The 72,089-nt window shown below is 36.9% G+C and overlaps 3 long non-coding RNA genes across 3 annotated transcripts in view; 1 reads left to right on the forward strand and 2 right to left on the reverse strand.

The window, feature by feature from the left end:
- Positions 1-7,611: 7,611 nt before the first annotated feature.
- On the forward strand, positions 7,612-18,610 carry LOC125781021 (uncharacterized). Its single transcript, XR_007424061.1, has 5 exons — positions 7,612-7,679; positions 8,950-9,039; positions 10,584-10,720; positions 16,116-16,219; positions 18,473-18,610. It is a non-coding gene; the product is annotated as an uncharacterized LOC125781021 (long non-coding RNA).
- Positions 18,611-18,741: 131 nt separating this feature from the next.
- On the reverse strand, positions 18,742-26,014 carry LOC111193271 (uncharacterized). Its single transcript, XR_002650404.2, has 4 exons — positions 25,804-26,014; positions 22,669-22,773; positions 19,302-19,372; positions 18,742-18,840 (listed from the first exon to the last, which is right to left on the reverse strand). It is a non-coding gene; the product is annotated as an uncharacterized LOC111193271 (long non-coding RNA).
- A 45,558-nt stretch (positions 26,015-71,572) lies between these two features.
- The window catches only part of LOC125781022 (uncharacterized), an 895-nt gene continuing 378 nt past the window's right edge, over positions 71,573-72,089 (reverse strand). Inside the window, exon 2 of the long non-coding RNA XR_007424062.1 lies at positions 71,573-71,692. This is a non-coding gene — a long non-coding RNA (uncharacterized LOC125781022). The remainder of the gene's footprint in view (positions 71,693-72,089) is intronic.

Raw genomic sequence — 72,089 nt, forward strand, 5'->3', positions numbered from 1 at the left:
ATACCATAGGAATTACTTGGCAAAACCATAGTTACCACTCGGAATACTATTCCAACCACCTAGCAACTCCATGTCCACCATTTATGATACCATAGCAACCACCTGGAATACTATTCCGACCACCTAGCAACACCATACCAACTACCATGGACATTATAGCAACCACTTACCAAAACCACCTGGACAGTATGGTGCCTAATTGCTCAGAGGACCTTTAGTATATTGAACAGGTGGTCTTAATGCTTTGGCTCTGTATCTAAGTAACCACATAGCCACACCAAAGCAACCCCCTAGCAATACCACAGCAACCATTTGGGGTACCATAGCAACTAATAGGCAAAGCCATAGCAACCTGAATCAGCACAGTCTGAATCAACACAGTCTGAATCAGCACAGTCTGAATCCAAACTCTAAACAGACAGTACTGAAAGTTCTGATTATACTGATAACCGGTTCGGTTCTGTTCTGTTCTGTTCTGTTCGTCCATCACTCTTCTCCTATAGATCTGTGTTGTGTGCTGAGAGGAGATCTGACTGTGCCGGAAATGTCTTTGGGTTCAGCAGATTAACTTTTAGCAGTAAAGCTAAGGGCAGGATTTCGGACCGTACCGTATCCAATCTGACCCCGACCCAGCAGCTCAGAGAGGTTCTAGAGGAATCCCGTCTAATCTGCTCAGAGTTTCACCCTCAACTCCTCTATAAACTGCTGCACTGCCAGAAAAGAGACTCAGAACCACAAAAAGAACCAAATCAGCATTTTTATGATCCGTTTTCCTGAGTTTTCTTTTCAGTCGACACTTTTATGTTCCTCTGTTGTCACTGTGAGTGTGCAGCTTTATAAAATAACTGTTATTAAAGAGATCGGTGTTGATATAATACTTTTAATTCACACTTTATAATTAAAACTTTATAAAATTATATTTAGAATCTGTTTTAACAATTATAAGAGTATAAGAGTTATTTTCTTGTGATGGTGATGGTGGCTGTCCATCATTATAAATCCATACAATAAATAAAATGCTGATGGATAAACGGAATGGATGGATAGATCTAAGTAACTAAGTAACATCTAGGCATAGCAACCAGCTGGTACACCATAGCAGCCATTTGGCCAAACCATAACAACCACCTGGAATACTAGTACGACCATCTAGCAACACCCTAGCAACCACCGAGCAACATCACTGATCACTGATCACTGATCCAAAGTACTAAGATGACCATCAGCATATTAAGTAGGTGGTTTCAACGTCTTGGTTCTGTATCTAAGTAACCACCTTGCAACACCAGCTAGCTCCCACTTTGCAAAAACATAGCACCCACCTGGAATACTACCACCTAGGACACCACGGCAACCACTTAGCAACACCACCAGGACAGGACAGTGCCTCATTGCTCAGATGATCTTCAGCATATTGAGCAGGTGGTCTTAATGTTTTGGATCTGTATCTAAGTAACCGCATAGCCACACCAGAGCAACCAGCTAGTGACCATCTAGCAATTCCACAGCAACGCAACCATTTGGGATACCATAGCAACTACTAGGCAAAGCTATAGCAACCACCTGGAATACTATTCCGACCACCTAACAACACCATACCAATCACCGTGGACATTATAGCAGCCATGTAGCAACCACCTGAGACACCATAGCAACCACTTACCAAAACCACCTAGAGAGTCTGGTGCCTAATTGCTCAGAAGACCTTCTGCATATTGAGCAGGTGGTCTTAATGCTTTGGCTCTGTATCTAAGTAACCACCTAGCAACATCATAGCAACCACACTACTCCAAACTACTCAGATGACCATCAGCATATTAGGCAGGTGGTTTTGACATCTTGGTTCTATAGCTAAGTAACTACTTAGCAATACCAGAGCAACCAGCTATCGATCACTTTGCAAAACCATAGCTAACCACCTAGAATACTACAGAAATACCTAGCAACCAGCTAGCAAGAGCATAGCAACCACCTAAGACACCAAAGCAATCACTTAGCAACACCACCTGGACAGGACGGTACTTCCTTGCTCAGAAGACCTTCAGCATATTGGGCAGGTGGTAGCCACACCAGAACAACCACCTAGCAACCACCTCGCAATACTACAGCGATCAATTGGGATACTATAGAAACCACTAGGCAGAACCACAGCAACCACCTGGAATACTATTCCAATCACCTAGCAACACCATAGCAACCATATTAGATATTTAGATACCACTCTGTGTCTAAAAAAAATGCATAGCCACACCACAGCAACCAACTTGTACATGATAGCAGCAACACAATTCCAAGCGGCTATTGAGCATCAGTGCATTGAATCAGTATTGAATTTTAACAGCCACCTGGGACACCATAGCAACCAGCTAGTGACAACTTAGTAACATCATAGGAACCACCTGCGACATTATAGCAACCAGCTAGTGGCCACTTAGCAGCATCATATGAAACACCTGGGACACCATAGCAACCAGCTAGTGACCACTGAGCAGCATCATAGGAAACACCTGGGACACCATAGCAACCAGCTAGTGACCACTGAGCAGCATCATAGGAAACACCTGGGACACCATAGCAACCAGCTAGTGACCACTGAGCAGCATCATAGGAAACACCTGGGACACCATAGCAACCAGCTAGTGACCACTTAGCAGCATCATAGGAAACACCTGGGACACCATAGCAACCAGCTAGTGACCACTTAGCAGCATCATAGGAAACACCTGGGACACCATAGCAACCAGCTAGTGACCACTGAGCAGCATCATAGGAAACACCTGGGACACCATAGCAACCAGCTAGTGACCAATTAGCAGCATCATAGGAAACACCTAGGACACCATAGCAACCAGCTAGTGACATCAGGCAGTTGGTGCGAGTGTTCTGGCTGTGTGTGAGCAGTGGCTGCTGGTGTGGCAGGTTTGGGTGTGTGCCGGGTTGCTGTGTGTGTTTGGGTTTGTGTTGGTTGTTATGGAGGGCTGGAGGTGCGATATCTAAAATTAAATCACTCATTCCTGCCACTGAGATCAAACCCGCTCTCGTCTCTCATTAAACAGCAGATCAGGCGTGATGAACGTTCTCGCGCCATGAAGCTCTCGCGTCGCCGAGCTAATATTTACAGAGTTTATATCCCGTCACCCCGACCAAAATCCGGCTCACAGTTCAGTCCTCTGAAAGGAGAAATTAGCAGAGTGTCGGGTCGGTTCTGCTGCTCCTGTCGGAGATGGGGAACCTAACTCAAAAAACTAACTTAACTCACTCTAACTCTATTTAACCAACTCAATTTAAAGACTAGAGAAACTATACTATACTAACTCAACTTAAAGTGCTGAAACGACACAATAGGAAAATTGCAAGTACTATATCCCCATCTAACTCAATCAAAAGAGAATACAAAATACTGTAGTGAAGGTATTACTCAATTTAAAGAAAGTAATTGAGTTAGATTAGGAAAGAGTACCTATTATTTCACAACAGTACATCCCAGTATACTGTGACTCAATTAAAAGAGAAAACAATGTACTGTATTAATGGTATAGTTACTCAAATCCCAATCTAACTCAATTAAAATAAAATAAAATGTACTGTAGTGAAGGTATGGATACTCTATCTAGTCTTTAACTCAACTTAAAGACTAGAGAAACTCTACTATACTAACTCAACTTAAAGTGCTGAAACGACAATAGGAAAATTGCAAGTACTATATCCCCATCTAACTCAATCAAAAGAGAATACAAAATACTGTAGTGAAGGTATTACTCAATTAAAAGAAAATAATTGAGTTAGATTAGGAAAGAGTACCTATTATTAAAAATGTACTGTAGAGAAAGTATGAATACTGTATCCCACTCTAACCCAATTAAAAAATAATAAAATGTGCTGTAGTGAAGGTATAGGTACTGTATTCCAATCAAACTCAATCAAATAAGAATAAAATGTACTGTAGAGAAAGTATGAATACTGTATCCCACTCTAACCCAATTAAAATAGAATAAAATGTGCTGTAGTGAAAGAATAGGTACTTTATCCTATTCTAACTCAATTAAAATAGAATAAAATGTACTGTAGAGAAAGTATGAATACTGTATCCCAATCTAACTCAATTAAAAGAGAATAAAATGTACTGTAGTGAAAGAATAGGTACTTTATCCTATTCTAACTCAATTAAAATAGAATAAAATGTGCTGTAGTGAAAGAATTGGTACTTTATCCTATTCTAACTCAATTAAAAGAGAATAAAATGTACTGTAGAGAAAGTATGAATACTGTATTCCACTCTAACCCAATTAAAAGATAATAAAATGTAGTAAAGGTATACAAACTGTATCCCAATTTAACTTAACTTAACAGAACGATCAGTGCTCAATAAATTCATTTTCGTTTCAGTTAGCAAGCACTTGGAATACACCTGGAAACAATCAGTAGAAACCTAGTACACCATGCTAACACCTTAGCAACCAACCCTGTCCCACTCACCAATCAATACATCAACACCTTAGCATCCAACAGTTTTACCATACACAGTGAATTAAATTACCACTCTGAGTATTGAATTTTAACAGCCACCTGGGACACCATAGCAACCAGCTAGTGACCACTTAGTAACATCATAGGAACCACCTGAGACACCATAGCAACCAGCTAGTGACCACTTAGTAACATCATAGGAACCACCTGGGACACCATAGCAACCAGCTAGTGACCACTGAGCAGCATCATAGGAAACACCTGGGACACCATAGCAACCAGCTAGTACCCCTTAGTAACATCATAGGAACCACCTGGGACATCATAGCAACCAGCTAGTGACCACTTAGCAGCATCATATGAAACACCTGGGACACCATAGTGGCTACCTTTCAATACCATAGCAACCAGCTAGTGACCACCTAGCAACATCTAGCATCCATCTAGGATTCTATACCAGCCACCTGTCGACAACATAGGAATCAGTTAGCAACACCATATCAACCACCTTGTATAATAGCAGCTAGCTAGCAGCACCTTAGCAACAAGTTGGGACGTCATGGCAACGAATTAGCAACACCATAGCAACCAGTTAGGAAACAGAGTCCTAACAGACACACAAGGTCACATAAAGTTCAAATGTTTTTAACTTTTGAGCACCACACTTTGACCAATCACAGATCAGATAACACCCTGTCTACAAATATCCAAAACACACACACTCGCTCCCTCTAGAGCATATTCTATTCTTCTAAACAAACCAAAGAAAGTCTGAAACTGACAGTTTTGCATCACGAAACCAAGTGGAAAAGATTAAATCTGATTCTGCTGATAAATCTCCCAAAATGTGACAAAAACTCCCAATCCCACAACTCGCCATATAACACACACACACACACACACTAAACACACACACTAAACACACACTAACACTATACACAGCTAAACACACCTACGCTACACCCTTCAGTCACGCTAACGCTAAACTCACACGGGACCAGAAACAATTCACAGCGTCTCAGAGCAAATCATTTCCAGTCTTCCCTCTCTCTCTCTCTCTCTCTCTCTCTCTCTCCCTCTCTCTCCCTCTCTCTCTCTGTCTCTCTGTTTCTCTCTCCCTCTCTCTCTCTCTCTCTCTCTCTGTTTTAAATAGTGTGTGTTTCTGCGTTTGCTCATTCCGCTCAGTCTGGGATGTGAATGGAGCTGATCCTGTAAAGCGCAGATGTTAATTACTGTGCTAATCACTCTGTCTACATGAAAGTCATCACACAGGTACACGACGTCCCGCTCGGCTCGGAGATAAACACAGGCCTACAGGTGCGGCGTAACTCAACTCAACATATCTCAGCTACAACAAATAACTCAGTATTAAACTCACTGTAAACACGCTTTATCAACACTGGACCCGGACCTGCTCTCCCACAGGACACATCACATTCTAACTCAATTAAAAGAGAAGAAACTGTATTATAATGAGAGTATGGGTACTGTCTCACAATCTAACTCAATTAAAAGAGCAAAAACTCCACTATAGTAAAGGTATGGGTGCTATGTCACAATCTAACTTAATTAAAAGAGCAGAAACTCTGCTATAGTAAAGGTATGGGTGCTATGTCACAATCTAACTTAATTGAAAGAGCAGAAACTCTGCTATAATTAAAGTTTGAGTATTGTATCATAATCTAACGCTATTAAAAGAGCAAAAACTGTTCTATAGGGATGGTATGAGTACTATATCAGAATCTAACTCAATTAAAAGAGCAGAAACTCCACTATAGTAAAGGTATGGGTGCTATGTCACAATCTAACTCAATTAAAAGAGCAGGAATTGTACTATAGTAAAGTTATGGGTACTGTATCAAGATCTAACTTGATTTTAAGATCAGAAAGTGTACTATAGTGAACTATCACTGTTATCTCTTTTTTTTCCCCTCTTATTAAGAGTAAAAGTGTGTGAAGCTACCCCCACCATGTTTAGAAGCTGTACTTTATCCTGACTAGCTCTCACTGTAGGTTGTAGATGATGAAACTACATAATTTCTCGCAAATTCCTAATAAAATATTGTCATTTAGAGCATTTATTAGCAGAAAATGAGAAATGGCTGAAATAACAAAAAAGATGCAGAACTTTCAGACCTCAAATAATGCAAAGAAAACAAGTTCATATTCATAAAGTTTTAAGAGTTCAGAAATAATCAATATTTGGTGGAATAAGCCTGGTTTGTTTTTAATCACAGTTTTTTTTTCATTCATCTTGTCATCATGTTCTCCTCCACCAGTCTTACACACTGCTTTTGGATAACTTTATGCTGCTTTACTCCTGGTGCAAAAATTCAAGCAGTTCAGTTTGGTGGTTTGATGGTTTGTGATCATCCATCTTCCTCTTGATTATATTCCAGAGGTTTTAATTTGATAAAATCAAAGAAACTCATCATTTTTAAGGCTCTTGTTTTTTTCAACCAAGCCAACACACTGCACCGACACTTTCAAGGACAATTATTAGTTTAAAACAACACTTCCATATTGCTGATTTCCATTCATGATCATCTATGCTGCTATAGCAAAACTTTCACTCTGGACTTCATGTTGCTGCTACTTCCCTACTCTCTTTTATATTCTGTGTATTTATCTATCTATTTTATTATTTTTTTGTTTTAATTCTATTTTATTTTATCTTTATATTTATCTATTTTAACAATTGCTCTTTGGGTCCTTTAATACTTAATTACTATTCTTATTATTATATAATATAACATGTACTATTTTAATTTTTATTTTCCGATATGAAAAGAGTATCCTGTCCAAGTGGTTAGTTACTATTTTTTTATTTATTTTAATAATATTATTCCCATTATTTTTTGTAAATTTTGATATCTATGTTATTATAATTTTACTTTTATTCTATTTTATTTTATATTTATATTGATCTATTTTAGCCATTGCTCTTTGGGTCCTTGAATTATTATTATAAAATAAAATGTGGAATATTATTTTTTTATTTTCTGAAATTAAAAGAGTATCCTGTAAACATGATTAGTTACTATTTTTAATTTATTTGAATAATATTATTTCTATTCTATTCTAATAAGTGGGCAGTCTCTGTATAATAAACAGCTGTGGCTATTCTAAGCTGCAGGTAGTTGGGTAATTGGGGAAGTACCCGGATGAAGACGCCGACTCCGGTGGCGGTGAGCGCGCGGTCGGATCTGCTGGTAGGAAATTTCAATAAACTACAGTTTTTATACTTTTATAACCGGATTAAACTCGATATTTAGCGCTGCGGGTTTATAATATTAATGTTCTGCTCGAGTTAAAACAGTTTAAAGCGCTGTTTCTGAGCGTAGAGATGGATAAATACAGCTCTGTACATTTAGCTACATAGCTAAACTATTTAAGTAGCTAACTAATGCATATCTACAGCTCTGTACATTTAGCTACATAGCTAAGCTATTTAATTAGCTAACTAATGTATATCTACAGCTCTGTACATTTAGCTTCCTAGCTAAACTGTTTAATTAGCTAACTCATGCTTATACACCTCTGTACATTTAGCTACATAGCTAAACTATTTAAGTAGCTAACTAATGCATATCTACAGCTCTGTACATTTAGCTACATAGCTAAGCTATTTAATTAGCTAACTAATGCATATCTACAGCTCTGTACATTTAGCTTCCTAGCTAAACTGTTTAATTAGCTAGCACAGTCATACAGATTTGAATATTTTTGTGTTATTTGTATATATTTGTATATATGCAGCTAAACAGCTCTGCACATTTGGCTACATAGCTAAGCTATTTACAGCTTTGTATATTTGTGTATTTGTATATATTTGTATATATGCAGCTATACATCTCTGTACATTTAGCTACGCAATCTGTGTGTATATATATATATATATTATTTATTTATTTATTTTTTATGTATGTTTATAATTTTGGTTGCTATTAAATATACTTTTTAGAATCAAGCTAAACTGCTGGTAAGGCACAGTTTAATCTAATATATTGGCCAATAAATATACTGGTTTATTTAGGTTTATACCTGTGTGAAACCAAACAGGACCTTTTTAGAAAAACTAATGAACTAAAATATGCAATTTTATTTACAAAAAATAAAAAAAAGTATTGTTTGAAAAAAAAGTGGGTGATTCTACACTACTCAAATATGTCATAAAGAGAAACTGCACTAGTACATTTTTGCATTAAAAGCTGAAATGTGTTGCTCTGTAATAATAAATATACCAGCCCTGTTTAAAACGCTTAAAATCAGATGCAGATAATATATGCAAGTGGTTTTTTTTGTCTTGTTTAAACAGCCAAAAATGGCGAAATTTATTGATGAAATGTTAATTTATCGTACAATAAGTCGATAATGTGATTATCACATTTTATCAGATTATCAAGTTTTATCAGTTTCTCAGTTTTGACTTTTTTTGTTTTTGTTTTTGTTGTTCTTTATTCCATTTCTTTTCTCTACCAGAATGCCGGTGAAATGGGTGCTCATCAGGACAGTGGAGAAGCAGAGGGTGCTCTATTTCTGGCAGTTTTGTGATTTATGGCTAAAGAGAAGGTGAGTACTTTAGAAGAGGTGTGCCGTATTGTATCGTACACAATAGTGTTGCCAAGATTTTTAAAAATCGTCATTGTAAAAAATACTCTGAAATATATGGTGATATTATTGTTGGGCATCAGGTTACAACTTTTTTGCTGTTTGTTAATAAGTAAAATTCACACGTCTTATTCCATATTAAATAACATTTACTGAAACTACACATGAAACTGAGATAATATAGTGGTAGTGGTATAGTTTTTGGTTGCTTGTGCCGCAATTTTGCCAGTGATTTTTCATAGTCCCCTATGATGGCAGTTTTGGACCTCTCTTAAAAAAATAAAAGCAGTTTACTTGAATTTTTAAAATAAAATATAAACAAAAATAAAACACAAAAAATAAACACAATATATTAAGAAAACAGCTGTACACTATGGCGTTTTAAGAATAAAATAATATATTCTTAAAATATGGTTTAATCTCACAAGATTACTTTAATATTACTCCTAGAAATATGGCAACTTCACAAATCATGGAGACTTTAATCTAGAAATATTGCAATTTTGTTCTCCTAGTAATACGCTGTTATTCTTGAAGCATTATAATCTTTATTCTGAGTATATTTAGACTTAAGTCTCAGTATATTACATTTAAACTTTAAACAGCTTTATTTGCAAAATATTTTCTTGAAATAATACTTCACTCTCAAAATTAAGTTTGAGAATTTATTTTTTGAAATATTAAGAATTTAATCTGAAATTATGATTTTATTCTCAAAATATGGTAATATTGCAACTTTAAATTAAAATATTGCAACTTTATTCTCACAATTTTGTGGCTTTAATTTTAAAATATTTTATCTGACTTTAATCTGGAAAATTGCAACTTTATTCTCCAAAAAGTCTCATATTGCAACTTTTTCTTTAAGTAAACTTTATTCTCCAAAAATTGCAACTTTAATCTCAAAACATGGCTGCTTTAATTTTGAAATATGACTTTGTTTGAATAAAATATATATATTTTTTTATATTACCGTATTCTTATAATACGGTAATATAAAAGCAAAATATTCCTGCAATAACATTACAACAAATATCTACATTCAATATAATGAAGCACACAAGTGGGTCATAAATAAAAATATGCGTATGTGCAAGAATATGTAAAGAAATGTTTTTGGCTGTATATATTTCTTTGATATTCTTACATTCTGGTTGTAAACTTACCAAATCAACTTCATCAACAAATCACTTCTGTTGAGCCCTTAATGATAAAACAGTGTTTATTAAAATATTCAGCTTTTTATCAAAATTTAAAATTGGTCTGAAAAAAGTTCCCATGAAGTCTCCCAAAATTAGGTTTAGGTAAATAAACACATGAAATAGATCACTTTGTGTTTAATGAATCTATATAATAAGAGTTACACTTTCTGAATTGATTTACTGAATTTATACCATTTTTAATGATATTCTAATTTTATTGATGTGCACCAGGATTTACTTTTTCCTTGTTCCTGCAAAATGAGCTTCTTACTGTCACTACAAATGTGCTTTTCTGTTACACAGGTGTTGTTCACAGGTGTGATGGTTCTACCTTTAAAAGGTGCAGAGTTCATTCCTGAATTTCCTGTTTCTTCCCTGGAAATGAATCCGTTTTTGTCGGCGATGAGAACCACAGATCATTCAGCTCATTCAGCTGAAAGGTACAGATTGTGTTTTTAATGTGTATTTTTAATATGTTCATTTTAAAGTAGTCTTAAGTGTATGATCATAATGTGTAAGGATGTGATGAAATGCAGTCTGTGCTTTATTAATTAATTTTTTTGTATTTTAATTATTTACATTGACATCTGTGACTATACTCTTAAAGGTTACGACTTTGTTTTACAACTTTATTCTCAAAATATTGACTTTAATCTCAAAATGTTACAACTTTAAACTTGAAATATTACAACTTTATTCTCGCAATAATACTTTACTCTTCAAAAAAATAAATAAATAAATATATATATATATATATACACACACACACAGGTGCTGGTCAACGAATTAGAATAATTTGAAATAGTGCAATCATGAAATTCTTTGAATGCATTTTTTGTGCAGAAAGCAAATCAGGTGTTTACCGCACCTGTCCTACTCGTTAGACTAATCACAGAACTCGTTACCTGGAAAAAAATTTGCTCAGCTGAGCTTTCCAAAAGGCCCATTTAGGCCATTTAACTGTGACACTGTTGTTTTATTGAATTAGAATAATGGAGAAACCGTTTCATTGAATTAGAATAAATTTTATTATAATTACAATCATCACTTTCTCAGTATTTTGTGGCTGCCCCCTTGGCTTGTATGACTGCCTGAAGTCTCCGCGGCATCGATTTGACCAGCTTGTCGCAAGTTTCCGCACTCACAGCTTCCCAGGCAGTGGCGATGTTCTGCTTCAGTTGGTCCAGCGTAGTAGGCTTTCTGTCGCGAATTTTCCGCTTGACGATGGCCCAAAGGTTTTCAATGACATTGAGGTCAGGCGAGTTGGTCGGCCATGCCAAAACTTCAAGCTGTTTTTTAGTGAACCAATCTTTGGTCGACTTTGCCGCATGAGCCGGTGCAAGATCCTGTTGAAATATGAAGTCTTCTTCGCCGAACTGTTCCTCAACAGTCGGAATCAGGAACGTTTCCAGAACATCTTGATATACGGCAGCATTGACAGTCTTCTTGAGGAAGCAGAGTTTCCCTACACCTCGAGCGGACATGCATCCCCAGACCATAACGCTCTGGGGAAACTTGACGGATCTTTTCACGCACTCGTGGTTGTAGGTTTCGCCACCACGACGCCAGACACGAGGACCTTGGTCACCGAAGGAGATGCAGAAGACCACTTTCTGCCAGTCTTCAGCAGTCCACTCGCCGTGTTCTTTGGCCCACTTCAGCCGTTTCTCCATTTGTTTCTTGTTCAGCATCGGTTTTACTGCTGGAACGCGAGATTTGAAGCCGAGTTCGCGCAGACGACGGTAAGTGGTTGATCTGGAGACGTCAGCGCCGGTCTGCTTGTTCCACAAGTCGGTGAGCTCGGAAGTGGACTTGAACCGGTTGCTGACTGCGATCTTTCTCAGCTGCTTGTTGTCGCGAGCAGAAGTTTTTCGGAAGCTGGAACAGTTGGTGCGCTTGCTGCAGTTTTTCTTGAGAGCTTTGCAGACGGAAGACTGGCTGATGCCGAGCTGCTCAGCAATTTTAGTTTGGGTCAAGCCTTGTTGGCGAAGGGCTTGAATTTGAGCCACTATTCCGGTTGAGAGGTCGCGCTGCTTACCCATGATTGATTTTACAACTTAGAAATTCTACTCAACCCTGACTTTATACTGCACAGTGAACACTCTTCACAGAAAACAAAAATTCCAGCATTTATTCTAATTCAATGAAACGGTTTCTCCATTATTCTAATTCAATAAAACAACAGTGTCACAGTTAAAGGGATAGTTCGGGATTTTTGACATGAATCTGTATGGCATCAACATGACCAGTTTCGTGCATTCTCACTGACTTACCCCCGACCATGTCCGGTGAGCGGAGTTCTTGTCCAGTATTGTCCGAGCCGAAAGTAGTCCGGCATGTTTGCTGGGGTCACGAAACGAAAGCGTTTTTCTTCCCAAAACAGTACGAGTGCAAAAGAGTGATTTATTTGCATAACAAAAAACGGTGTCTGCAAAAGTCACGCCTCATTATCACTGGGGCACTACTTTCATTTTGGATCAGTGCGCGCGATTGCGCAACCTGGCAGCTAGCCTACGGTTTCGATTTCACTGTTTACTGTTCGGGAACATGTCGGACTACGAGAGCGACGAGGAATATATTGATTTCCGCTCAGAGCCAAGGGGGTATCTTTATGAGCCTGAGTATACTGAGGAGGAACTTGCCCAAATCGAATTGGATCGTGCAGAAAGCGAGAGGGTGGACAGAGAAATGATTGAGACCGAAACTGGAGCCGCTGCTGCTGCTGCTGCGATACCAAGGGTGGCCGACAAATCCTGGTGCACTTGTTTGAAGTGCGAACTAATGCCGACAGAGGTGGAATGTTACTGCTGCCACGAGTGGGATTTAGTTATGCCCGAGATACAGAACCTGTCAATTGATGAGGACGTCGGCGGGCCAGCTGCTGCCTGCATCACAAACAACAGCGGGCATGGAGAAACATAGTCATCCTCGCTGAAGTGCGCACCGCAAACACGAAGCTTCTTCATTTTCACCACTTTGGTGTCCACATGGAAGCCCATTGCAAGTATCCAAAGTTGCCTGAGAGCAATGTCAGTCACGGGGATACGATGGAAACTGTGCGGAGAATCAGCCACATCTTTGTTGCTACAGCCTGGATAATCACAAGTCCGCACCATTTTAACACACACACATACAAATGTATAAATCTGTGTTCAAGAAGCTTATAAAAGCCGATAAACTTCTCTCTAAAGCTTTCTCTTTGCGTTGCTGGTTGAAGCTGAGCGCAGCCAATGATCTGAAAGACTAGTGCGATGCTCGCAGTTAGAATGACATGCGCACTGATCCAAAATGAAAGTAGTACCCCAGTGATAATGAGGCGTGACTTTTGCAGACACCGTTTTTTGTTATGCAAATAAATCACTCTTTTGCACTCGTACTGTTTTGGGAAGAAAAACGCTTTCGTTTCGTGACCCCAGCAAACATGCCGGACTACTTTCGGCTCGGACAATACTGGACAAGAACTCCGCTCACCGGACATGGTCGGGGGTAAGTCAGTGAGAATGCACGACACTGGTCATGTTGATGCCATACAGATTCATGTCAAAAATCCCGAACTATCCCTTTAAATGGCCTAAATGGGCCTTTTGGAAAGCTCAGCTGAGCAGATTTTTTTCCAGGTAACGAGTTCTGTGATTAGTCTAACGAGTAGGACAGGTGCGGTGAACACCTGATTTGCTTTCTGCACAAAAAATGCATTCAAAGTATTTCATGATTGCACTATTTCAAATTATTCTAATTCGTTGACCAGCACCTGTGTGTGTGTGTGTGTATGTGTGTATGTGTGTGTATATATATATATATATATATATATATATATATATATATATATATATATATATATATATATATATATATATATATATATATATATAACGTATGTGTATATACATATATATTAGGATTTCAATTTCAAAATGTTACAACTTTATTCTTGCAATATTACGACTTTATTCCCACAGTATCAGAACTTTATTGTTTAAAATTACAACTTTAATCTCAAAATATCTAAATTTTATTTTCAAAATATTATGACTCAATGTTACAACTTTAATTTCTGTTTTATTTTTGAAATGTTACAACTTTATTCTGACTTTTTTGTCTTTATTATTAAAATATTATTACTTTGTCCTCGAAATGTTACAAAAAAAATATGAATATGTGGAAGAAAATTTTAAGAAATGTATTTGACTGTTAATATTCCCACTACATTCTTACATTCTTGTTGTTTCCTTTGAAGATAAAAAAACACTATCATAAAACATTGTCGTTTTAAATAATCAGTTTTTAATAAACATACTACGACTTTCTTTGTTACAACTTTTTATTTTCAGAATATTACGACTTTGTTCTTGAAATATTATGATTTTAAGATTTAAATATTACAACTTAATTTTTAAATATGACTATTTTTTATAATGATTAATTTTCTGAATATTACTAACTTTGTTCTTGAAATATTACGACTTTATTCTTGTGAACTCTATTTTTGAAATATTGCGACTAATTTCAAACCGTTACTTTAATCTTGAAATATTACGACTTTCTCAAATTTTAAGGCCTCAAAGAATGGCAACTTTCCTCTATTACTCTATTCTTGCAATAATTTTATAAATAACATTTTACATTAAATATCTACAGGCAATATAATGAAGTGGGTCATGAATAACAATATATGTGCAAGAATATATAAAGAAATGTATTGATTCCTACAATCTTCTCATATTCTTGTTGTAAACTTACTAAAACAAGGTTTTTATATATTTTTTTATTTGTCGCCTATGGGCATCATTATGTAGATCCCTTTTTTGTTGAGGCCATAATGATAAAACATTGTTTATTCAAATAATCAGTTTTTTATCAAAATTATACATTTGTTTTTTTTTCTCCCCAAAAACATAATAAATGCCACAGAGGGTTACAGCTTTTTTTATATATATATATATATATATATATTTATTTTAAAGTAATCTAATTCTATGCTCATTCTATTATATATGATCATAATGTGCTTTATTATTTTATATAATTTATTTGTATTTTAATTATTTTCATGGACACCTGTGACTATATTCTAAATATTGAAAATATTACAACTTTATTTTATGACTTTAATCTCAATGTTCCAACTTTAATCTTGAAATATTACGACTTTTTGTCTTTCAATAATACTTTATTCTCAAAATATTATGACTTTATTCTCACAATATTGTGACTTTATTTCTTTAAATATTACATAATATTTTAAGACTTTGTCCTCCAATATTGCAAATTTAATCTCAAAATATGATTATTTTAATTTTTAAATATTATTACTTCATTCTTGAAACGTTACCACTTTATCAAAAATAAAAAAGACTTTGTTCTCCAAAAATAGCTACATTTGTTACTTTATTGTTGCAATATTTTATGTTTAATATAACACAACAAAAAATTACATCCAGTATAATGAAGCATACAAGTGGGTCTTAAATAAAAAAATATATGTATATGTGCAAAAATATGTAAAGAAATGTATTTTGCTGTTAATATTTTTATGTGATGATATTCCTACATTCTTGTTGTAATCTTACTACAAGTTTTTATTTATTTATTAAAAAATGGTCAGAAAAATTCCCATAGAAAAATCTCCCATCTAGAGGTGGTTTAATTTTTTCCTCTCAAAAAATATAATTTATGCCACAGAAGAATGAAATAGATTTTATTTTACATTGAATTTCTGAAATAAATTAACTTTTTTTTAATATTCTAATTTTGTTAATATGTACCTGGATTTGTGTTTTTCTTGTTCCTGCAAAAGGAGCTTCATAATGTCTCATGTGCTTTTCTGTTTTACAGGTATTGTTCACAGGTGTGATGCTCCTACCTTAAGAAGATGCAGAACTTATGCCAGAATTTGCTGCGTTTCTTCCTAAAGCCCGTTCAACTCCTTCAGCTGTGAGGTACAGATTGTGTATTTATCGTATATTTTTAATATGATAATTTAAAAATAGTCCAATTGTAGGATCTTGATGTTAGGATGTGATAAAATGCGGTGTTAGTGCTTTATTAGAATTTTTTTTTTTTTGTATTTTAATAATTTACGTTGACATCGTTGACTATATTCTTGAAACATTAAGACTTTATTTTACGACTTTATTTCTCAGAATATTACGACTTTATTCTCTCTAATACTTTATTCTCAAAATATTATATTTTTATGTATTATGACCTGAAACCCGAAATGGCACAACTTTAATCTCGAAATAACACAACTTAATTATTGCAATATTACGGCTTTATTCCCACAATATTACAACTTAAATATTAAAATATTATGACTATTTTTTGAAATATTGCTTTTATATTATTATTATTGTACAACTTTAATCTCAAAATATTACATCTTTATTGTTTCAATATGACTTAATTCCCAAAATATTACAACTTATTCTTAATGTTTTTGAAAGTTTTTTGAATTTTCTAAAACTATAGAGTTTTATTTAGCTATAAGCTATAATCATTAACATTAGCCATCTATGGCATGATGATGCTTTTCGGCTTTATTGTTGTTTATGGTTACAGCTTTATTCTCACAATCTTACTTTAATCTTAAAATATTGCAATATTATTATTATTATTATACAACTTCATTCTAATAAAAATAGGATGAATTTATTCTTGAATTATGACTATTTAAAAAAAATATATTCTTTAGTGCGACTTTTTTATACTTGAAATATTACGACTTTATTCTTCATTACAACTTTATTTTCAAAACATTAAGAACTTTGTTCTTGAAATATTACGACTTTATTCTTGTAATGATGCAACTTATATTTTGAAAAAGTGCAACTTTATTCTCACAATATTACTTTAATCCTGATATATTGCAATATCATTATTATTATTATAAATGAAACATTATTTGTTAAAATATTGACATCATTATTAGACCACTTTTGTTGAGGCCGTAATGCAGTGTTTATCCAGCTTAATCAGCTTTTTATCCAACGAAAAAACAGTATGACTTACAGAATTACTACTATTCTTAAAATAAAATTTATGACTTTATTCTTTATAACGACTTTTTGTTTTTTAAATATTACAAATTATTCTCCTTTTTTGCCATTTTCAACTTTTAGTATTTAATTTTTTGCATTTTAATTATTTACAGTGACATTGGTGACCTTATTCTTGTTTTACTTTATTCTCGCAGTGTTGTAAATGTAAGAGTTTGTTAGACATACTTGTGAGTTCTGTTTTAAACAGAATATTAGTTAGCTCTCATGCTCAAGTGCTCTGATTAGCTGTGCTAAACTGATGGTTTTACATTTACTGTGTTATGGAGTTAAACATATTCACTTAGTCTGTAAACAACCTGATTTTTGTATGTGATCATTTATCAGTTTAAATTTAAGCCAGAATTTCGTGGTATTTTAGCCACAATCACAGGATTTGCAGTTATATACTTGTGACAGAACAAACAAACTGCCCTTATATAGGGCCTGAGCAAAATTGGGGGCATGCTCACTAGGCCCATTTTGGGCCATACCATTTTGAGGGGGTTCTTTAGGGATTTGAAATATTTTAATTATTCTTTCATTTTCTTATTTTCATGTTTATTATATTGGATTGTGGCCTATGACATGAATAATGATTATTTTGAGAATGTATTTTTCCATTGTCTGTTAATTTGATTTATTGTTTGTTTTGTTTATAATTGTATCCCCCTGCAGTGGAAAATCTGTTGGTTTTGGCTGGGTTGGGTAGACCAGTGGTGGCCTATTTAAGGCCTCATTTCATGTTGGTTAGAGGATGGTTAAGGTTGAGATATGGTATGGTTGGTTGGTTGTCGTGTGAACCAATGTATGACTTTAGGAATATGTTGATTCCTTATGTAAATTTTTGTAAATAGATTTTGTTTTGTTTATTTTATTTTGGTATTTTTCTGCATTTGTGCACCTTCACCAAATAAATTCACTTGCACTGGATGTGCTACTGCAGTTACCATCATTTTTTCATTCAACCCACAACCTTTTTTCGGCACAACTACCCTCACCTATAAGTAAGGTGTGACAGTACTGTATGTAAAAAGTAAATACTACACACTTAATATAGTGATGTTTAGTCTGGTAATACTTATGCATGTATGTTTTAATGATGATGCTCTTTTGTAACTTTAATCATAATGATTATTTGTTTTTCCCCTTTAGATGCCGCTGCTGATCTGTTCGGGTCGGGTGTTTATAATCACACTGGTCTTCCTTGCTTAATTTTTGGTGTTTTTGCTAACTCTACAGACATCAGCAAGAGTCGCCACGTGAGAGCCATGCAGAATAACGTTATATTTAGTGGAGTGGAGGTATATAATAGGTGGGTGGAGTTTGCTACAATCACAAATTAGTTTTTTTAAGGTACAAAAGAGACTACTGTAACATACAGAATACCCGCTTACTGAATTAGTAGAGACGCAGATATATCATTCTAAATTACACGACACATTTATTTGTAATTACAACATAATGGAGAGAAATTAACATGTACTGGTGGTGCACATTCCCGCTCCAGTCTCTTCTTCACACTGTAAAACAAACAAAAGATAAAAAAAAATAGTGTTTAAGTTCACATTAAAATAAAGCTTTAACCACCACAGACTATCTCCTGAAAATGGGACGCATTCCTTCAACATAGAGGAGTAAGTAGTGACGGGAGAGAGAGAGACTGTCGGAGAGAGCGAGTGAGAGACGGGAGTGAGAGAGTGAGTGATGGGAGAGAGAGAGACTGGAGTGAGAGAGTGTGGGAGAGAGTGAGCGAGTGACGGGAGTGAGAAACTGTGGGAGAGAGTGAGCGAGTGATGGGAGAGAGAGAGAGACCGTGGGAGTGAGATCTACAGGACTTTAGTCTTTGATCTATTGTTTGTGTTTATTGTTCCTGTATTAATGTATTGTTGGTGTAAATAAACAGTGACTATTAAAACCTGCATGTCTGTTCTGGTTTCTGCCTCTATAATGTTTAATTGTGAGTAAAAGATTAAAAACTCACCATCATGGTGACGATCGCTGACTGTGGTCCAGAAGATGATGGAAAGAGTGAATCACAGCACGTCCAGGTTTCTGTAAAAGAATGTGATTTGCATACATAAATATGTGATAAACGAGGGTGGTTTGGAGGAATCCGGGGTGAAATGATGAGTTGCAGTGAAACATGAAAACGAGTACAAACTTTTGTGGAATACCCAGCATTCCCAAACAGAGTGTGTGAGAGAGGGAGACTGCAAGTGTCAGAGAAACAGAGTAAAAAGAAAGAGAGAGCGCAGAGAGCATGAGAGAAAGTAAAAGACAGTGATCTGTGCTGTAGTTCAGTAGAGATGATTGAGGGAGTGTAAAACTGGGAGGAATAAAAGCAGAACTCTGAATCAGAGATGAGAGTAACGATGGAGAGACTGAAGGAGAAGCTCTAAAATGAAGAGAAGGGAGACAGACAGAGAATGAGACAGAAAAGATGTGGGAAAAAGAGACAGTGAGAGTGAGAGAGTATAAGAGACAATGTTAAAGAATTCTGATAATCAGAGATGTAAAGATGGAGAGACTGGAGGAGAAGATCTAAAACCAAGAAAAGAGACAGATTGAGCATGAGAGAGTAAGAGAAACCGACAGAGAGACAGAGAGAAAACATGAGACAAAGTAAGACAGAGAGACAGACCAAGCATGAGACAGAAAGAGAGAGAGAGAGACAAAGTTAAAGACAGGATGAAATAAAATTCAATGGAGAAACTGGAGGAGAAGATCTATAGAGAGTTTGATGATGAGATGATGTGTTTCAGTTCTAACCTTAATAATCCTGCATCTCACTGCTGCTCTTCATCACATCCATCTGCATCCCAGTGTGTGAATCCATTTCTTAAAAAATAAATAATAATAATATTTACATTCTCTGATATGAATTAATCTATATTAATCACATTCATCACTTCTTCCATCACTAAGAAAGTATTTATTAGTATTTATTATAACTAATTTTAGCTAAGGAGCACACTGACAATAAAATTACATCTCTCTTTATTTTAAATGTTTACAATTCCAGCATCTTTAGACCAAAATGAGGCGACATGCTGTCTCACTCTGCCCTGCACAGATTATAATCTTCTCAAAACACGACAGAGCTGCTGGGCAGGAGGAGCTGTGTATGATTTTAATACTGTAATGCCTCTAATGGCTTCAATAATAATATACCGTATTTTTCGGACTATAAGGCGCACCGTATTATAAGACGCACTATCAAAGAACGCCTATTTTCTGCTATTTTTCCATACATAGGGCGCATCGCATTATAAGGCGCGTTAAGTGACACTAGAAAGGGTGCCTATATCAAAGTGAACAGGGGTGGCGCCATGTTTCCCTTCCCCCACCGGGGGTGGTCGCTTGCAGGTGGAGCGTCTCAGTATATATAAATCTAGCTCTTTCAAAGTCAAACGAGTGCTGGATATTAATCTACACAGATTCCTCTCCTGAAAACTGTTTATTTGGGTGAGTAACGTGCTTCAGTTTATTTACAGTAAGCTTAGATTTCCAGATGTCCACTAAGGCTTGCTGCACCAGCGTTAGCATAGCTATCCGCTAGCACGCTAGCTAGTCACCTAAACTAGTAAAGTTAACTCAAACTTAAACGACAGCGTTACACTGAGTAATCCTGCGTGTTCTGGTAAGACAGTGAGATATTAGCTAGCGATTCGTCCCCCGTAGCTTGTTTTAACACTGTAAACAAGCAGATTACAGGCTGATAAAACTCACCTCTGAGAGAGTTAGCGCTTAGCATCTAGCTAATGCTAGCCAGGCAAAGCAGCACAGACTTACAGGCCGATAACTCACCTCTGAACGGTGAACGCTTAGCGATTAGCATCTAACTCTAATAATACTGCTCCAGCAGTATTAAAAGTGCTAAATTTAGAAAATACTGATCTCTGAACAGTGAAAAAGCTAGCTAGCTAAGCGGTTAGCATCTAGCTAATGCTATTGCTGCTCTGCACGGAGTGTGTGTTTACTGCTCCTTACACCTGACGGGTAAAATTTAGATAATACTGATCTCTGAACAGTGAATAAGCTAGCTAATGCTATTTGCTGCTCCAGCCTCGGAGCTGCACGGCTCTGGACTCTGTATAGCACTGAAACTCTGTATAACGCTGCACGGAGTGTGTGTTTACTGCTCCTTACAACCTGACGAGTAAAATTTAGATAATACTGATCTCAGTGAATAAGCTAGCTAGCTTAGCGGTTAGCATCTAGCTAATGCTATTGCTGCTCAGCCTCGGAGCTGCACGGCTCTGGACTCTGTATAGCACTGAAACTCTCTATAACGCTGCACGGAGTGTGTGTTTACTGCTCCTTACAACCTGACGAGTAAAATCCATACAAAAGGCGCACCGTATTATAAGACGCACTGTCAATTTTTGTGAAAATTAAAAGTTTTTAAGTGCGCCTTATAGTCCGAAAAATACGGTATTTAAAATTAATATTAAACTTGTGTCTTTTGAAAATTCTCTCTTTTGGCTCCTTAAATATTGAGTATTTGGAACTATTTAAAATATTTGTTTTTGCAAATTAAGTCGAGGTAATGTTGTTGGCATATCTTTTTTAAGGTCTATTGTTTAAATTCTTCAGATGTTTTTTTCTGATTTCTTCATATATTGTGAAACTTTGTTGAACAAAATAAATCCATTAATAATTGAAAGCCTTAGTGTTATATATTATGTATACTCTTAACAGTACAGTAACCAATATAAAAGCCCAGTCATGCATAAAACAAAAACAAAATAACAATTAAATTATTGTAATTATATATAATTACATCACATATTAATTACATTATATATTATATAATAAAATTATCTTCTGTTTTACATTTTATTTTATATCTGTCACTTACTTTCTTTATAATCTTGGTGTTATTTTTAGCTACTTCACTGTATAGTTCTCTATTTTTAAACATGTTCTTAATATTTATCTCTATTTTATTGCTTTACATTTATACATTTATTTATAGCCTATCTGCATATGCTTTTATTCTACTTTCTTCATTAAATCTTTTATTGTTAGCAATGCTCTTATCAATTATTTTTTTAAAGCTTTGTTTATGAAGTTCCTTATTTAAGCTTATATTTTAATTTAAATGTATTTTTCAGCCCCTTTAAGCTGTAAATGCTCAGATGAACTGAAAATAAGGGGTTAAGCTCAATGTATTACTGAGTGAAAATAAAGGTTGATTGATTAATTGATTGCTGTTGGTTTGTTTGATCTCTGCAGCTTTGACCATGGTTTAAAGTTAATGTTTGTTAATGATTAAACCCCCAAACAAATAAACCCTGACATACCGTAACCCAGCATCTCTTTAATAAATAACTGAGAAAACTGACCAATCAAACCTGAAGACGACCACTGTACTGAAGATCCACCCTCTCATCCACACTTTCTACAAACACCACGTTCACCATCATCACCATCACCATCAGCAGAATCATCTGAAAGGAAAAATAAAGTAAAGAACAGAAGTTTATACTGTGAGCTGCTCTGCTAATACAAATAATTCCTCAACAAACAAAAATACTGCAAAAATAATCATTTCTAAATATTTTCTAACTTTACAAAAATAAAATAAAAACCACATTTAACCCAAAACAGTCCATGGTGATTATATATATACATATATATCTATATATATATATATATATATCTATATATATATATATATATATGTGTGTGTGTGTGTGCATGACAATCCCTTTAAAAGCTGTGTAAAAGTTCCTTACTGCTCTCTGTCCTTCACTTTAACTCATGTTTGGAAGAGCTTTAGGGTTAGATCTGGAGATAAAACATTGAATTAGCTCATTTTAAAAGTGGATTATTTGCTTTTACAGCTCGGTTCCCAACATTTAACTAGGGGTGGGCGATATGGCTCTAAAATAATATCACGATATTTCAGGGTATTTTTGTGATAACGATATACTTGGCGATATAGGAAAACTAAAATAATTAATTAGTTTCAGGAATATAATATAATAGTATAACAGAATAATCATAATGTGGCAAAATAAATAATATAGCATAAAATAATATAATGCAGCAAATAATAATAATATTGCAGAATATTTAGTGCATGCATATAAACTGCAAACTAAAACTATTATACAATAAATACACCTAAAGCTTCACAGTAAATAATAGACTACTTTTAAGACAGAACAGCTCTATTATCACGATATGGATTTTTAATATCATGATATTTCTGTATCACGATATATTGTATACGATATAATATTGCCCACCCCTACATTTAACCATTCAAATGCTTTAATTCATGTTTCATATAACTAGTTCTGACATGATTCTAAAACAAAATATTAGGGACGTCCTCAATCCGGTCATGTGACAGCAAATTGGGTCAGACTGCATATTTTTCAAGGGATTTATCAACAATGTTTAACGATTTGAGCTCAGGAGGTTTATTTACACTTTAATCAGGGTATCTGCTCATTTTAAAAGCTCAAATTTAATGACTTTTATTAAAACCTTTTTAATACATCTTACAAGAAAAATAATACTTTTACTTTTTACAAAAAAGTGACAAACTAGGTGATTGTGTACAAAAATTTTACTGAATTGAAACAAGAAATTCAGTCCACCTTAGGGAACATTACTGACGTTCTACCAAAAAATATTTTAAATACTATCAAAATCTATCAAATAAACATAAAAGTGCACTGTTACGAGAACAACAAAACAGCCTATTAACTACTTATTACTTTCCCAAAAGTACTGGCAGAAAAATAGGCATGTTCCCTAAATCGCTATTAGCATTTTTAGAACATGTTAAAAATCAATGAAATATAAGAACAATAAGCAAATAAAAACATGATTAAAATTGTTAGACATTTTAACTGGCTTGAATGGCACATCTATTTATAAACAGTTCACATGCCTATGAATACTACAATATAAAAAGTAATAGTTATGAATAAGAAATACAAAAAAGGCTAAAATTAAACGCTCAGCATTTCTAAAATTAAACGCTCAGCATTTCTAAAATTAAACGCTCAGCATTTCTAAAATTAAACGCTCAGCATTTCTAAAATTAAACGCTCAGCATTTCTAAAATTAAACGCTCAGCATTTCTAAAATTAAACGCTCAGCATTTCTAAAATTAAACGCTCAGCATTTCTAAAATTAAACGCTCAGCATTTCTAAAATTAAACACTCAGCATTTCTAAAATTAAACACTGAAATTTATTCTGCAGCTTCTACTACTGCATCTAAAAAAATTTGAATATCATTGAAAAGTTCTTTTTTTTTCAGTAATTCAGTTAAAATTTTGAAACGTATATATTATGTAGGTTAAACACACAGAGTGATCTATTTTAAGAGTTTATTTCTTTTATGAAAACCCAAAAATCAGTGTGTCAGAAAATTTGACCAGTTGGTACTTTTACGCACTAGTACATGTATAGACACACAATCTCCATTATCCTTTTTAGAAAAATACAATTAAAACAGTAATTGCATATTAATTTATTTGAGTATTTCTCTGATATGTTAAAACTGTGATGAAAACATGGCTCATCATTTCTATAACAGTAAGAGGCTCATTAACTTTTGTAAGGAATTAAGATTTATTTATTTAGAAGATTTATTCATTTCATTATAAACAAAATATTTTTTATATACAGAAGAAAGAAAAACACAAAAAAATCAAATACATCACAATTAACAGCCTTAGAATGATTAATAATCAATGAAAATACAAATTCTAAAAAAAAGGTAGGAGGAATTTTTAACACTGCAAAAAAAAAAAATAGAAGCATTGTGTATCTAGAGTTTTTTTCTCTCTCATAAATTGTAAACAATATTTACTACACAATTCAATAATAAAAAAGTTCCACAGGCTGATTAAGAATAACAAAAATTATAATTAGCCAAAATCTTAATGATACAAATAAATGCAGTGGTAAACTAAGATGCTAGAAACAATCTTTCTTAGAAACTAGTGGTCTACGACTAAACTGTTACCCTTAGAAATGAGAAAACTGGATATAAATAATTTAATATACTGTTTCTCCTACGTAAAATCTAATTATCGTTTTTATTTTGTTTATTTAAATCAACAAAATTCTTTAAACTGCTATATTTGTTTTTATTTCATTGTATTATAAGTATTACATTCATAAAGAAAAATGGTTTAAAATTAGATGTACACAAACCTTTTTTTATGTTTATCTTAAGTGAAATATATCATAATAAAAAAAAATTATAAAAAAAGTTGAAGTATTTTATCAAATAGTACACAATATATATTATACAATCCAATAAATAAAAGTCTCAACACTGAAAATACTGTAATAATATGTAGTTAAATGTAAACACCTGTTAAACACAATAACCCTGTATAAAATTAGACTAAAAAGTTTATTAACCTATTAAAATAAAGTAACCTTAAATCTAACAGACACTCAGTGTTTATAACACACCAAACTAAACACAATGGCTGTTTTACTTACCCAACACCTCACATTAATCCAGCTTTAATCGTTAATAAACTCAAAAAAAGCGCTTTAAACTGTTTTAACTCGAGCAGAACATTAATATTATTAACCCGCGGCGCTAAATATCGAGTTTAATCCGTTTATAAAAGTATAAAATATGTAGTTTATTAAATTTTCCTAACAGCAGATCCGAACTCGACTCGGCGTCGGCGTGCTCATCCGGGTACTTCCCCAATTACCCAACTACCCAATCACCTGCAGCCTGGAGCGGCCACAGCTGTTTATTATAGCGAGAATGACCACTAGTTATATCCCGCTTACAGCAGTACACGCTGCTCACCGCTAGAGGGAGCCCGCGAGAGAGACCAAAATGAATGGGGGTGAATGGAGCTAAACGGCTAAGAACAACAACAAAAAAAACAAATTAAAAAAAATAACTTAATACTTAGCTAGGAAATTTCTTTGTATTCTGAAATTAGAATAATATATTTCACTAAAAAGGCAAAATAAAACTCACCTCTGTATTTTTGTATTTCTATATTAAACAGGTTTAATGCAGTAAAGGTGCTAGCATCACTGCTACTTTGAGCTGATTGAGTTTAAAAGTCTTATAACTGGAGTTTAAAATATTTTAAAATATGTATTCGATACAGAAACATTTGATATTGTTCTGTATTAAGAAAGTTTTGAAGAGACTTGCAAAACTAACCCTTATTTTTAAGTTTGGTAAGCTCATTCAAGTTTCAATCAGTGGAATGGAAAGTAGCAGGGATTTTTTAGACGATGACCATGAAGTCCACCACAGCACAAAGCCCTCACAACAGTCTTGCGTGAAACATCAATTTTACAGGAAGCCGATTTTATTTATTTATTTTTTTACAGCAGAGAGGCCTATGCCAGTTTTAGATTAGTCTATAGTCAGTCATTGGTTTGATTCATCAAATTTACAACATCTTATTTCAAAAGGTGGGCTTGATATAAGTGATGCAAAGTGATACAAGTGATCTGTAATACACCACATTAGGCACTAATGGTCAAATTTAAATAATTTAATTAAGATATATATGTAATGCCATCTAGTGGCTTTTTTTGGTAGCAGCAGTGTGCACTATTAAAACAGCAATGTGCAACATAACAAAATAAATAATAAAAAATACAGGAACAGTCATGTAGAAAATAATAGAACAATTAGAGCCTTAACAAACTGAACTCTATCCTACTATAACATTTAAACATGAAAAATAAGACTTTAAGACTTTTTCGGTTCCTGAGAATGAGAAGTTTTTTTCTTTAATAAAGATATATTATTAACTTTATCTGAGAGAAAGATGCTCCTTAAGGTACCAAAACTATTAACATATTTGAGACTAGACAAAACAACTGTTATTTTTATTTTTTCAACTTTTTCTTTAAGAAGATGAGAATGTCCAAATTCTCTGGAGAAAGAGCTGCTCTTTCAGCAGTTACAATGTCCGCGGCTTCGGCTACAGTGTGCTGCTCCATTCGCGTAGCTAAGAAGGAGGGATCGTCCATCCTCTTTTTGACTTCGAAGCTCGAGACCATGACATCATATCGACCGATTTCGATAAAATATCCACACTCCTAGTATATATCTACACCAGGGGTGTCCTAACTTTTTTTGTCACGGGCCACAGACTCTATAATAAAACAAATAATGAAATATACCACTTTAAATAATACATTTTCCCAGTGGCGGGCCGTGCATTTCACACATGGGCCTTCAGTGGGGTTGGCAACTGTCATTAGAGACGCCTCATTCTGAATCAAATCCACCCCTTAATAAAGCCTATAAAACTTCTACTACAGCTACAGCTGCGTGATGTATAAAATCATCAATAACACCATATTACAATATTATTATGTAAAATTTTCACATCTACTTGTGAAGAATTAATGCGGAAGGGAACGCACGATGTGAAGACATTACAAGCGCTTTATTGAACTACCCACACAACACACGCACACACACAAGCGCGCACACATGACCCACACACACAATATATCTCATTGGTCTACTCATTGGTCCATTTTTTAAAAATAATTATTGCCATTCAGACATGTGAAAAACAGATGATCCTTTTTTTATCTATTAGTCTTTCTACTTCTTAAATTATTTACATCATATCTTAAACGTTTCTGTATTAAATCTCTTCTGTAAAACTGTTACATTTACAAGCAAACTTATAAATTTCAGCACGAACATTTGCCTTTTTTTTCCTTTTTCTCACAGTGCTTTTTTTTTCTCTGTCCAGTCTAGTGGATTGGTTGATGCTGCCGTCTAGCCTCCTCCAGTGATGAAGACTGGAGTGCTGTGTGTGCTTATGTGCGTTATGAGATCTTATATATGTGTGCGTGTATATAAATATAATCAGTCTTTGTGGGCAAAGAGGATGAGATGACATCACTCACCAAAACGGGATCATCTGAACTGAAAGTCCATTCTCCTTTCTTTCCTCAAGAACACGTTGATAACCCTATCGTAGAAGTCAGTGTCTGTGCGTTTAAGTTCCATTAAAAAGTCCCGTTCGATGGCCATGGAGGCTAGCGCTGAAAGTCGAGCCTGTCCTGTCGTGTTTCTCGCGTAAGTTTTAATTCTCTTCAGGGCTGAAAATGTCCGTTCGACCGAAGCAGTGGACACCGGGATGGTCACAGCCAAACACACCAGTTTGTACAGCTGTCCCATGCTCTCATTCAGCTGTTTCTGCTGAAGAAAGAACAAGGTCGAACAGTGCTCCGTGAGTCTGTGTCAAGCTGGAGAAGGCTGCGTGCGGGAAGTTTTGCTGATATTCTTTGAACTTCTGGGGGTCGAGGAGAGTGACAAACAAGAGCTTTTCGTGATCCTTGAATCTGGTCTCTGTCTGGCAAATTATGTTGTCCAGAATCATGCCGTGGAGTTTGTGGTAGTGTGCGCGAGGACCTTGCGCTGGGCTTCTTCGTGCGCGAGGAGCACCTGCGGTGCGTTCAGTGGCCTCGTAGATGTCATCAAAACGGCTCCTCTCTCGCTTGACAGTGTCACAGAACTCCTTCACCCTTGCCAGACAAAACTGTACATCCAGCTTTTTGTCCTGCAGTATTGAAAAGAGCACGTCTGAATACTCGAAAATGCCATAAAATGCGTGAAGCAAAAAACAAAACTCAAAATCATCCAGTCGTGCTTTAAACCCATCAGCCGAGCGCACCGAGTCCTCGTCATAGTAGTCGTGATGCTCCAGAATGTGATCAAACAGTTCCTTGAGAGCGTCTCTCTTTTCAAAGACTGTGTTGACCACTCTGGATGTGTACTGCCAGCGTGTGGGTGCCACCCGTGGGAGACGTTTCTGGCAGATTTCATCCAGTAGTTGTGTGCGCCGAGGTGACCTGGAAAAAAATGCAGCCAGGCCGTTGAGGTGGGCAAAAAAGATTTTGCATTCTTTCAGTTTTGAGGCCCCTTGAGTAAGCACTAAATTGAGCCGATGTGCATAGCAGTGTATGAATAAAGCCAACGGTGCTCTCTCCGTAACTTTTGCCTGCACACCATTTAGCCCAGAAGACATCACCGCTGCGCCGTCAAAACACTGTGCCACCACTTTTTCCAGACATCCATTTTCCTCCAAAAATCGGACAAGAAGATCTGCAATGTCATCGGCTCGTTTCCCACTGGTGACATCTTCAAATCGGACAAACCGCTCCTTGACACCCGTGTCCGTTACGTAGCGTAGAACCAGTGCCAACTGTGCTGCATTACTAGCGTCTGTGGTCTCATCCACCATAACGGAGACAAACGGTGCTTCGGTGACTTCCCTTCTGATCTCTTCCCCCATCACTTCAGCGATCGCTGCGATCAGGTCGTTCTGTATCTTACCAGACGTCCCAGCAAAAACTTTGTGGGTTGACAAGTGGTATTGCAGATCTGTGTTGCTCTCGGCAATCAGAGAAAGAAGCTCCACATAGTTCCCCCTGTTATTTGACCCGGCGCTTTCGTCATGTCCCCGAAATGAAAGTTCCTGCTTGCCCAGAAAAATCACACAGTCAATCAGTCTTTTTAAAATCTCCCTGTTCTTCTTCACCTTTTCGTTGTGGAGCTCCGTTTCTCTGCGTGCTTGTTCGCTAAGCTGTAGATCCACTCTGCTTTCCCCGAAGGTTTTTGACAGAACGGTAGCTCGCAGATGGCCGGCAGTGCTTTGGTGTCTTCCCGCTGCCTTGGTTAGGCAAGCCAAATTGGAAAATCCGCTATGGCTCCAAACGCCTTGGCGATCAGTCCCAAACAACAGACACTCCCAACAATACAGCTTGCCGTTTTCCTCGGATCCCGTAAGCCAGGGGTATCGTTCGTAATTTGCAGATTGGAAGTGGCGGACAAATCCTTTCCCGGCTTGTGTCAGGTTCGCTAACTTCGGAGTTAGCCGCCCTTTCTGTACGATGTCCAGCTTCTCAGTAAAAGTCCTCCGGGCAAATGGCCGCAACAATAAATTTGCCACCAAATCAACTTCTCCTCCTCCTTCAGCCATTGAGGTTTTGTGTATAAAGCGGAAATTTTCCTAACAACTATTAATAACTCAACTATATCTTATAAAGCTCCTCAATATTCGTGAATTCAGTAACTCGACTAGCACTAGCACTCAATGTATTTTTTTTAGCATCAGACGACGAGGCGTCATGTCGAAATCTACCCAATCGTCGAACGTGATTAAAATGACGTTTCCATATGTCTGCTTAGAGCCAATCAGACCACATACGCCTGCAATGGGCTGTTGCGGGTAAATCAGGGACAGTCTAATATCATTGGTTCGGGGTTCGCTACTAATACAGTGAGTCTAGATGTAGTTAGGGCCAGCAGACCCGATTGTTCTGGCCTCCCGGCAGCTTTTCTGCCTGGCAACCAATGATAGCTGAAATATGATTGGTTAAATGCGTTAATATGAAAATACACGGCTGGCAGCAGCGCAGCCAGGGGAAAGGAAATGGACAGACAATAAAATAGATGAAAATGAAATAAAATAAACAATAATTAAGAAAATCACAAATAGATGTTCATTTTATTTTGTTTAAGATATTGTTTAGGCCAGCAGAGAAGGCCTTGCAGGCCCTGACGGCCCACCACTGCATTTTCCTGATTACTTTCATTTACACACCATTTTACTTGACTTACTATCTTTATCTTTGACAGTGTTGTGTAAACTAAGATTTTTCAAATTGATGTTTCATTTCATGATGTCTCTTAATATTAAAATGCTTAATTACGGCAACTTTTAGACTCTTTGCCCCGTTTTTCTGCACTAGAAACGCGCACCCTCTCCACTTTTAGACTCTTTGGCCGTTTTTCTGCGCTAGAAATGCGCACCCTCTCCGCTTTTAGACTCTTTGGCCCATTTTTCTGTGCTAGAAATGCGCACTCTCTCCGCTTTTAGACTCTTTGGCCCGTTTTTTGGCGCTAGAAATGCACACCCTCTCAGCTTTTAGACTCTTTGGCCCATTTTTCTGTGCTAGAAACGCGCACTCTCTCCGCTTTTAGACTCTTTGGCCCGTTTTTTGGCGCTAGAAATGCGCACCTTCTCCACTTTTAGACTCTTTGGCTGTTTTTCTGCGCTAGAAATGCGCACTCTCTCCGCTTTTAGACTCTTTGGCCCGTTTCTGACACCTAGCGTTCAAACGTTGAATCTCACATTATAAAAACCTGCTTAACAGCGGGACAACTTTCATCCTATTTCTAGTTTGGACACCCCTGATCTACACAGAATTAAACTGTTTACTGTATAATTAATGTTTAAAATGACTGATTTATTCTCTTCTTTAGCTTAATTATGTGATTGGGCTTTAGGTTGACTGTACAGTAACAGTAACACTGCAGTTAATCCAGCTTTATCTATTGTTAATTCTGCACATATTTATATATTCAGAGCGTTAGCGCATGTTTTCTCAAGATAAGAACAGCATATTTCTTCTGGATTCTTCAGTGGTCATGTGACCAGCCATCTGTGTGCATGTGTAAGATATGACAGGGCTACATGGAAAATGATTATCAGATGCAGAAACATTATAATTCCAGTAATTAGTGAACATAATCGTGTGCAGGCATGCTTCCTGGCCGCTGATAAGATGCCGTATGTTGGCAATATTGGCAGAAGATTCCCTGACGGCATTGTTGAAGCAGATTCACAACCATCCTATACATCTACTACACTCTCCCACATGCTCCACACGGTTCCTATTTATAGGTTTATATTTGAGTAAAATTAACATTGCTGTTTTATTATATAAACTACAGACAACATTTCTCCCAAATTACAAATAAAAATATCATAATTTAAAGCATTTATTTGCAGAAAATGTGAAAAGATGCAGAGCTTTCAGATCTCAAATAATGCAAAGAAAACAAGTTCATATTCATAAAGTTTTAAGAGTTCAGAAATCAATATTTGGTGGAATAACCTGGTTTTTAATCACAGTTTTTTTTTATGCATTTTGGCATCATGTTCTCCTCCACCAGTCTTACACACTGCTTTTGGATAACTTTATGCTGCTTTACTCCTGGTGCAAAAATTTAAGCAGTTCAGTTTGGTGGTTTGATGGTTTGTGATCATCCATCTTCCTCTTGATTATATTCCAGAGGTTTTCAATTTGGTAAAATCAAAGAAACGCATCATTTTTAAGTGCTCTCTTAATTTTTAACTGTATATACAGTATATATGAGTAAGAGTAAATATAAAAAGCAAGTTTTAAATGATACTTTCATTTATCAAACCAAAACCAATCTAGCTCTGTGTGAAAATGTAATCCTCCCTGATTAATCACATTTTCACTACTAACCACAATCAGGCCTGAAATTGAAGAAACTCATAAACAGATGAGAAGAAAGCAAACTCATTGATCATTTATCAGTCTGGAAAAGGTTATAAAGTGATTTATTTCTAAAGCTTTGAGACTCCAGAGAACCACAGTGATTCACTATTATTCACTAATGGAGAAAAAACATGGAACACTGGTGGAACACTGGTGAACCTTCCCAGGAATGACCGGCCGACCAAAATTTTGCAGTCCTGGTTTTTAATCACAGTTTTTTTTTCATGCATCTTAACATCATGTTCTCCTCCACCAGTCTTACACACTGCTTTTGGATAACTTTATGCTGCTTTACTCCTGGTGTAAAAATTCAAGCAGTTCAGTTTGGTGGTTTGATGGTTTGTGATCATCCATCTTCCTCTTGATTATATTCCAGAGATTTTTTTAATTTGGTAAAATCAAAGAAAATGATCATTTTTAAGTGCTCTCTTATTAAACTACAAATTATTCTGACACATCTAATATCTATTGTCTTCAGAAATTGCCGTAACCTTTAGAGACTTGTCTTTAAAAAAACAATACAGAGGAAAGACAGAGAGATGTGATCTGTCACGTCAGGCGACAGCGACAGTGACGATAACGGAGCGTGTCACTAAACAGAATAAATCTGCAGTAAACAGTGATGTAGTGAACTGCTCTTATATAAATAATTAATCCCCAGTGTCACTGACTTCCTCCCAGAATTCACAGCGGATCTGAGCAGGACACTAATTCATTCAGCTGGAGCTCATTACGTATTCATGTATTCTATAGCGCTGAATGGTAAGCAGGCTGTACCTTTATCCCTCTCGCTGTTAATTATTCAATATTCTCGATTTTCTGTCACATTTCTATCTGACGCAGCGTCTCACGAGCTCTGACAGGTAAAGTCTTCTCCGCCCGAGATACACATGAACTGTATTAAACATCCTCTACTAATAATAATATTAATAATAATAATAATTATAATAATATCATCTGAATATACAGCGTTAGAATTAACACCACAACCTGACCTTTAATTATGAATACAGGTAATGATACTCAGCTGAGGACCTGCAGCAGATCCTGAGAGACGGGTCTCAGGACAGTCAGCGAGACTCTCAGTAACACACGGAGTATATTCTTAACTCTTCACACTCAAAATAACGCTGTAATTTATTATATTTTATAATAAATATAATATATACCGTATTTTTCGGACTATAAGGCGCACTTAAAAACTTTTAATTTTCACAAAAATTGACAGTGCGTCTTATAATACGGTGCGCCTTTTGTATGGATTTTACTCGTCAGGTTGTAAGGAGCAGTAAACACACACTCCGTGCAGCGTTATAGAGAGTTTCAGTGCTATACAGAGTCCAGAGCCGTGCAGCTCCGAGGCTGAGCAGCAATAGCATTAGCTAGATGCTAACCGCTAAGCTAGCTAGCTTATTCACTGAGATCAGTATTATCTAAATTTTACTCGTCAGGTGTAAGGAGCAGTAAACACACACTCCGTGCAGAGCAGCAATAGCATTAGCTAGATGCTAACCGCTTAGCTAGCTAGCTTTTTCACTGTTCAGAGATCAGTATTTTCTAAATTTAGTACTTTTAATACTGCTGGAGCAGTATTATTAGAGTTAGATGCTAATCGCTAAGCGTTCACCGTTCAGAGGTGAGTTATCGGCCTGTAAGTCTGTGCTGCTTTGCCTGGCTAGCATTAGCTAGATGCTAAGCGCTAACTCTCTCAGAGGTGAGTTTTATCAGCCTGTAATCTGCTTGTTTACCGTGTTAAAACAAGCTACGGGGGACGAATCGCTAGCTAATATCTCACTGTCTTACCAGAACACGCAGGATTACTCAGTGTAACGCTGTCGTTTAAGTTTGGGTTAACTTTACTAGTTTAGGTGACTAGCTAGCGTGCTAGCGGATAGCTATGCTAACGCTGGTGCAGCAAGCCTTAGTGGACATCTGGAAATCTAAGCTTACTGTAAATAAACTGAAGCACGTTACTCACCCAAATAAACAGTTTTCAGGAGAGGAATCTGTGTAGATTAATATCCAGCACTCGTTTGACTTTGAAAGAGCTAGATTTATATATACTGAGACGCTCCACCGGCAAGCGACCACCCCCGGTGGGGGAAGGGAAACATGGCGCCACCCCTGTTCACTTTGATATAGGCACCCTTTCTAGTGTCACTTAACGCGCCTTATAATGCGATGCGCCCTATGTATGGAAAAATAGCAGAAAATAGGCGTTCTTTGATAGTGCGTCTTATAATACGGTGCGCCTTATAGTCCGAAAAATACGGTAATATATATATATGATACTGAACAGATATATACTGACTATTTATATACTCAATATTTAGATACTTAATAAAAAATATATACAGGTACTGAAAATTAAGATACTCAATATTTAGATACTGAATTAAAAGTAAACAGGTACTGAATATTTAGGTACTGAAAAAATATGTACTGAAAAAATATGTACTGAATACTTAGACATAATATTAAGATGATTTTTATTATATACTGAATAAATAGGTTCTGAATATTTAGATACTGAATAAATATATACGGAATATTTAGATACTCAATGTTTCGATACCAAATAAATATGTACTGAATACTTATAGAAAGAATATTTGGATATTTAATAAATAGGTATTAAATATTTATTAGTTACTGAACAAATACGTACTGAAAATTAAGATTTTCATTAAACAGGTACTGAATATTTATATACTCAATATTTAGTACTGAATAAATAGATATTTAATATTTAGATACTCAACATTTATAACTGGATAAATAGGTAATGCAGATGTAGATACTCAACATTTAGATACTCAATATTTAGTACTGAATAAATAGGTACTGAATATTTAGATAAGCAATATTTCGATACTGGATAAATAAATACTGAATAAATAGGTGCTGAATATTTAGATACTCAATATTTAAATACTGTATACAAAGGTACTGAAATTTTAAATACTCAATAAATAGGTACTGAATATTCAGATACTTAATATTTAGATATTGAATACATAGGTACTGAATATTTATATACTCAATATTTAGTACTAAATAAATAAGTACTGAATACTTAGATACGGAACAAATAGGTACTTAATATTTAGATACTCAATATTTACATACTGAATAAATAGGAACTAAATATTTAGATACTGAATACATATTGATTCTTAGAGATAAATATTATGATATTGTGATATTCTACTTTTATTTATTTTGTTATTTACTGAATTTACTGAAGTTACGGTTTGGGATTAAAACCCATGTTAATGAATCTTGATTAGCATTGCTGCTGCAGGTTGAGTGTGTTCTGGGTGTATTCTGGGTGTACTCTTGGTGTATTCTGAGTGAATGCTGGGTGTATTCTGGGTGTATTCTGGGTGTATGCTGGGTGTATTCTGGGTGTATTCTGAGTGAATGGAGGGTGTATTCTGGGTGAATGGAGGGTGTATTCTGGGTGTATGCTGGGTGTATTCTGGGTGAATGGAGGGTGTATGCTGGGAGTTTTCTGGGTGTATGCTGGGTGTATTCTGGGTGAATGGAGGGTGTATGCTGGGAGTTTTCTGGGTGTATGCTGGGTGTATTCTGAGTGAATGGAGGGTGTATGCTGGGTGTATTCTAAGTGTATTCTGGGTGTATTCTGAGTGAATGGAGGGTGTATGCTGGGTGTATTCTGGGTGTATTCTGGGTGTATTCTGAGTCTATTCTGGGTGAATGCTGGGTGTATTCTGAGTGTATTCTAAGTGTATTCTGGGTGTATTCTGAGTGAATGGAGGGTGTATGCTGGGTGTATTCTGGGTGTACTCTTGGTGTATTCTGGGTGAATGGAGGGTGTATGCTGGGTGTATTCTGGGTGAATGGAGGGTGTATTCTGGGTGTACTCTTGGTGTATTCTGGGTGAATGGAGGGTGTACTCTTGGTGTATGCTGGGTGTATTCTGGGTGTATTCTGGGTGTATGCTGGGTGTATTCTGGGTGTATGCTGGGTGTATTCTGGGTGAATGGAGGGTGTACTCTTGGTGTATGCTGGGTGTATTCTGGGTGTATTCTGGGTGTATGCTGGGTGTATGCTGGGTGTATTCTGGGTGTATTCTGTGTGTATGCTGGGTGTATTCTGGGTGTATTCTGGGTGTATTCTGAGTGAATGGAGGGTGTATGCTGGGTGTATTCTAAGTGTATTCTGGGTGTATTCTGTGTGTATGCTAAGTGTATTCTGGGTGTATTCTGTGTGTATGCTAAGTGTATTCTGGGTGTATTCTGAGTGAATGGAGGGTGTATGCTGGGTGTATTCTAAGTGTATTCTGGGTGTATTCTGTGTGTATGCTGGGTGTATTCTGGGTGTATTCTGGGTGTATTCTGAGTGAATGGAGGGTGTATGCTGGGTGTATTCTGTGTGTATGCTAAGTGTATTCTGGGTGTATTCTGGGTGTATTCTGTGTGTATGCTGGGTGTATTCTGGGTGTATTCTGGGTGTATTCTGAGTGAATGGAGGGTGTATTCTGGGTGTATTCTGTGTGTATGCTAAGTGTATTCTGGGTGTATTCTGTGTGTATGCTGGGTGTATTCTGGGTGTATTCTGGGTGTATTCTGAGTGAATGGAGGGTGTATTCTGGGTGTATTCTGTGTGTATGCTAAGTGTATTCTGGGTGTATTCTGGGTGTATTCTGAGTGAATGGAGGGTGTATGCTGGGTGTATTCTGGGTGTATTCTGGGTGTATTCTGTGTGTATGCTGGGTGTATTCTGGGTGTATTCTGGGTGTATTCTGAGTGAATGGAGGGTGTATGCTGGGTGTATTCTGGGTGTATGCTGGGTGTATTCTGTGTGTATGCTGGGTGTATTCTGGGTGTATTCTGGGTGTATTCTGAGTGAATGGAGGGTGTATGCTGGGTGTATTCTAAGTGTATTCTGGGTGTATTCTGTGTGTATGCTAAGTGTATTCTGGGTGTATTCTGGGTGTATTCTGAGTGAATGGAGGGTGTATGCTGGGTCTATTCTGGGTGAATGCTGGGTGTATTCTGAGTGTATTCTAAGTGTATTCTGGGTGTATTCTGAGTGAATGGAGGGTGTATGCTGGGTGTATTCTGGGTGTACTCTTGGTGTATTCTGGGTGAATGGAGGGTGTACTCTTGGTGTATGCTGGGTGTATTCTGGGTGTATGCTGGGTCTATTCTGTGTGTATGCTGGGTGTATTCTGGGTGTATGCTGGGTGTATTCTGGGTGTATGCTGGGTGTATTCTGGGTGTATTCTGGGTGTATTCTGGGTGTATTCTGGGTGAATGGTGGGTGGTGTTGGACGTCCCCGGGATGTGTTTTATAGAGTAATGTTATTATAAGCGTGGCGAGAGGTTAATGGCTAAAGCTAAAGGCGGGGGGGGGGGGGGGGGGGTGATTGAGCAGTGGTTAGCGCTGAGCGTGTAATCGTTAGCTTGGCTAATTTGTTGGGTGTGTACAGCGAGCGCGAGGGCGGGGGTTAAACTCGCGGTCACCGACTCGCTGTAATACAAAACCACAAGGCCATTAAACGCCGCGATCACGTGACCCGATCGCTCGCTCTTTCATTACAGACCCCCGTCTGATTCAGGATTCAATTAAAGAGCGAACAGAACCGCCTGGCCCGGTTCTAATGACCCCACATGTCGGGTTTATTGAGGAGTGAGAGGTTTACTATAGAGACCCACCCTGCTCACTTATTACACTGTAATTTACCCATTTTACAGCTTTAATAACTCAAATCCCACAGCAAACAGAACCAATCACCAGCTCACACTACAGCGGAACACTGGTGCTGTGTTATGCAAAAAATACACTGTCAAAAATGAGATAAAATCTATTTAAATTGAGACATAAATGCTTAAATTAAGCAAAATAATCTGCCAATGGGGTAAGCTAAATTTTCTTATAAAGTATTTCTAAAATAAGCAACGACAAAACCTCAAAATGAGTGAAGTAAGACTCAAATCAAGCAAAAATATTTTATTTTCTACCTTAAATTTCTACACAAGTATCAGAATAACTTGACTGGTGACTTTTGTGTTTGAATTTTGAATTCAAATTACTTAAAATAAGTCAAAAGATAAGATTTCGGGGTTTTTTTGCAGTGTGTATGTATTGTGTGTACCCTGGTGAAAAATAATATACCAAAATGTACTTAAAACATATTGAGAAATGTCTAAGCGTGCTGTAAATATATAACACATATATTAAAAGTACATTAATATTATACTTTCATCAAATGTTTAAAAGCAAAATTTTATCATACTTTTTAAAAAGTACAATATAGTGTATTTAAAAAAGAAAAAGACTACTTTGAAGTACACTTTTAGTTTAATGTAGTTCTAAAATACTTATTTCCAAATAGAATTTTGTACATTTTTAGCTGTGTGTTAAAAACAGCTGTTACAGTAGTTCACTTAAAGTACAATGTATCGTAACTTTTCAGAAAGTAAATTAAATTACTCCACTGGTGAAAAAAATATAGACTTAATTGTACTTAAAACATATTGAGAAATGTCTAAGTATGCTGTAAATATACTAAAAGATTTATGTACTTACTTAAAATACATTAAAAGTACATTAATATTACATTAATTATGTACTTTTTTAGCAAAGTGTGTTAAAAACAACTGTTACAGTTTTTCACTTAAAATACAATGTATCATGTAACTTTTTAAAAGAGCTCAGGACCGCCCACAGGTGGCGCTGAACCTGGGCTATAGCATTAGGAGCTATAGCTAAGGAGGAGCTAGCAGCTCTGTTTACTCTGTTTACAGCTCCTGTTTACCGAGCTAGTTAGCGTTAGCTGTGTTGTGTAAGTAACTGTAGGTTAAAATCGGATCTCCGGTTGATTCTGCGTTTTACGGAGACCTTAAATAAAAATGATGGAACGAGACCTTTAAATATGTGGTAAAACATTACACAGTACCAGTCAATAGATTGGCCTCACATTAAATTCAGTGTATTTTTATTATTTTAAAATGTTCTGCATTATAGATTAATGCTAAAATCACTCTCTGCTGGATTTTCTCAGTCAGTTTTTTTGAGGTAGAGTCACCTGAAATTCAGGCTTTCAGTTAACAGCTGTGCTGAACTTATCAAGAGTTAATTACTTGAATTTCTTGTCTCTTAATAATGTGTTTGAGAGCATCAGTTAAAGTAAAGTAGTGAAGAGGTAGAGTTACAGGTATACAGTGAATAGTGAATATTTGAGTAATGTTCTAATCCAGATTATGAGAAGCAACAACTACTCAATTAAGAAAAGGAAAATAATGACTCCAACCCAAAAAGAAGAATTTCATGAATGACATTGAAAGTATCCTCAAGTGCAGTCATGGCTATGGCAATCAAAAACATTACAATGATAAAACTGGCACTCATCAGGACCGTACAAGGAAAGCAAAAGCAAGAGTTTCTTTTGTTGCACAGGATAAATTCATCAGAGGAAAGTATTATTAGAGGTAACTGTTTACAGGTAAGTATTATTGGCCTGTAGCCTGCTGCTAACCCCGACTAGCACTTCTGGAGCAGCATTAGCATTAGCCGCTAGCCATGCTAATTGCTAGCTCTTTCAGCTGTTCAGAGGTGAGTATATCAGACTGTAGTCTGTGTGTTTTCTGTGTTAAAACAAGGTAGGTGGTACCGACTGCTAGCAACATTTACTAGCACTAATTGCAGCTGGCACTAGTGGTTAGCTGCTAATGCTAATGCTGCTGCATCCAGCCTTAGTGGAAATATGGAAATCTAACCTTACTGTAAATAAACAGAAGCTCTTTACTAACAAAAATTTACAGTTTTTAGGGGAGAAATCTGTGTAGATTAACATCCAGCACTCATTTAACTTAAAAATATATATTTTAAAAATTACAGTTTTGTTTAATAAGCTTAGCTTAGCTTTACTTAACTTCGTAATCTGTCCCCCCAACACCACCTAGCAACAAGACCTGCTGAATTAGAAGGAAAACATGGCGACAACCCTGTTACTTACTAGTGTCTCATAATGTGCCTTATAATCTGGTGCTCCTTATAGTGCGAAAAATACGATAATCAACAACTAACTGATGTAACGAAGCTATGTTTCAATGCACAATGTTTCCCACAATATAATAAGCTGTCACTGCATTAAAGAATAAAAAACAACCATGATAACAATAATAATAATAATAATAATAATAATAATAATAATAATAATAATAATAATAATAATAATAATAATAATAATTTTTAATTTCAGGAGAAACTCTGGAGAAGCAGATGATTGCATATTTTAAAAGATCCAAAAAGAGATCTAAGCTAAATCTCTTCTGAAGGATAAATCCTGTAAGATTAACTTATCTATTTAAACTTTCCTTTACTCATCTGCTGAGCGTGACGAATGCGACGTGCTGGATGCGTCCTCGGGGGACAGCGCCGCAATATTCCCTCACACCCGTCCGCACTTCCATTAAAAAGCAAACACTTTAAATGCGTCGCCATTAGAGCAAAATTACACGCCTGGAATTAAACCACCGCTCGCCCTTGATGGTGCCTTTCAGCTCCGCCTCCATAAATATTCATCTGCTGCTGCTCAAACTGACTAACTCTCCCCAACATATACATATATATCACAATACCTACATTATAGTGTTATTAATACACTATATTACCAAAAGTATTCATTTACCTGCTTTCATCTGCTTTCACTTGAGTAGCATAAATAGGTACTGAATATTTATTTATATACTATATAAATACGTACTGAATAAATAGATACTGAATAAATAGGTACTGAATAAATAGATACTGAATAAATATATACTAAATGAATAGATATTGAATAAATAGATACTGAACAAATAGGTACTGAATAAATAGATACTGAATATTTAGACGTTCAATATTTAGATACAGAATAAATAGGTACTGAATAAATAGATACTGCATACATATATACTAATAAATAGATACTGAATAAATAGGTACTGAATAAATAGATATTGAATAAATAGATACTGAATAAATAGGTACTGAATATTTAGATACTTTATAGTTAGTACTGAATAAACAGGTACTGAAAATGTAGATAAAGGACATTTGGATGCTGAATAAATCTTTAGATACTCCGTATTTAGATACTGAAAAATAGGTACTAAATATTTAGATACTGAATATTTAGATTTTCAATGTTTAGATACTGAAAAAATAGGAACAAAAAATTAGATATTGAACACAAATTGAAGTATAGAGATACATATTGTGATATTTCGATATTCTGCTTTATTTATTTAGCTATTTACTGTATTTAAATCATTGGTTTGTAGTTAATATAGTTATATATTTGTAGTTTATATATATATATATATATATATATATACGTATATATATATATGTATATATGTATTTGTAGTTATATATCACAATACCTACAAAAGTTGGATCTGGCATTAATGCAGGAAAATAGATTGAGATCTTAGAGAATCATATTCTGCCTCAGATGTCCATGCATTTTTTCAACAAGACAATGCTAAACCACATGCTGCACACATAATTACAAAAGAATGAGGGTACGAATAAAGGACTAATTCATTTATCTGATTAATGAATTGTGTTTTTTACAGTTTACCCATTTCTCTTATATAAAACTCAGTGTGTAAAGGCAGTAGAAGAGTACAGGAGGAGTGTTACGCTGAATAAAGCCCGAGTGGAGCTGATGATATTCGCAGTAACACACTCCCCGGAGTGTCCTCCAGCGCTCTGAAGCTCTATTGTCTTGTCTGGTGGGATGAGCGTGGGCCGGCCGTGCGCCGGGTGTGTGTTCTGCTCTCTGATTGAATCTGTAAAGATCGCTGGGTAATGGAGGCGATGTAAGAGGCTGAGGGACGGCGTGTTATTTGGCCGTGTTTGGTCAGTCAGGGCTCCCATTACCAGCCCAATCAGCTCCACTCTCACTTTACAGCGCAGCGCCCAGCGGCCGACACTCGATACCACCGCCAGGAAGAGCCGGAATAAATCAATAGCATCCATCACCGGCCCCCAGCTACTGACCACTGCTCCTCACACAGCACGGACACCGACCGACCCACCGACCAAGCCGTCTCTACCGGTCTGAGGGATAACAGACAGACCAAACCAACAGCATTTATATATACAACTCTGTAAAAAATAAATCAGTTTCTCTGATTTTGCTATTTATAGGTTTATGTTTGAGTAAAATGAACATTGTTGTTTTATTCTATAAACTACAGACAACAATTCTCCCAAATTACAAATAGAAATATTCTCATTTAGAGCATTTATTTACAGAAAATGAGATTTTGAAACCTCAAATAATGCACAAAAAAAAACAAGTTTAAAGAGTTCAGAAATCAATATTTGGTGGAATAACCCTGGTTTTTAATCACAGTTTTTTTCATGCATCTTGTCATCATGTTCTCCTCCACCAGTCTTACACACTGCTTTTGGATAACTTTATGCTGCTTTACTCCTGGCGCAAAAAAAATAAATAAAGCAGTTTAGCTTTGTTTGATGTTTGTGATCATCCATCTTCCTCTTGATTATATTCCAGATGTTTTTTAGTAAAAATCAAAGAAACTCATAATTTCAAGTGGAGCATCTCAAAAATTGGAATATCATTGATGGTTGATTATGGCTTACAGCCAATGAAAACCCAACAATCAAAAATCAGTGTCTCAGAAAATTTGAATATTATATAATAAGACCAATTGGTACTTTTGGCAGCAGTGTAGGCAGTGTGGGCAGTGCGCCAAGTCCTGCTGGAAAATGAAATCCCCATCTCCATAAAAGTTGTTATCAGCAGAGAGAAGCTGTAAGATATGAAGTGCTGTAAGATTTTGTGGGAAAATAAAACTGCACTGACTTTAGACTTGATAATAAAACACAGTGGATCAACAGCAGCAGATGACAGACATGTCTCTCCAAACCATCACTGATCATCAGTACATTTTACATTTCATTTAAAGGAAATCAAGGGATCAGAATCTGGAGGAAGAGTGGAGAGACACACAGTCCAAACTGCTCGAGGTCTAGTGTGAAGTTTCAACCAATCAGTGATGGTTTGCATTTTACAATATAGAGATTAAGTGGAAAGTAATGCAGTGCTAAAATGACTGGGTTAATACAGGAAGTTTTCTAGTTTTACTTCTTTAAGAACTCTTATTTTAGATGGGTTGATAAATGTATATAAATGTATATAAATGTATATAAAACCAACAGACAGAAGGTCAGGAGGGAGTTCTGCTCCTCGGGTTGGGTAAACATGCTGCACGTATGTTATCAGCTGCAGGAAACATGTCAGCACCGGATTATACGCGCTAATTACCGGAATTACAGCCTTCTCCAATCTGATAGTGATTTAAAAAGAGAAGTGCGAGTTCTTATCTCCTCTCTGCGTTGTGTTCTCATACGGCTGATCACACGCAGACGGCCGGTCACGTGAGCGGTGAAGAAACGAGAGGAAGAACCGGGTTCTTATCTTGGGGGAACACACGCTAACGCTCTGAATATAAACCTGCGATTACTGAAGTGGATTGAGCCTCGCTGGAGAGCGGAGATATCAGACCCCACTGTCCTTTAATCCTCCATCTTTAAACTGCAGACCGGCTTCCAGACGAGAGACGAGGTCCATCTAACGTACATCACTCTCTAAACGCTGCACTCTGACCTGTATTACTTTAAAATTTACCGTATTACTCAGACTATAAGGTGCACTTTAAAATTGCAATACTTTACTATTCCCAAAAGTCATCAGTGCACCATGAGATCCCAAGGCGAGGCAACAACTAATTAAAGCATAGATCAAGATCCATGCTTTAGTAGCCATGACTTATTAAGGTGTGGGAGAAAGATCCTTGCTTTTGCATTTGGATTAGATAATTAAGCTGTGGCCATGACTTATTAAGGTGTGGGAACGATATCCAAATGCATACGAATGAGATAACTAAGGCGTGTGAATGAGATAACTAAGTTTTGGCCACGAATCATTAAGGCATGGGATCAAGATCCTAATGTGTGTGAATGAAATAACCACTTAAGTTGTGGCGATGACTTATTAAGGTGTGGGAATGATATCCAAATGCATAGGAATAAGATAATTAAGGCGTGTGAATGAGATAACTAAGTTTTGGCCACAAATCATTAAAGCATGGGATCAATATTCTTATGCATGTGAATGAAATAACCACTTAAGTTGTGCCGATGACTTATTAAGTCTGGGAATAAGAGCCTAATGCTTGGTATTAGATAATTAAGACATGTGAATAAGATAAATTCAATTGTGGCCACGACTTATTAAGGCATGAAAACAAGATCCTAATGTGTGGGAATGAGATAGTTAAGGCATGTGAATGAGATAATTAAGTTGTGGCCACGACTTATTAAGGCATGGGAATGAGATCCCAATGCATGTAAATAAGATAGTTAAGTTGTGGCCATGACTTCTTAAGGCATTGGAATGAGATGCAAATGTGTGTGAATGAGATAATTAAGGCATGTGAATGAAAACTTAAGTTGTGGCCATGACTTATTAAGCCATAGGGATAAAATCCTAATGCATGGGAATGAGATAATTAAGGTTTTTGAATGAGATAATTAAGTTGTGGCCACAACTTACTAAGACGTGGGATCAAGATCCTAATTCGTGGCCATGTCCTATTAAGGAGTAGGGGGAAAGGTCCTAATGCATGGCCACAACTTATTAAGGTGTAGTAATGAGATCCTAAGCCGTGTCCATGACTTATTAAGGTGTGGGAATGAGATAATTAAAGCATGGGAATGAGAAAATAAAGTCATAACCAGAGAATAATAAAGTTTGCATTTCTGTAAATTAATGCCCATGAAGAAACTGAACATTACATTAAAGCCCCTTTGATCCAAGGATAATCTTTTGTAAGAAAATTAAGAGTGAATTGATTTCTTTTTTTTCTATCTTGGAATGAGTTATTACAATATTTTGCCAAGATACCAATACTTCAGAATGTACCTGAACACACCTCATTTCCAGAACACCACGCCCATCAGTGTAGATATATTCAGAAGCTCTGCTTAGAAACAGACTGTAGAAAGGGTGTAAGATAGCAATGAGCATCACGATGCACCTTGTGCAGGGTGTAAGATAGGGCCCAGTGTGTAAGCAATGGGTGCAACTTATGCCCGGATCAGGCTACATGATTTTTACCCGATTTTGTCGGCGCAACACATTGCATGCGTCGGATGCGAATTTCAGTGTCGCGAGCGATAAAGGTCCGTGTAGTGAGACACAGTCAAAGATCAGTAATTTGACGTGAGCGACGAAAGATTTGTATTTTATCGCCTAGTTTGACCTGCTGCTCCGCCCCTGCTCCCTGACTCTGACCAATAGGAAGACAGAGCGTTCTGTGGCGCACAGATGTAAACATGGGAAAAGAAAGCAGGACGGTGCTCCTGCAGTTCTCTGGACCAGAGAAACAGAAGAACAATCTAATAATAATCTAATAATCTGATTCATCCATGAAATATTCTGTTTACAGGCACTGAAACCTAAGTAGCTACATCTTTACCAGACCTTAAGTTCTCTCTGGAGTACAAAAAGCATGTAACGTCCATTTGGGTCACCCAGGAACCCAGGAGCCCACAGTTGCTTTTCCCTCTTTTTTTAGTTTCTTCAGCACAAAAGCGCTTCCATCACTCAAAGCGCTTCTGTAGCATGATTATCAGAGTCTACGCTCCTCCCCCGCGATGACCTAGGGAACTCACGCGAGGACGCGGACGATGATTGGTCGGTGGCTAACGTGTAGTGTTGCCAGTCCCCCGAGAACGACGCAAAACGAAAATAACTGCTTAATCTGACATTGTGAACATTGTGAGAGACAAAAATGTTGTGTAGTCTAAACTTGGCATTAAAGTAGATTAGTCTAGCATTAGCATTAGAATTAGCATGGTGCTAACTGCAATCCTGAATAATCCCACAATCTCCTCAAACCCTGTTAAGGTTAATCTCGTAATCTCGTATTGTAATCTTTAAAACAATATAAAATTAACTATTAATTAAATAATATGTGGACTTTTATCGCTAATTGCTGTACGTTAAATTATTTCGTTAGTGCTGCATTAGCACTGTAGCTCCAGTCTGAAACTACAGGAGCTGAACATCAGACACTGAACACGTCTCCACCCAATGGTGTGAACTGGATTCGTCATCAAGCCGCTCGTTTATCGGCAGCTGTCCGCCGTCCAATCTCTACCGATGTCTCTTTGCTGCTGCCAGAGCCCGAACCGCCGGAGACAACAGCTGTCCTGATCAGAACCGGAGCCGGGAACAGAACCCCTGCTGTGGAGGAGAGTCTGAGAGACGCTCTCAGTGGAATTGCTCTGTAAGTGGATCAGATTTGGACAGCATTCTGTCCAGCTCTCAGAAAAGTCAATAATACTGTACAGCCTCCCGGTGAAGAATGAAGATACTCAGAGCTTCCACTCAGTCATCTATTCCCTCCACAACAGCAGAGAGCAGCGTCACTGCAGCATAACACTGCTGATATACACTGTATAATATTAATTATACAGCTCTGGAAAAAGAAATACGGAAAATTATAAACTACAGACAACATTTCTTCCAAATTCCAAATAAAAATGTTGTAATTTACAGTATTTATTTGCAGAAAATGAGAAATGACTGAAATAAAACAAACAAACTGATGCAGAGCTTTCAGACCTCAAATAATGCGAAGAAAACAAGTTCATATTCATAAAGTTTTAATAGTTCAGAAATCAATATTTGGTGGAATAACCCTGGTGGATTTTAATTACAGTTTTTTTCATGCACCTTGTCATCATGTTCTCCTCCACCAGTCTTACACACTGCTTTTGGATAACTTTATGCTGCTTTACTCCTGGTGCAAAAATTCAAGCAGTTCAGTTTGGTTTGATGGCTTGTGATCATCCATCCAACACAATACCCATTTCTATAGCAACCACATAGCGACCAGTTAACAACACCAAAGCAAACAACTGAGCTGTGCAACCATACTGCACCTTCTGCTGCGTCCAAATACTTTTGGCAGTCGTAGTGTGAGGTAGAGCGCGGTAGTGTGTGGTAGAGTGCGGCAGTGTGCAGTAGTGTGCGGTAGAGTGTGGCAGTGTGCAGTAGAGTACAGCAGTGGGTGGTAGAGTAAGGCAGTGTGCAGTAGAATGCGGCAGTGTGTGGTAGATGTGACAGTGTGCGGTAGTGTGCAGTAGTGTGTGGCAGTGTGTGGTAGTGTGCGATAGAGAGGATGGTAGTGTGTGGCAGAGTGCGGTAGAGTGCAACAGTGTGCAGTAGAGTACAGTAGTGTGTGGTAGAGCGTGGCAGTGTGCGGTAGAGTACAGTAGTGTGTGGTAGAGTGTGGCAGTGTGCAGTAGAGTACAGTAGTGTGCGGTAGAGTGTGGCGGTGTGCGGTAGAGTACAGTAGTGTGTGGTAGAGTGCGGTAGTGTGCGGTAGAGTACAGTAGTGTACAGTAGAGTACAGTAGTGTGTGGTAGAGTGTGGCAGTGTGCAGTAGAGTACAGTAGTGTGTGGTAGAGCGTGGCAGTGTGCGGTAGAGTACAGTAGTGTACAGTAGAGTACAGTAGTGTGTGGTAGAGTGTGGCAGTGTGCGGTAGAGTACAGTAGTGTGTGGTAGAGTGCGGTAGTGTGCAGTAGAGTACAGTAGTGTGTGGTAGAGTATGACAGTGTGCAGTAGCGTGCGGTAGTGTGCAGTAGTGTGCGGTAGTGTGCGATAGTGTGCAATAGAGTACAGTAGTGTGTGGTAGAGTGCGGCAGTGTGCAGCAGTGTGCGGCAGTGTGCGTTAGTGTGTGGTAGCGTGCAGTAGAGAGGGTGGTAGAGTGCGGCAGTGTGCAGTAGTGTGCGGTAGCGTGAATTAGAGTGCGGCAGTGTGCAGTAGAGTGCGGCAGTGTGCAGTAGTGTGTGGTAGCGTGCGGTAGAGTGCGGCAGTGTGCAGTAGTGTGTGGTAGCGTGAGGTAGAGTGCGGCAGTGTGCAGTAGAGTGCGGCAGTGTGCGGTAGTGTGCAGTAGAGTGCGGTAGTGTGCAGTAGTGTGTGGTAGCGTGCGGTAGAGTGCGGCAGTGTGCAGTAGTGTGTGGTAGCGTGCGGTAGAGTGCGGCAGTGTGCAGTAGTGTGTGGTAGCGTGAGGTAGAGTGTGGTAGCGTGCGGTAGAGTGCGGCAGTGTGCGGTAGAGAGGGTAGGTGAGGGAGGGAGAGTCACATTGAGAGGAATAATCCTCCAGCAGTGATCGCTCATTCAGCTGTATCCAGCGCTGCTATATTTAGCCTGAATCGCTGCATCTCCTGCACATGATTAATAGCCTCGCGGGGCACAGGAGCAGCGGGCAGCGGGTAGCGGCACCGGGCGGATTGATGGCGGGCAATTGGCACGCAGTGCAGATCAGAGTGTATCTCTCATTAACGGCTGTACCGTATTCATCCTGCATCTACTGCGCCCATAAACACTTATCTCCACAAGTAGGGCAGATTACAGACTCGGGGAAAACTCAGGTGATGTAATCTAGAACAGTTCTGGGGTAATACTCTAAATGTAGACATTGTGATATATAGCACTGATTAGAATGGTGGTGGTGTATGAGGTGTTAGTGAGTGTTGACCTGGTGGTACAGTGAGTGGATCAGATACAGCAGTGATTAGCAGTGATTAGCATGGTGGTGGTGTATGAGGTGTTAGTGTGTGTTGAGCTGGTGGTACAGTGAGTGGATCAGATACAGCAGTGATTAGCAGTGATTAGCATGGTGGTGGTGTATGGGGTGTTAGTGAGTGTTGAGCTGGTGGTACAGTGAGTGGATCAGATACAGCAGTGATTAGCATGGTGGTGGTGTATGAGGTGTTAGTGAGTGTTGACCTGGTGGTACAGTGAGTGGATCAGATACAGCAGTGATTAGCAGTGATTAGCATGGTGGTGGTGTATGAGGTGTTAGTGTGTGTTGAGCTGGTACAGTGAGTGGATCAGATACAGCAGTGGTTAGCAGTGATTAGCATGGTGGTGGTGTATGAGGTGTTAGTGTGTGTTGAGCTGGTGGTACAGTGAGTGGATCAGATACAGCAGTGATTAGCAGTGATTAGCATGGTGGTGGTGTATGAGGTGTTAGTGTGTGTTGAGCTGGTGGTACAGTGAGTGGATCAGATACAGCAGTGATTAGCATGGTGGTGGTGTATGAGGTGTTAGTGAGTGTTGAGCTGGTGGTACAGTGAGTGGATCAGATACAGCAGTGATTAGCATGGTGGTGGTGTATGAGGTGTTAGTGAGTGTTGAGCTGGTGGTACAGTGAGTGGATCAGATACAGCAGTTATTAGCAGTTATTAGCATGGTGGTGGTGGTGTATGAGGTGTTAGTGAGTGTTGAGCTGGTACAGTGAGTGGATCAGATACAGCAGTGATTAGCAGTGATTAGCATGGTGGTGGTGTATGAGGTGTTAGTGAGTGTTGAGCTGGTGGTACAGTGAGTGGATCAGATACAGCAGTGATTAGCAGTGATTAGCATGGTGGTGGTGTATGAGGTGTTAGTGAGTGTTGAGCTGGTGGTACAGTGAGTGGATCAGATACAGCAGTGATTAGCATGGTGGTGGTGTATGAGGTGTTAGTGAGTGTTGAGCTGGTGGTACAGTGAGTGGATCAGATACAGCAGTGATTAGCATGGTGGTGGTGTATGAGGTGTTAGTGAGTGTTGAGCTGGTGGTACAGTGAGTGGATCAGATACAGCAGTGATTAGCAGTGATTAGCATGGTGGCGGTGTATGAGGTGTTAGTGTGTGTCTGTAATTATTATACAACCATAAAAGGCTCTATTTTGTGCATTGTGCAGCTTTATTTAAGGCGTGTTAGTGTGTGTTTGCTATCATAATAACTTTTTTTTTTTTTTTAACTTCGCTTTGCCCTGGTTAACCACTCCTCTTTCCGGTGAACTTGAGCTTCTGGCCGCTGTGCCTGTGGTTTGGCGTGGTGAAGTGAGGCACAATTGTGACGATTTGCGTGCTCTAATTAATTCAGTGATTGCCGTGGACAACCCAAGTTCCGAATTAAGGACGTTAAGCTCTTTTTAGCTGCTCCGGTTTTTGTGGTGCTGCTGCTTTCTCTTTTAGAGTTTAGATTCTCTGCCTGAACCCGACCTGACCCGAGGACCGACCTGAAATCGGGCTCCTATTTTTATTTTATATAAAGCTCTGGTGTGATAATCACAATGTTGCTAAGTAATCAATTATTATTGTTCACTAAAGCGAACGAGCAAAAACTGAAAGTGAAAAAACATTTGTGTAAACTGAATCTAATAAAAACGGTAATTAAAAGGAAAAAAACATAACTATCTTGAACTGTATTTTGTGTTTATAAAACTAACTAAAACGAACTGAAATTACTGATAGAATACCCTCATTTTCGTGTTTAACTTATTTATAAGCGTTGTTGTACAGCGGAGTTGTACAGCGGGAGGTGTTGTGCAGAGCACGGCGGCACCTCGTGGTCCGTGGCGTTAGTTCTTGTGTAAAGCGCTCGCTCTGCAAAATACGACAGAAAACACTGAGAAACTGCAGAATTATGTATGGGATTACAATATGAGCGCCAGGCAGATGAAAGAGAAACAGGAGATACAGTGTGTGAGAACATTTACCTGTGAGTAGCTCATACACCAGAACACGCAAATCTCTCTCTCTCTCTCTCTCTCTCTCTCTCTCTCTCTCTCTTTCTCTCTCACATTTCTTAGATTGATCTCTCTGATGAGATGTGTGAAAACTAATAAAAACTAGCAAGCCCACCCTAAAAACTTACTGAACAGAAAAAATAAAAACAAAATAAAATTAAACTATAATAATCACGTAGCTCTGGGCGCACGTGAACGCCTCCGCGTTTGACTTGCAGCACTGTGTGTGTAGCTGTTCTTAAAAATCATTTTAATTAAGTAATAGTTCTACGCTTTTATGTTACAGTGTAAATTAACATAATTCTGATTATATTTCGCTCATTCAATCAGCCCGAAAACAGACAGTTTATGGGGCGGATCGGGTCGGGCTCATAATGACAGTTCATGGTTCGGGCAGAACGTGCACGGGCTCGGGCTGGGTCGGGTCGGATTTTTTGGGCCCCATCTAAGCTCTATTCTCTTTTGGTGAAGCTGTTATATTAATACCATTTTAACGGTCATTAGATTGTTGTTTTTGTCCATTATTTTGTTTTGTTTATATATACATATTTCCTTTGAGTGTGGCTTGGTTTGTTTAATTTCATCCCCAGACGCGTTTTTCCATTTTTTCCGTTTTTCAGTATTAAAAGTTTTAGTAATTTTCTTTGGTTGTGTGGAGAATTTCGTTTTATTTTTTTGAAATTCGTTAGATTATATTTTTGTCAACATTTTGGGTTTATTTTCGTTTGTTATTTTTCTAATAATAATAGTAAATGCATAATTGATTTCCTTTTTTTTTTGACGAATAATAAAAAGTAACTCTATAGTTACTTTTACTGGTAACTAATTACTTTTATAGTGGAGTAACTCCGTTAGTAACTCAGTTACTTTTTTGGAGAAGTAACGAGTAACTATAACTAACTACTTTTTCAAAGTAACGTGCCCAACACTGTTTATAACACTCTAAATGTATATATTGAGGAATATATACACAGAGCTGAAGCTCATGTCCACTGTATACGTTCCTCCTCAGTAATAGTATAGAGTATAGAATATCAGAGTGAGCGAGGGATCAGCGCTGAAGGTCAGCGTGTTTCGTCAGTGTGAGTAAATGAGACGAGTGAAAGCAGTGGATTATTCAGTTACACTCACACTGAGTACATTTCCCAGAAATCCACCCGCGTCCCGTCAATATCGGCACCGCTCTCTACAGGAGCTTATCGCTGTGTTTCTGTGTTTTACTGGAGTTATGATTTAGCTGTAGACCAGTAGAGGATATATTTTATTGTTTTAATGATGAATCTATAACATGCTTTAATCTGTCTGTCTGACTTTCTATCTATATGTCTGTCTGACTGTCTGTTTGTCTGTCTGCTTGCCTGTCTGTCTGTCTGTACATCAACCTGCTTGTCTGTCTGTCTGTCTGAACATCAACCTGCTTGTCTGTCTGTCTGACCATCTGTCTGTCTATACATCCACCTGTCTATCCATCAGTCTGTCTGATATGTATATATTCATTTGTTTTTTTTCTATTTGTCTATCTATCTATCTATCTATCTATCTATCTATCTATCTATCTATCTATCTATCTATCTATCTATCTATCTATCTATCTATCTGTCTGCCTGTCTGTCTATACATCTACCTGCATGCCTGTCTCACACTATGTCTAAACATCCCCCTGTCTATCCATCAGTCTGTCTGTCTGATATATAAATATACATTTGTTTTTTCTATTTATCTGTGTATCTACTATTCCGTCTGTCTGCCTGTCTGTCTGCCTCTCTGCCTGTCTGTTTATACATCCACCTGCGTGTCTGTCTGACAATCTATGCTAGCTAATATTCCCCTGGCTTACTGGAACACTCAGGGTTTCTCAGTGTAGCTCTGTTGGGCTAGTTCTAGCAGTTAGCTGCTAATGCTAATGCTGCTGCACCCAGCCTTAGTGCAAATCTGGAAATCTGGAAAGCTAAGCTTACTGTAAATAAGCGCTTTAATCACCCAAATAAACAGTTTTCAGGAGAGAAATCTGTGTAGATTAACATCCAGCGCTTGTTTGACTGGTTAATTATAAGGAAAACATGGCGACACCCCTATTTCTTACTAGTGATGCATAAAGTGCTTTATAATCCGATGTGCCTTATAGTGTGGAAAATACAATATATGTTGCGATATACAAATAAATAAGCCAGGGTCTCCTGTGCCAGTGTTATTTTCACACGTATAATTACAGACGTGTACAGTATGTAGCAGCGTATACAGTATACATGCGTCTAATAACAGCTTGTTTGTTATTTTTCTCTCCTCTTGGCTGCATCACTGACTGCTCTAGTTTGTTAAACTCTGTCAATCACGTCTTTTCTTCCAACACGGACTTCAATTAAAAACCCCGCCCCCCTCCGTCTCGAGCGTGCCAGCCCGGCGCTTCTGAATAGAGTATAAATTAGTGAGCAGATCACGGCAGTGTGTGAGTTACTGTAAGAGTGTAAACGCTGGTGGAGTGTGTTTATGATCACTCCTCACCTTATCTGCTGGAATATTTGGAGCGAGTCAGGTTGCGATGTTTACTCTCTCTCTCTCCGGCAGAGAAAATCACAGTAATTAGAAAATCACACGCTGCAACATTAATTACCGAGCCAGACTCACAAACAAACACTGCGTCTTAAAGCAGCAGCCGAGGAGATCAGGAGTCAGGGGAAGATTCAGCTCCGTACGGGGAACTATAGCGCAGTAATCACGCTGATAACACTGATAACGAACAATTAACCAGCATATACAGGGAGCTTCTGTTCCCTTACATTATATAGACATGTCTGTTCCTTCAACGCTTCCGGTGGAGCTATTTTCAGATATTCAGCTGTCAAAATGACAAGTCTCCCGAACACAGAGAAAACACGCTATAGTCAGACATTAGTAATTAGTGATCAAACCTCTTCTCCTGATCATTTTGATAAGGATTTAAGAGGGAGTTTTTTTTTTCTCTGATTTAAAACCTTTGCCAGAAGTGACCTACCCATATGTGTATCACTACTTTGTTGAAACCATAGACTGTGTATAGCTGGACAGAGCACCGTCTCTCAAAAGTGAAGCCACCACAGGTCTGGCGCCCCCTGCTGTTCGGTTGCAGAAAGCCGTGTAACTCCACCCATCCTTATAGGTTTCAAAACAGGCAAAACAGAACAACTTTCAATCACGTTTTTATTCTAATATACTGTAATTCTACCTCCTTTATTTAAATGCAGCAGCTAGTGTAACCTCTGCTTATATTGTTAAATTTTTATATCCCCACAGAATTCGTTTTTAAAAAAGTTATTCAGCTCTATTCAAAAAAGGTGTGGTTATTGTAAAAGGGCTGGTTATGGGCGGGACCAATAACAGACGTCAGCTCCGCTCCGCTCTGCAGCCTGTGACCTCGAGGCAGCCCTCAGGGGCGGGGTTATTTAAATTAGTAGGTGGTCTCTCCACAGTCTTTCTCCCTCCTCTGGTCTCTACTGCGCAGAATCGGGTGTCAGGATCGCCAACATGGCGGAAGATTTTAGCTTCATTTTCATTAAATGAATGGGAACGGCGACACGACGTCCATCTTTTTGACAGTCTCTGGTTGAAACGGAGTGTGTTTACACCAAACAGGCAGTGAAAGCGCACCGCAGTTTGGACGCATATAATTACTTTCTCAGTGGAAAAGTTGGAAATATTTGTTTCTGTAGTAGAGAAGGAATCACTATAGTGTTTGGTGAGGTTGTAGCAAGTCAGACGCTCTCCAGAAGTTGTGAGCGGACACTGTAACTGCAGGCAGGTCAGCAGTGTGAAAAACTAAAGCAGGCGTGTTTACTATGGAGGACCAAAAATGACATAAGTTTAAATAAATAAATGCACATATAAATGTATAAATAAATAAATATATACATAAATAAATGAATAAATATATACATTTTGAAATAAATATATAAATAAATGCACATATAAATGAATAAATAAACAAATGTATAAATAAATACACGTATAAATAATTGTACAGGTAAATAAATAAATGAATACATATGTGGAAATGTGGAAATAAATCAATAAATAAATGTAGAAATATTAAAATAAATGAATGAGTAAGTAAATAAATGTTGAAATAAATAAATGTTGACATAAATAAATACATGTGTAAATGGATAAATATATATAAATAAGAAATGTATTTATTCATTAATTTATTTGTCACATCTTGGCCTCGTCTCGTGTCTCTGTGTGCATTCCCCACGTGACCTGTGCTCCCCTGTGTCTCCCGTCTCAGTACTTTTCCACCTGTTTCTCATTTGTAGCTCCGCCCCTTCCCCAGGTGTTTCCAATTCCAGTGTGTTTCATGTTACTATAAAGCACTCCTCGTCTCTCTGTGTTTTCATAACGTTTCTCAGTGTCTCTCTTAGCCTTGGTTCCTTGTTTCTTGTTTATTTCTTGTTTTCTCGTTTATAGTTTATTTCCTTGTTTATTTCTAGTTTCTTGTTTTATTTCTTGTTCCCTAGCTCCCTGTTTATACCCTGCTTGTGTTGATTCCTAGTTTAGCTCCTTGTATATATTCCCTGTTTGTTTATTTATTATCTCTAGTTGGTTTAGTTTAGGTTCTTTGATTTGTTTTGGTTATTGGTTATTTTTGTATCTTTGTTTCATGTTACTTGTTCCTTGTTATCTTGTTATTTATTTATTAAATTATTATTTATTTTCACCCTACCTGCATTTGTGTCCGCCTCCTCGTCTACCTGCCTGGGTAACCGTGACATTATTTACCTATACAATTATTTATGCATGTATTTATTTATTTATATCTTTCTTTATTTCTTTATTTATTTATTCACATGTGCATTTATTTATATATTTATTAATTTCTACATTTATATGTGCATTTATTTATTTATACTTATGTCATTTTTGGTCCTCCATAGTTTACTTGTTTAAAGGACAATTTGAATATCTGCTGGTAATGACGTGATTTTCAGTGTTTGCAGTCATGTTGCAGCAGTTCTTATGGCTGTGGAACAGTGTGTAAGGGAAGGTTTAAATTAAAAAAGTTACATCCACTGTTTTGAACGCTGTTTACCGCTAAACGGAAGTGTCCTAAGAACAGCTACGTCACTTCCTACGCTCATGAATATTCATCTGAAACGGTCTATAGAACAGCAGCAAAAAATATCCACCATCCTGTCCGAGACTGTGAGCGACATGTGTCACTGTAACATATGATAAATTTAACATTTCTAAGTTAAATTTCCTGACTGTTTCAGGCAGTGATGTCAGTTACGTTTTACTTAGTAACGCGTTACTGTAATCTGACCATTTTTTTCAGTAATGCGTAATCTAACGTGTTACTATTTTCAATCCAGTAATCAGATTAAGATTACTTATCCGGGCGCAGAGTGGTCCAGAGGTCTAAAGCGCTGCCACTATGAGCGGGAGGTCGCAGGTTGGAACCCCCACTCATGCAGCTTTACCATCAAGCTGCCGGCGCTAGCTATAATAATAGTAAAAAATAAGAATACAAATGCTAGCTATAATAATAATAATAAAAATGCTAGCTATAATAATAATAAAAATGCTAGCTATAATATTAGTAAAAAATAAGAATACAAATGCTTAATAATAATAATAATATTAATAATAATAAAATGCTAGGTGGTGGATCATTCAGGCAAGTACGTTTAGCTGATCTCCTCTCCCAATCACGTGGAGCCTGGGTGCTGTAAAGTTGATTATTGCATTTAAAAAGCAGTGGCACTGCATGCTTTGCCAGTCTTCTCCAAGCTTCTGATGTTTTTGGTTTAACCAGGTAGTCTGGTATTAAAGGTTTGCTACAGACCTTTCATACGGTGAAATGGTAAAGTGGTCCCGACTAATGTTCATTAGCCACTGTTTATTAGATCACTCTGAGCAGGGAAGCTATGAAAGCCTAAAGCTTCCATAAAACTTAGCAGACGCCGTGCAAAAAGGAACACAGCAGTGCTGAAAACGGCTTAAAAACGTCACGCTGGATACTCATTTTGACCTCTCGCTAGTGAAAAATGTAAGTTTTGCCTATAGAGGCGAATGTAAACAAAACAACCGGAAACGTCCGAGGCGCATTATTTGAAAACGGAAATGCGTCAGAGCCGTGAGTGCAAGGAGCCCATTGGCCCTGCTCCCTCCGGGTGGGTAGATGGCGCTCTCTCCCAGCATCACTCCTACAGTGATGTCTGCACCACAGAGCGTCTGTGAGCTGATGTATCAGAACCGAGTCGCTGTGCTTTCCTCCGAGCGTTAGCGCTGTGATGCTACTCGGAAATGCTACAGCATCAGCAGCAGCTCAAAAAGAGGCGGAGTCCGACTTCACATGTATTGGAGGAGGCGTGTGCTAGTCTTCACCCTCCTGGTGTGTTGGGGCATCACTAGTGATAAGGGAAAAAAAAGATTACTTATCCATTTCAATGTGCGTTACTTTTTCTAGTTTTTTTCTTCTTATGGCTCAAACCTACAATAGTTTCTGGTGGTCACATCTACGCCAAAACTAACAACAGGCTAGGGAGCTAACAAGCTAACAGGCTAAAATTAGCTCTCGAGCTAAACACACACACACATATATACATACACAGCAGCTGCCAAATGTCTAATAAAGTAACTTTTTTTTTAAATCAAGTAATCTATGAAGTAACTAAGTTACTTTTTAAAGGAGTAATCAGTAATCAGATTACTTTTTCAAAGTGACTATGCCATTACTAGTTTCAGGCTATAAAAACTATGTGTAAAATTTAGTTATTTTATTTTCTAGTTTTCCATTGCTGCCTTTCACAAATAGGATTTTAAATAAAATGGAAAAAAGATTTTCTCTTGATTTGTAACAAAAACTGACCGTATAATCGAACCTATGTTCATTACAAGACGCGAAAAGATGAGTAAATTTGAGTAGATTTTTTTTTTCTCTTGAAATTCAGATTGTGAGATCTTAAACATATCGACAGCTTCCTAAAATATGTACCAAGTATTTCAGAAAAATATATACATGGCTAGAAATTAGCAATGGTTTAAAAGGATAGTTTATCATACCATCAAGCTGCAGAACCAACCAGAAACCTTAATCCTAATTCAACATTTAAACAATATTAATTGAAAAGCTAAAAAACATCTCATATTTTAACGTTTTAACATTTAAATGGCTGCAAACTGTAGAGAATTTTTAGCTTTAGCTTTATGAACTTTGCTATTTCACTGACTGATTTTTCATTGAAAGATATGGGGATGGGTGGAGCTACACATCATACTGCAACCAGCCAGCAGAGGCGCTAAACCTGTGGTGGCTTTAGTTTTGGGAGGTGTTGTGCTGTGCACTAGTTCTTTTTCTTCTTCTATTGTTTAACGGATGATGATAGCCATTAAAAAAATAAAAATTTAACTTAGACACCTTCCTAAAATAAGCACCTATTTTTTTTATATATATTTCAGGAAAAAAAGAGTTTTTATGACTATTTAAAAATGAGCAATGCTTTAAAAGGATAGTTTATCTTATACATTCGAGCAATAGAACCAACCTGAAACTTAATCCTAATTCAATATTTAGAAAATTTTGATTGAAAGCGAGAAAACAGTTAATATTTTTTTTATATACACTGTATATATTAAAAAACTGTAAAGCTTTTCTAGCATTAGCTTTATGTTTTTAGCTATTTTACAGACTAAAATTGACAAAAAAAAACTTAGTCATTTATGCCTATAGACTTTATTAATAAGAAGTAAACTTTATATTATATTAATTTAGGGATAAATCCAGAATAGTGCAGATTAATTCAGCTGATAAAGCTAATAAAAGATATATATAGGGCTAATAAAACTGCCTAAATCACATTTTAATGTAGTTAGAAATAATGAATTAGCTTAAGTCCGTAGACCTGCCCTCTTTTCCCAGACCATTAGTTTGTCTCAGACTGCCTTCATTGAGTTTACAGTGCAACATAAAGCACCAGAAGTTTCCAGAGTATGCCCAGTTTGTTCAGTAAATAAAATACACTAACAACAATAAAAGTGTAGTTTATGTATTTTATTACCAAACCATTTATATTTCCAGCGAATTACAGTAAATTACTGTAAATTACAATAAATTACAGTACCATAACTTAACTTTGGTTACTGCTGAGACCGACCAAAGCTACTACACTACACTTCTATTGTTTTATAGATGACTATAGCCAAAAAAAAACATCTAAAAATGTTGGTTTTATGGTTTGTGGAACCTTTCAAACCTACGTATTTTGGTTCTGATCAAACTGAAAGCTCAGAAAGTCCAAAATAAACAGGGTAGGAGGGAAAACTCCCTTAGTTTCGTCTTAAGAACAGATTTGCATGTTTGCTGATTCTGTTTTAACTCTTAAACTTTAAAAGCTTCATATACCTCCTATTATTCATGCTGTATAAATGATTAATTGGGAGCTTCCTCCAGCATGTCGTCTATTATTTGATTTGAGCTCAATAAGCTCAAACAGACCCGTCTCATCCCGCCGTTCTCTCAACTCCAACTCAAATGAACTTTTCATTTTTAATCAAAGAGAATTGTTGGTACGGGCGGATCAGTACACACACACACGTAGGCATACCAAACACTTCACTCATCTTCAGAGGAGCCCAGCAGAAAGATGCTAACGCGCTAGCACGCTAACGCTAAAGCGCTCGCCGCATCACGCCACGCCGCGTCTAAATAAAACAGCCGGCGCAGTGCTGTAACTTTAATAACCTTAAAAGAGAGGGAAGACCGAGCCGGATCACCACACACTCCGCACTCTTCATCACTTCCTCTTCATCATAGCGTGACTTCCTCCGCTCCCAGACGTTAGCCACACTCGCGCAGCTTCAGAGGAGACACTTTAGAGCTTCTCCTCACGCTCAGATCCAGCACGCAACTCCAGCAGATTATAGACTGATACGCTTTAAACTTTAATTCTGCAGCTTTTATACCAAGAGCTGCTCTGTTTCAGTATCACACAGCATCATATCACCAGCCTAAAGATTAGACACACCTTCTTATTCAACGGTTTTAATGTATTTAATGTATTTTCTTTATTGTAGATTAAAATAAAAGATGTGAAAATGATAAAAGGACACATATGGAATTACATAGTAAATTAGGGCTGGGTATTGAAATTTGATACTCGAAAAGGCACCGGCCGAATGCCAAAAAAAAAAAAATTCTCTCTCTCTCACTCGTGCTGTCTTTCTTTCACTCGTGCTGTCTTTCTTTCACTCGCTCTGTCTTTCTCTCACTCGTGCTGTCTTTCTCTCACTCGTGCTGTCTTTCTTTCACTTGTACTGTATCTTGCTAACTTGAGCTGTCTTTCTTTCATTCGCGCTGTCTTTCTTTCACTCGTGCTGTCTTTCTTTCACTCGTGCTGTCTTTCTTTCACTCGTGCTGTCTTTCTTTCACTCACGCTGTCTTTCTCTCACTCGTGCTGTCTTTCTTTCACTTGTACTGTATCTTGCTAACTTGAGCTGTCTTTCTTTCATTCGCGCTGTCTTTCTCTCACTCGTGCTGTCTTTCTTTCACTTGTACTGTATCTTGCTAACTTGAGCTGTCTTTCTTTCACTTGTGCTGTCTTTCTCTCACTCGTGCTGTCTTTCTTTCACTTGTACTGTATCTTGCTAACTTGAGCTGTCTTTCTTTCACTCGTGCTGTCTTTCTCTCACTTGCTCTGTCTCTCTTTCACTTGTACTGTATCTTGCTAACTTGAGCTGTCTTTCTTTCACTCATGCTGTCTTTCTCTCACTTGCTCTGTCTCTCTTTCACTTGTACTGTATCTTGCTAACTTGAGCTGTCTTTCTTTCATTTGCGCTGTCTTTCTTTCACTCGTGCTGTCTTTCTCTCACTTGCTGTGTCTCTCTTTCACTTGTACTGTATCTTGCTAACTTGAGCTGTCTTTCTCTCACTCACGCTGTCTTTCTCTCACTCGCTCTGTCTCTCTTTCGCTTGTACTGTATCTTGCTAACTTGAGCTGTCTTTCTTTCATTCGCGCTGTCTTTCTCTCACTCGTGCTGTCTTTCTCTCACTCGTGCTGTCTTTCTTTCACTTGTACTGTATCTTGCTAACTTGAGCTGTCTTTCTTTCACTCGGGCTGTCTTTCTCTCACTTGCTCTGTCTCTCTTTCACTTGTACTGTATCTTGCTAACTTGAGCTGTCTTTCTCTCACTCGCGCTGTCTTTCTCTCACTCGTGCTGTCTTTCTTTCACTTGTACTGTATCTTGCTAACTTGAGCTATCTTTCTTTCACTTGTGCTGTCTTTCTCTCACTTGCTCTGTCTCTCTTTCACTTGTACTGTATCTTGCTAACTCCCTCGCAGTCATTCTATCTCTCTTTCACTCGCGCTGTCTCTTGTTAACTCACGCTGTCTCTCTTGATTTGTCTCTTTTACTCATGCTGTCTCCTGCTATCTCGCACTGTCTCATTCTCTCTCACACTGTCTCATTCTCTCTTGGTTTGTCTCTCGTTAACTCGCTTTGTCTCCCTCTCACTCGCTCTGTCTCTCCCTCTCATTCACGCTGTCCCTTGTTAACTCACGCTGTCCCTTGCTATTTTGCACTCTCATTCTCTCTTGATTTGTCTCTTTTACTCATGCTGTCTCCTGCTATCTCGTGCTGCCTCTCCTTCTCACTCATTCTGTCTCTCTCACTCGCACTGTCTCTTGCTTTCTCGCGCTGTATCATTCTCTCTCGCTCTGTCTCACTCGTGCTGTCTCTTGCTAATTTGCTAAGTTATATTAGTGTAGCAATTTGGAGTAATGTAAGGTCAAACTTTTATGAAATTACACCATTAAATTCTTGAAGATCCATTTCTATACTATTAATGACATAAATATCAAGTGATGCTACTGTAGCATTTTGGATTACTGGGAGGTCAAACCTAGGAAAAGTGTCTAATCGGTTTTGTTTGAACCACATTTTGGAATTCTATAAAACCAGCAAATTACACTTTAATCAAATGACACATTTAGATAATTGAAGAGTAATTTATATACTATTAGTGATATAAATATTAAGTGATGCTACTGTAGCATTTTGGAGTAATGTGAGGCCAAACTTAGGAAAAATGGATTTGTGCTAAATGGCTTTGGACCTTTGATTTCAGCGGAAACTCTGGAAATATAAGTTTCATCTTGTGAATCTACTGACATACCTTTCTCTTTATATGTATAAATAAAGAAATTAAAATCAGAATCTGCGAACTCAAGGTTACTTCAGCAGTGTGCAGGAGTGCCAGCAGAAAGTGAAAGCAGTGCTTATAGAGTGATCGTCAGCACTTGTGATGTAATACACCTTTATATAAGCTCGGCTATATTAGGAACTGTCATGAAAGAGTGAATAAAGGATGGAAACTTGCTTTTCTTACATGCCGCCGCCGCATGCACAGCCGTGGGTGGACTTCTAACAGCTCATTTAAATCACTTAAAGCTCAAAATCTGCTGAATGAAACTCCATAGCGAAGAAGTTAAGCTTATAAATAAAACAATAAGTACTTTAGGTGATGTGATAACGACCCCCGTGTACATGTACTGGAGCCTTCCTGGGAAAACACCAAGAAAACACACTTTTTCATGCATTTCTAAACCTTTCATTCCTCTTTGGTGCTGCAGCCGCTGCAGGTGGAGTTATAAAGACTCCATTCATCATTAATTACAGCCTTCATGACTTTACATTTAATAATACATGTGACCTAAAGATATTATGAATCATTTATTACCTGGTGTCAGGCTGAGTGAGGAGTATTATGGGTTAAATAGAGTCATCAGAGATGTAATTACTAACGTCCCTGAGCACTGGTTGGTTATAATGCTGACATAACATGACATATAACATCCCTGTGCGCGTTTTTTTCATTGTGCAGTGTTTATTCGGCACGCTAACGCTGCGTTATAAATAATAACCAGTAATCTATTACTGTACTCTGTATTTTAGGATTTCTGTATTTAGGATTTCACATATCATAATATAATATATCTGCTATTTTAAGGATCCAATCAGGTACTGGCTAGCAAATTAGTGCCCCTTCCATCAGTTGTAATGCATTCATTTCAACTCCCATCTAGATCTACTTAGCTAACAAGCTAACTACATAACTGCCAGTTCCACCAGTATCAAACTGGTTCACCAAGCAAAGGAAATACCCATTTTGACAATGGATTTTAATGAAAAGATTTTAAAAATATATAATAATAGAAAATAATAATTTTCTTTGGTCCAGACTGTGGTTTTAGCACCTGTACACAAGTTCCAGTTTTACACTGTTGTTTAGCGTTGGGTTATTTGGGTTTTTTTTTTTTTTTGGAGTTCAGTTGGGTTTGACTTGGGATAGTTTAATTTGGATCAGGTTGTGTTGAGTAAATTTGTTTTGGGTTTTGTAGGCTGGATTGGTTAGTTTGGTTAGGATCTGACTGGGTTGGTAAAGTTTGGGCTGGTTAAAGCAGTGCAATTTCAACAAATTGCATTAGTAAAAATTAACCAGAAACTGACTTAACTGGGCTGGTTTTAGTTTGGTTAATTTGGATTGGGTTTTTTTGGTATGGTTGGGTAAGTTTGGTGTGGTTTAGTTTAGTTTGATTTGAGTTGGGTTAGATTGGTTTGGGTGAGTTAGATTACATTTTTTTTTTTTTGGGTTCATTTGGTTTGAGTTGGGTTGGATTTGAATCTGGTTGTTTTGATTATGGGTTGGTTTGAGTTGGGTTTGAGTCGGGTTGGGTGCGTTAGTTTGGGTTAGGTAGGTGTAATATGGTTGTGTTTAAGTTGGTTTGGGTTTGTTTGGTTTGGGTTAGTCTGGTTGGTTTTGGTTTGTTGGGTCTTGGCACAGTTGTTTTGTTTTGTAGTTTGGTTTAAGTTGGGTTGGTTAATGGATTGGGTTTGTTTGGTGTGGTTTTGTTTGGTTTGAGTTGGGTTTGATTGATTTGGGTGGGCTAGTTTGGTTTAGTTTAGTTTTGTTTGGGTTAATTTGGTTTCAGTTGCTTTAGATTGTTTTTGGTGAGCTAGTTTAGTTTTGTTTGGGTTAATTTGGTTTCAGTTGCTTTAGATTGTTTTTGGGTGAGCTAGTTTAGTTTGGTTTGGGTTCATTTGGTTTCAGTTGGGTTGGATTGGTTTGGGTGAGCTACTATGGTTTGGGTATGTGAGAAATGGTTGGGATTAAGTTGGGTTGGTTTGGTGATATGGTTTAAGTTGGTTTGGGTTTGTTTGGTTTCAGTTGGGTCTGTTTGGTTTAGATTAGTCTGGTTTGGTTTTGGTTAGTTGAGTGATGACACAATTGTTTTGTACCATTACTGCATCTACACCTGTCCAAACAAATTGCATCAAGAGTAAAAATGAACCAGAAACTGATTTGTCTGGATTGCTCAGATTGGTTTTGGATAGGCTAGTTTGGTTTGAGTTGGGTTGGGTTGGTTAATTTGAATTGAGTTTGTTTGATATGGTTGGGCTAGATTACTGTAATGTGGTTTTATTTAGTTTGGTTTGAATTGGGTCATATTGGTTTGGGTGGGCTAGTTTAGTTTGTTTTGGTTTGGTTTTGGCTTGGGTTATTTTGGTTTGAGTTGGATTGGATTGGTTTGTGTAGAATAGTTAGGGTTAGTTTGGTTTGGTTTTGAGTAGGTTTGGCTTAGTTGGGTTTTAGTTGGGTTTGAGTTGATTTGTGTGGGTTAGTTTGAGTTGGGTATGTGTGATAAGGTTGGGTTTAAGTCAGTTTAGTGTGGTTTCAGTTGGGTTTGTTTTGTTTGGTTTTGGTTAGTTGGGTCTTGGCAGGGTTGTTTTGTTCCAAACAAATTGCATCAAGAGTGAAAACAAACCAGTAACTAATTTAACTGGAGTTGGTTTGGGATGTGTTAAATTGGTTTTGGATTGGTTTTGGTTTGGTTTGGTCTAAGTTGGGCTAGTCTGGTTTGGTTTGGGTTAGTTGGGTCTTGGTGTGGTTGATTTGTTTCGCATCAGAGTGCAATTACTGTATTCGCAAACAAAGATTAAAAATAAACCAGAATGTTATTTAACTGGACTAGAGATTCGAGATATGCAAAAATATAGTTATATATAGTCTATAATAGACTCCTATTGTCTCCAATTATTTTGCTTTAATGTTATCCATCCATATTCAGTTTAAAGAACTTAATCCCTACCGTTATAAAGCCCCCCTGACCCTGAAGTTCCATCGATGGCTCTACATTAGAAACTTAGCAGCCAATCAATGTGATTTTTTTGAGTTTTTACAATAAAGACTAAAGCATCCAAAAACATAAATAGATAAATAATAAACAATAGAATAAAAAGCTTTTTTTTTTTGTTCTGGCATGATGATTGCCTTCAAAAGCGTTCAGCATAAATTAGTCTTTTGGCCTCATTTGAATTCATTCACATATGGCTCTTTGCAGGTGGTGGAAGCAAACCAAAACTTTTGACTGCCGAGCCAAAATATAATGATATAATGGTTTAATAGCAGCACTGAAAGTGTTTTACCGTTTACGGATTCTCTCCCACCACAGCACATCTCCCTCCTCCAGCCCGAGCTCCTGAGCTCCTGCACCTGGCCTCCATTATCACAGCCACTGGAAGACCACATCAACACCCCATTTACTGTGTTTACTGTACAAATGCCAAGTTCCTCGCCCACCTGATTGTGCGGGAGATGTTTTTAGCTGATTACCGGCACACTGGTGAGGATGAGCCGCAGCCCAGGCTGGCAAAGCACTCTAAAAATGTCACAACTGTGAATTTATGTGGGAGAATTTACTCAAAATACTTAATATAATATAAAGCACAAGAGCTAAACTAAACTGCTAAACTGTTAGCAGAGATTAAATCTTGGCTTGAACACAGAGCTTCAGAAAAACCTTAACTCTTTACCCCTAAAGACTCAACATTTATAAAAGGAGAAAAACCATCTTCTTCCCCTCATTGAACAGTTTGAGTATGTAATACTGATTATGACCACTAGTTGGCAGTAGGGTTAGGAAGAGAAGTTATTCAGATTAATATCTTTACATATATAAGCTGCAGAGTGAATCTCAGTAGATAGAAATTTTCTTCACAAATGGAAAAAACATGGAACACTGGTGAACCTTCCCAGGAGTGACCGGCCGACCAAACAAAATTACTCCAAAAGGGCATGAAGAACTCATCCAGGAGATCCATAAAAAAGAATCCAGAACTGCAGGATCTCACTAAAGCCTCAGTTAAGATCAGTGTTAATGATTCAATAATAAGAAAGAGATAAAAAAAAAAAAACACTGCTGACCAAAAACAACCACGATCTGACGTAAAACATAATAAACACATAATTTCAGTAAAAGAACTGAATCGTACCGAACGTAGTAAAACATGGTGGTGGTAGTGTGTGTGTGTGTGATGATAGTCTGGAGCTGCTGGACTTTAACTTGCTGTAATAGATGGAAGCAGGAATTCTCCTGTTTAACAGAAAATCCTGAAGGAGAATCAGAATCCTCCATCTGTTCCTTACTGACCTCAAGCTCAGGAGTACTTGGGTTCTGCAGCAGGACAATGACCCAAAGCACACAAACCTCTAAAGTTCACATCTGAATGGATTAAAAAACAAAAACTAAATGAAGGTTTTGGAGTTAAAGGTCTAGTTAAAGTCTGATTGAGATGCTGTGGATGATCTTAAACAGTTTTAGATATTTGTGCTGGAAAATCCTCCAATGTGTCTGAATTAAAACAGTAATTCTGTAAAGAAGAACAGAACTAAATTCCTCCACAGAGATGAGAAAGACTCATCAGTTATCAGTATAGATTGGATGAACAACCAAGTTATTAGGGTATCACTTTAAAATAAGACTACCTTTATAAAGGGTTTATAAATGGTTTACAATTAGTTTATTAATGGTTACTAATTAGGTTGTAAATGCTTTAAAAATCATTAATAATCAGTTATAACACATACATAGAAAGGGCAACAATATAGATGGCTGTGGGTTCACTATTTGACAAAAAACAGGGCATTGTTGCCCTTTCTATGTATGTGTTATACATATACATATACTGATTATAAATGATTTTAAGGCGTTTACAACCTAATTAGTAACCATTAATAAACTAATTATAAATCATTTATAAACCCTTTATAAAGGTAGTCTTATTTTAAAGTGGTACCATTATTAGATTTAGGGGGCAAACACATTTTCACACAGGGCTAGATTGATTTGGATATTTTTTTTTTCTTTAATAAATAAAATTATCATTTAAAAAGTGATTTTTATATTTACTCAGGTTATCTTTATCTGATAGTAAAGATTTGTTTCATAATAGGAAAAATATCAGTATGACAAAAAAGCAAAAACAGAATAAATCTGTAGGGCGTCAAATACCTTTTCACGCCACTGTACATACAGCTCTGAAAAAATAATTATAAGAGAGCACTTAAAAATGATGAGTTTCTTTGATTTTACCAAATTGAAAACCTTTGGAATATAATCAAGAGGAAGATGGATGATCACAAGCCATCAAACCACCAAACTGAACTGCTTGAATTTTTGCACCAGGAGTAAAGCAGCATAAATTTATCCAAAAGCAGTGTGTAAGACTGGTGGAGGAGAACATGATGCCAAGATACATGGAACAAAAACTGTGATTAAAAACCAACCAGGATTATTCCACCAAATATTGATTTCTGAACTCTTAAAACTTTATGAATATGAACTTGTTTTCTTTGCATTATTTGACGTCTGAAAGCTGTGCATCTTTTTTGCATTTTCTGTAAATAAATGCTCTAAATGAGAATATTTTTATTTAGAATTTGGGAGAAATGTTGTCTGTAGTTTATAGAATAAAACAACAATGTTCATTTTAATTACAATAGGGTTCTTGAAGGGTTGACCCAATTCTTAGGGGAAGATATACACTTGAAAAAACAGATTAGTACAGATTAGAAATGGGATTGAGCCTAAAATAATTGATTTACGCACCAAATATAAATGTTTAGTAAGAGTCTACAGAGACAGCCGGCCCTCCATCAGATACCTGACCTTCCTCCTCCTCCTCCTCCTTCGCTTCTAAATGGCTGAAATGAAAAGAAATGGCCGTACTCGTCTTTCCCACAGGCAGATCTATTCTTACAGAGCTGAAGCGGGAGCAGGCCGGCAGAACCGGCGCCGTTCTTCATTTTAATCTGCAGTGAGCAGCAGTGTCCTAATCCGTCTTCCCCTTTAAGAGCGTAACAGCATTTCTACAGCCATTAGGAGCTGCAGTGACGGAGCACAGCCCTGATAAGAGCCGGTGATGGAGCCGCCGCCCTAATGCAGCGCTCGGTTCTCTCTCACCCGCCCCGCCCGGCCACCGATTGGCCGATACGTTCCTGGTAATCAGCGTGCAGTCAGGTGATTTTACACTTCAGCGTTTCAGTAAAATCACAGGAATACAAGCTTTCAGCCCAGACTGACTCAACGTCTACACTGCAGAAAACTATACTGTATATATATATATTATGGCAAGCCAAACAGGAAATATATAATAAAAGCTGATATATATATATATATATAATGAAAGTCGATATATATATAATAAAAGCCGATATATATATAATGAACTCTGATATATATATAATGAACTCTGATATATATATATAATGAAAGCGATATGTATATAATGAACTCTGATATATATATAATGAAAGCTGATATATATATAATAAAAGCTGATATATATATAATAAAAGCTGATATATATATATAATGAAAGTGATATATATATAATGAAAGTGATATATATATAATGAAAGCGATATATATATAATGAACTCTGATATATATATAATGAAAGCGATATATATATAATAAAAGGGTGGTCCGCACAGGGTCTTAACAGCTTTCATTATATATATATATCAGCTTTTATTATATATATATCAAAGTTCATTTTATATATATATATCACTTTCATTATATATATATCGCTTTTATTATATATATATCAGAGTTCATTTTATATATATATATATATCACTTTCATTATATATATATCGCTTTTATTATATATATATATATATATATATATATATATATATATAAATCAGCTTTCATTATATATATATATATCGCTTTCATTATATATATATATATATATATCACTTTTATTATATATATATATCACTTTCATTATATATATATCGCTTTTATTATATATATATATATCAGCGTTCATTATATATATATCACTTTCATTATATATATATATATATATATATATATATATATATATATATATATATATCACTTTTATTATATATATATCAGAGTTCATTATATATATATATATATATATATATATATATATATATATATATATATATATATATATATATATCAGAGTTCATTATATATATATCGGCTTTCATTATATATATATATATATATATATCGCTTTCATTATATATATATCGGCTTTCATTATATATATATATATATCACTTTTATTATATATATATCACTTTCATTATATATATATCGCTTTTATTATATATATATATATCAGCGTTCATTATATATATATCACTTTCATTATATATATATATATATATATATATATATATATATATATATATATATATATATCACTTTTATTATATATATATCAGAGTTCATTATATATATATATATATATATATATATATATATATATATATATATATATATATCAGAGTTCATTATATATATATCGGCTTTCATTATATATATATATATATATATATATATCGCTTTCATTATATATATATCGGCTTTCATTATATATATATCGGCTTTTATTATATCATAGTTTCTCTGATTTTGCTATTTATAGGTTTATGTTTGAGTAAAATGAACATTGTTGTTTTATTCTATAAACTACAGACAACATTTCTCCCAAATTACAAATAAAAATATTCTCATTTAGAGCATTTATTTACTGAAAATGAGAAATGTCTGAAATAACAAAAAAAGATGCAGAGCTTTCAGACCTCAAATAATGCAAAGAAAACAAGTTCATATTCATAAAGTTTTAAGAGTTCAGAAATAATCAATATTTGGTGGAATAATCCTGGTTGGTTTTTAATCACAGTTTTTTCATGCATCTTGGCATCATGTTCTTCTCCTCCACCAGTCTTACACACTGCTTTTGGATAACTTTATGCTGCTTTACTCCTGGTGCAAAAATTCAAGCAGTTCAGTTTGGTGGTCTGATGGCTTGTGATCATCCATCTTCCTCTTGATTATATTCCAGAGGTTTTTAATTTGGTCAAATCGAAGAAACTCAGCACCAGATATAATTAATGAGCACCAAATATCATTTAATGGGCACAAGATACTATTTAGTGAGCACCAGATACTGTGTAATAAGAACCAGATATTATTTAGTGATTACCAGATGCTATTTGCTGAGCAAATATTTAGTGAACACCAGATACTTTTTCATGAGCACCAGCACTATGCTGAGCACTAGACACTTTGTTGTGGGCACCAGTTACTATTTAGTGAGCAACATATACTATTTACTGAAGACCGGATACTATAGTGTGAGAACAAGATGATATGTGGTAAGCAACTAATACTTTGTATTGAGCACCAAATGCTATGTAGTGAGCACCAGATACTATGTCGCAAACATCAGACACTACTTAGTGAGCACCAGATACTGTGTGGTGGGCTCAGTTGCTATTTAGTGAACAACAGATAATATTTAAGCTGCGGTCCAATCTGAAGGGAGCTGCCTAGGTAGTCATTGCCTTCAAAGGCAGCTCCCTCGTTCGGCAGCATTTTCACCCATAAGGGATCTTATAAGGCAGCGCGTTCGGGACACGCTCTGGAGTCAGCATACGTCATCACGTCTAGCGCGCTGTGCCCGTGAGCTGTTTATAAATAACTAAAGTTAATGATCACTTACCTCGGGATAAATCTCAATGCAGCGGCAGCTATTTCTCTTTTACTCATCCAAATATTACAGATATTTAAATATTCATGATTTACTTTAATTCTACACTTTTCCTCACTTCATTCTCAGAGTATGGTCAGTTTTATGTATGCATTTATTTTATTTTTGATTAGATGCTTTGTAGAAATGCATGAGTAATGAAACCATAATATAATAAATATTTTGTATGAGCCATCAGAGCTAAATTATCAAACTAAGCTACGTTTCACACAATAGTACATTCATACACAGTCAGCTAATTTTTATTATATCTTTATCTTTTAGTTGCATAAAACACATGATTCATAAACTTTATTTTTTTTTATTTACCCATACCCTCTAGTTGAGATGTGATACTACAATAAGCATAGTGACTATAAACACACAGCAAGCAAAAATAATAATGTTAAGAGAGAAAACTTTATTACATTCAAAGAAAAAATATATATATTCATAAAGGGAGCTAACGCTGCCTCCAGCCGGTCTGACCAGAGTTCACCTTCCCCGGCCCACGTTCATCCCTGTGGAAAAAATAAATCTGAATTAGTAACAGCGGTTTATGGAGAACACGCTCATAATTACACTATTTACACAGTAAATCACTCAGTTACAGGTAAATCTAGTTATTCCCTCTAACAATTAAACTATTTACACATTAAATCACTGAATTACAGGTTATTCTACACGTTTACACTATTTACACAGTAAATCACTTAGTTATACGTAACAGTGACTTAAAACAGTTAAAACTTTTTACACTGGACGGCCAGGGTGTCTTTGTTTCCTAGCGGGGGTTTCCTCAGCGCTGCAGCCGCGTTTGGTACTCTGTAAGTCGGCTAGATGCGTGTTAGCTTACCCGGTAAATTAGCGCGATAAGCTAACGGTAGCTTCCGCCGGTCAGGTCTTACATTAAATGAA

This window comes from Astyanax mexicanus, chromosome 14 (genome assembly GCF_023375975.1).
Source record: "Astyanax mexicanus isolate ESR-SI-001 chromosome 14, AstMex3_surface, whole genome shotgun sequence".
NCBI lineage: Eukaryota > Metazoa > Chordata > Actinopteri > Characiformes > Acestrorhamphidae > Astyanax > Astyanax mexicanus.